A 69,258-nucleotide genomic window follows, 5' to 3' on the forward strand; every position below is an offset into this window, starting at 1 on the left:
TGCTGTGCTGCAGGGGGCGGGTGGGGGCATTGGGGCGCTGTGCTGAGGGGCAGGTGAGGGCATTGGGGCGCTGTGCTGCAGGGCAGGGGCACTAGGGGGCTCTGTGCTGCAGGGGGCAGGTGGGGGCACTAGGGGGCGCTGCGCTGCAGGGCAGGGGCATTAGGGGGCTGTGCTGAGGGGGTGGGTGGGGGGCGCTGTGCTATAGGTGCAGGCTGCAGGCAGACAGTGCCGGTTCTCACGCCCTGAGGCTGCTCTCCCAGGTCCTCCCCTTGCTCTCGGTTTGTTCAAAGCCCAGCAGAAGTGGCAGCATCTTTGCACCAAAAATACCCTGGCCAGGCAGCCGTCCCTGACGTGGGGGAAACAGCTGCTCTGGGGCCCTGCACGGCTCAGCAGTGGCGGAGGGGCGCTCTTGGGGCTCTTCGTCCCCCATGGCCCCGAAGGGAGGCCAACCGTGATGAGCAGCCAGGGCCTTTGAGTGTGACCTGCGCCATGCCCGGCCTGCAGCGATGCACCCAGCCCGACAGCAGGTGTGCATCTGGGTGCTTGCTGAGGAGCTGGGAAACTGAGGCACCCACACAAATAGGTGCCTGGTGCTCAAACCACTAGACTCTGCTCCCTATCCAGAGCCAGGGATAGAACACAGATGTCCTGGCTCCCAGCCCCCCGAGCCCACTGGGCTCTCCAGAATAAAAGAAAGAACCCAAGAGTCCTGGCTCCTAACCCACCAACTCCCGAGCCAGGAATAAAACCCAGGAGTCCTGGCTCCCTCAACCAACTGGACCCCGCTCACCCCCCAGAGCGAGGGATAGAACCCAGGAGTGCTGGCTCCCAGTCCCCACACTGTCACCAAATAGGGACATCCGCTCTGAGCTCCCAGAGGGGTTGTACCAAGACGTGGAGAAGCAAAACCCTGCCCAGCCTGGTGTGTTTCCTGCATTTACTTCCCGCACTATGTAAATGCGACACCCTTGCACCGCACCACGTGTGACAAACCCATCCAGCAGCTATTTCATTGGCTTTGGGGCGAGGGCTGGCGAGCTAGAGCCGGGGGTGGAGCCAGGCTGCCTGGGCTCTACTGCTAACACTAGGAGGGGAGTGCTGTCTAGCGGTCACAACAGGCAGCAGCATCTCTGCAGTTTCCCCTCTGGGAGGTCTCTCTGTGCTCCATGTGGTTTATGTCGCTCTGGTCATTGCAGGAACCCACCAGCCCTTCTCTCATTCCTCTGCTCCCCCGGCACCACTGCTGCCCAAGGGTCACCATGAGGCATCTCCTCTGGCTGCTGTTCCTGCCAGGTAAGGCCCCTTCTGCCTGCTGCAGCCCCCCAGAGCCTTGGGGCAGTGGAGAGGGGAGGGGAGACCAAGCCAAGGGGGGTCATGAGCTCCGAAGGAGTTTTCCTTCTGTGAGATTTACTCCACCTGCCTGGGACTAATGTGAGCCTGTGGTTGTTGGGCTGGGTTGGGATTCAGGACTTCGGCGTTCAAGCCCCACCTCTGGCAGAGGAATGGGGTCTAGGGTTAGAGTGGGAATCGGGGGGAGAGGGCTGGAAGGCAGGGCTCCTGGGCTCTATCACTGGCTCTGGAAGAGGAGTTTAGTAGTTTAGAGAGGGGGCGCTGGGAACCAGGACTCCTGGGCTCTTGCCAGTGTGCTGATAGGGAAACTGAGGCACAGAGCACACACCTCCCCCCATGAGCGGAGCAGGCAGTTTAGTGCTGGTGGTGCCTGGCTGCCTTCCTGTTGCTGCCATCTCTGTCACTCTGCTCTTCCAGGTGTCCTGTGTCAATGTGACCCACAAATCCTGCTTCCCAGATCCCTGATCGCTTGGAAGGGGGCCTCTCTGTACATCCCCTGCAGCTATCAGTGGTGCCGCCTGAACTCTCCACCCTCCATTTCCTTGGTCTGGTACCTGAACCCAGAGTACAATAAGGAGAAGAAAGAATTCGCTGGCACTGTGCTGTACAAAAGCAACACCCCCATCAGCCCGGCCTTCCAAGGGCGTGTGAAATTGCCGGAGGACCTGGATAGAGACTGCAGCCTGCAGTTGTCAGGCCTGCAGACCAACGAGACTGGCACTTATGGGGCGAGACTGATTGCAAATGTCTCTGGGAAACCGATTAAGTGGATAAGTAGGACCGACGTGAACGTGATGGGTAAGAGAGAAAGTCCTGGGGTCACTTTAAGCAACAGACTGAAGCCTCTTAGCCCATTCCCGCTCCAGCCACTGGACCCTACTGCCCTCCTGGGCTGGGGTTTGAACGCAGGGGCCCTGATTCCCAGCCCCTTCTCAAATACTGCACCCTGCTCCGCTACCAGCCGTTACTGGAGATGCAGCTCAGTGAGATGACACCCAGGCCAACTGCTCTGATCGTCTCCATTTCTGTTCCACTCCTAACTTTCTCTAAAGTCTGGCAGTGCAGCCAACCTTGAACTCCCTGTCTGCCTCAGCCCAGCTGCCAGTCAAACTACAGGGGATGGTCCTGATCCGGTGGCAGCAGTAGGTTGTTCTCCTCCGCGCTGCTCAGCAGAGCCTCGAGCAAACCAGAGCGACGGTCTGGGAGGAGAACTCAGAAAGCTGTTTCAGTTTTACGGCCTTCTTACATTTTCCCCCAATGTTTGAACTTTTTAATTTCATTTCCCCGCTTGCTTTCTATTCCCTCCCCACACCCAAGGGGCTGGGCTCTTTATTTCACATTTTCCTTTTCTCCCAGGTGCGGGGGGAAGTCAGTCTTTTGCTCTGTGCTTCAGTGTCTCCAGCTGATAACCCGGCAGAAGGATCCCTTGTCTCTACGCTGCAGTCTGTTTGGGGCAGGGGCACTCTCTGTGTGGGCGTCTGGCCAGCACCCAGCAGAACATGGCCATATCTCTGCCAGAGCAGAGACAACCATAATGTAACTTTTTCCTTTGTACCTGACACAGATTCGCCTCCAGCCCCTGAGATCCAAACAAACAGTGAGTTCAGGGAAGCAACCTGGGCCGAAGTGACTTGTTCTATAGCCTATTACTCCCCCGACTACCCCATAAACCTGAACTGGGAAGGTTTGCAGCGCGGGACCCAGGCATCTGCCACAAGGTTGGTTTCAGAGGGCAGAAGGATGGAGAACACACTGTCTTTCACGCCCACCTGGAAGGACCATGGAAAAAAACTAACCTGCCGGCTCAGCACTCCAGCAGGGACCGTGAGCTCAGAGGAAAGCCTGGTGCTGGATGTGAAATGTGAGTGAGGGAGATTTGACCTGGGAACTTCAGGGTCTGCTAGTAGCAGCTGATCTGGTGCTGAGCCCTAAAGGTCAGTTCAGCCCACAGCCACTGGGGAGGTGGACAGGAACCAGGTGGGCGGAAGCAGTTTGGCCAACAGGGCAAGCCGGCAATATTTTGAAGGAAGAGCAGGGCCGTCCCGAGTGTCTCCCAGAGCGGAAAGGTCCCATGCCCCATTCCTTACCCTGGTGCAGCCCAGCCAGCCAGTCTCCTGTCCTGGGGTTGGATGGGAGTGACCACTCCCCGGCGGGGAAAAAGCCCATGCCCCATTCGCGCCCCCCCTCATGCCAGCCTGTCTCCTGCCCCGGGGCTGGAAGGGAGCCAGCGCCCCCTGGTGGAGAAAGTCTCCAAGCCCCATTCCCCACCCCATGTCCTGGCAGAGACCGTAGGTCAGCTGTTCACCCCTGCATTGGTTTGCTGCAGATGCCCCAAAGGAAGTCCAGGTGAAAGCGACACCCACAGAGACCATCCTCGAGGGACAGACGCTCGTGCTGATGTGTGTGACCAAAAGCAGCAACCCCACAGTTTTCACATACAACTGGTATAAGGACGGACAGTGGCTGCACAAAGACTCGGCACCAAAGCTGACGTTTGTAGCCCAGGCAGATGAGCATTTTGGCTCCTATTACTGCACAGCTGACAATGAAATAGGCAGAGACCGATCCGCACCGCTGCAGATAGTCGTCCAGTGTGAGTGTGGGGGTTGGGGCCCGACGGGAAATGACGTTAGAGGGGAATCTGCCTTAGCTCTTCGCCGTACAGGGGCTCTGACTCGCAACAAGGCAGCTCTGATTCCAGCCAGCAGAGGGCAGTGTACCAAACCTCTCGCACACAGACGCAGTTCTGACTTAGTCCCTTCTGCAGGAGTAGTATTGACACCCGCAGAGCAGGGCTCATCGTCTCCAGCAGGGGGCAGCAGAGGGGGACACACACACACACACACACACACAGAGAGAGAGAGAGAGAGAGAGAGAGAGAGAGAGAGAGAGAGAGCGAGCAGGGCACAACCTCCCCAGCAGGGGGCAGCAGAGTGACAGACAGACACACAGGCTGGGTCTACACTTGCATTCCTCTTTTGAAGGAGGCATACAAATGAGGGAAATCGAAAATGCAAATGAGGTGCAGATTTACATATCTGGCACCTCATTTGCATATTCTTCTTTTGAAAGAGCTTTTTTCGAAAGAAGAAAAATGGTGTAGACATGGCTTTTTCGAAAGTAAACCCCATCTTTGGAAGAACCCTTCTCCCCTTCTTTTATGGTAAGAAGGGTTCTTACGAAGATGGCGTTTACTTTCGAAAGACCCATGTCCACACTGCATTTCTTCTTTTGAAAGAAGCTCTTTCAAAAGAATAATATGCAAATGAGGTGCCCGATATGTAAATCTGCACCTCGTTTGCATTTTCAATTTCCCTCATTTGCATGCCTCTTCTGAAAGAAAAATGCAAGTGTAGGTGCACCCAAACACACACAGAGCAGGGCCTGTCCCCTCCAGCAGGGGTCAGCAGAGGGGCACACGTGTGTGTGCACACACACACACAGTTGGGGGAAAAGAAAGACAAACCGCACACGCAATCACAATTCACTTTATCGTACTTGGCAACAGGAACAGAAAACTGGTTGCTCCCCTGCAACAAAATCAGCTACTTCAGACATTTGAACATTTTTTCAGCCCTTGACTTCTTGGGAGAGCCAGAGTGCCTTGTGTCCAAAGAAATGTTGTGCGTTACGCTCGCTCTACGGCATATGCAGAAAACAATGTGTGATGCAAGAGGAACATTTGCTTTTGGGGTGAAAAGTCCCAGATTTTGCTCAAAAACCCATAAAGCACTTCCTTCCCAGCCTCTGGCTTTTGGAAGTTTTGCCACAAACAGATAATTCTCCATGGTCCCAGCACCTCCTTCAACCTCTGCCCTGCTACTAACCCCTTTCTCTCTCCCCGCAGTAATCAGCCAACCCCCTCCCCCACCCAGCTCTTTTAATGTGAGCCCTCTGGGGCCTGATTGGCTGCTCTATTCATCTGCTTTCTGATTGGCTGCTCCCTGCACAGCCTCTCTAGGCTGCTTTTAACCCCTTCAGTGTGGGGTGAGCAACCCAGACAATGATTTTTTTCCATGAGAAAAATCTGAGGAGCTTTAACTGAAAACACAAATGTGTCAGATGTAAGTTTCTAAAATGTTCCAAGCAAAATAACATTTTCCCCCCAGTCAGGCAAGCCTGTTCATTGACGCTGTCTTTGTTTCCCCACCCTACCTGTCAAGAAAGATTGGCCTGTGTGTCAGGTGTTCACTGGGAACTAAATTCAGTTCACTCTCTGCCACTGGGCTCTCATGGGAACCTTGGTCAACTCACTTAAGATATCCCATGGAATAGTCCATTTAAATCAGGGCCTGTTTACTCCCCAGATGCGCCAAAGGATGTCCGTGTGGAACTGGGGCTGGGCTCTCCGATTCATGAAGGGGCCACGGTTGTGCTCAGCTGCTCCTGTACGGCTGTTCCACCAGTCAGTAGCTATACGTGGTACAGAAACAGTCAGCTTCTCCCAGCCCAAACCCAGCAGGAGCTGCGCTTTGAGAACATCCATCATGACCAGTCTGGAGTCTACCACTGTGAGCCTCAGAACCCAGTCGGGAAGTCGAAGTCACCAGCCTTTACAGTCGATGTGCAGTGTGAGTAGTCAGGGCACCAGCAGGGGGTGCTGCAGCAGGACGTATTATTGTGCCCAGACACAATCCAGGATCTGCCCACCGGCTTCACATGGCAGAACCCCCCCCCCAAATTCCAGAGCGGATGGAACTGTGGCTGTAAGTCAGACGGCGGGGGCTGGTTCACCATCCCATGTGGTGGCACCAAGACTGTTCAAAGAGGGAATGAATGAGTCTCCTGCACAACCTTAGCTGAGATCCATCTGGCTTTGAGCACCAACTGTAAAGGCTCCTACACAGGTCCCGGGTTTGAGTCTGCCAGGGGGCCTTATGTAGCCTTCCTGCAGCACCTCTGCCCCCATCTGGAGCGATCACAATGTGTACCCCAGCAGCCAGGTGTCTGTGCATAGGTGAGATGTTCTCCTCCTTCTGCTACAGGGAGCCCTCTGTTGGGACCCAGAGCGGCAGGGTTGAGAGTTAACACCCCTTTGGGGTGGCTCTGCCTTTTGGAGCAAATGGGCTCAGGCTCTGTGCAAATTCAGGCAGTATTGCTGGCGCTTGGGACAGCTCCTGTCTCTTTCAGCAGCAGGCTCTGATTCTCCGCACGCTCGGGCAGGCATCAGCCATAGTGAGTGCAGGTCCCTAATTTTAATTTCCTGCCCTCCTTCGCCGAACCCTGAGACACATCCCAACTTCGTTTGTCTTCCAGATGCCCCTAAGGGGGTAGAAATCCTCCTCACAAACCCCCGTCGCATCCTGGAAGGGGAGGAAGTGATACTGAACTGTTCTGTGAGCAGCAGTAAGCCTCCGGTGACCAAGTACCAGTGGTACTGGGAAAACAGTCTGTATCTGGAGACTCAGAGGAGCACCCTGACCTTCCCTGCCAGGGAGGAGCAGTCTGGAAGCTACAGCTGTGCAGCTGAGAACGCGGTGAGCTCTGGACATTCCTCCCCTGTCTCCGTGGATGTGCAGTGTAAGTAATGGCTTCCTGGCTTCTCAGTCGAAGTCTGCCCAGAATTATCCGCAGCAAAATTTTGAGGAAAAAAAATTGTCCCATTCTTCCAGCTCAACATTTTTATTCCACTGGTACCTTTTGAACAAGCTAAGCAAATACCTTCGTGAATCAGAGAGCCCATCCCCAGTTCTGCACAAGCATCCTCTGGTGCATCTGGGGAATAAACAGGCCCTGATTTAAACGGACTATTCCATAGGATACCTGACAGGAGTTAACCAAGGTTCCCAGGACAGTCCAGTGGCAGAAAGTGAACTGACCTTAGTGTGAACACCTGAACAGGTGGGCCAATTGGGGGAGGGATAATTCAGTCGTTATAGCATTGGCCTTGGAAAACCAGAGTTGGAGGTTAGATTCTTCAGGTGACCTTTCATCGGTCTGGGGCAGGTTTAAAAAAAAGAAATTGGTCAGGGATGATGCTTGGTCCTGGTGTGAGTGTACTTGACAACCTTTCAAAGTCCTTCCAGTTCTGTGATATGATCCTTAACTTAGATGGGGCTACTGTAAGGTGGGTGCATAACCAGCTGGGTAACCATTCTCAGAGAGCAGTTATTAACAACTCGTAATCACGCTGGAAGGGCATAACAAATGGGATTCTGCAGGGGTCTGTTCTGGGACCGGTGCTGTTCAATGTCTTCATCAACAATTTATATATTGGCATAGAGAGGATGCTTGGTAAGTTTGCAGATGATTCCAAGCTGGGAGGGGTTGCAACTGCCTTGGAGGACAGGGTCAGAATTCCAAATGGGTTCGGACAAACGGGAGAAATGGTCGGAGGTAAAGAGGATGAAGTTTAATAAGGACAACTGCAAAGTGCTGCAGTTAGGAACAATCAGTTTCACACAGGCAAAATGCAAAGGGACGCCCTAGGAAGGAGTAAGGCACAAAGGGATCTAGGGGTCAGACTGAAGCACAAGCTAAATATGAATGTGACACGGTTGCAAAAAAAGCAAACCTGATTGTGGGCGGCGTTAACAGGAGCGTGTTGAGCAAGACACGAGGAGTCGCTCTTCCGCTCTACTCACAGCTACCTAAGCACCAGCTGGAGAACTAGGTCCGGTTCTGGGAACCACATTTTTAGAAAGATGTGGTGAAATTGGAGACGGTCCAGAGAAGAGCAACAAGAATGATGAAAGCACATGAGCTGAGAGGGAAGCCTGAAAGAACTGGGCTTCTTTAGTTTAGGAAAGAGAAGGCGGAGAGGGGACATGGTAGCAGTTTATAAGTACCTCAAAGAGGGTTACAAGGAGGAGAGAGAAAAATTATTCTCCTTGGCTGCTGATGTTAGGACAAGGACCAATGGGATTAAACTGCAGCCAGCGAGGTTTAGGTTGGACATTAGGAAAAACATCCTAACTGTCTAGGTGGTCAACCACTGGAATAAATTGCCTGGGGAGGTTGTGGAATCTCCATCACTGGAGATATTGAAGAGTAGGTTAGATGGGCATCCATCAGGAATGGTATAGGGACCCTATAAGGTGCTTGGTCCTGCCATGAGGGCAGGGGATGGGACTTGATGTCCTCTCGAGGTCCCCTCCAGTTCTAGTTTTCCAGGATTCTATGAATCCATGAAGAGCAAAACAAAAATTCAGTTTTCTCCCTCAGTAAGAAACGGCCTTCGTCTCTCATTGTTTTAACCTTAATGTTTTTTAAAGCTTGCCTGGTGAGAAATGTGCCTTTGAAACACTTTTTCCCCTCCTTTAATTTTCTAACAGAGCCACAGAGGTGAAAGTAATGGGGCTCTGGCTGTGTTCTGCACATAGTTTTGACTATCGTGTCAAGAAACTTTTTTCTCATTTTCAAAGGGGAAGTAACATTACAAATGTTTCTGATTAATTATGCACTGGAAAAGTGAGAACGATGGTGAGCAAGTTGTGTCTTTCTGTCACCACGTAGCCTTTTACAAAAACAACATAGCACTTTTCATTTTTGTGGCTTCTGTCTCATTTGATTGCGCTGAAAAAGCCTGCACAAAAGATTTAAAAGCGTTTCATGTATTCATCATTTAGCCTTTTACTTAAAAACGTATGTTTCATGCTTTTCAGGGCTTCATTCACGTCCTTCTTCACTGGGACACAACCAGACAAGTTTTTCAAGTGTTATTTTATCTGACTACTAGTAGCTGCACCAGGCTTTGCTTGGGTCCTTAATGCAATTGTTTTTTTTAAATAAAAGAAAAACACACAGGGCTTTATTTAAATGACTATTTTTCAAAACTAATTTTCTTTTTTATGACGTTAATTTTGGTAATTTTTTTAAAATGGGTTTTCCATCATGTGTATGTTTCTCTTCAACCCTATAAACTCTTACCATTCACTAGGATTTAACAAAAAAGGGCTATATGGTTTCCCAGAACGCTTTCTTCTACTTTTCAAAGCTGAAGCACTGACTTAGCTGAGCACTGCTCTGTTTCCCTGTTTTCTCTCTTTTCTGTAATGTTTCTTGGGAAGCGATCCCGGTCCAGGTTTGTCCTATTTTTCGGACTCACCTTGGTTCGATTTAACATGAGCTGAGAGAGGGAGCATTATCTGCCTGTAGCTTCACAAATCACAAGCAGTCCTGTGGCACCTGTGAGCTGGGGTGTGCGGTGGGGGGGTGAGCTGGGGCCACAGGGTTAGGGGTGTAGGAGGGGGCTGAGCCAGTGGGGGTTTAACGGGAGTGAAGCGACGCTGCTGTCAAGGAATTGGGGAGAAGGGGATTTTAGCTCACCTGGCTGCCCCCCATCGTCAGGCCTGGCTGTCAGGTTGCTGTGTCTCTCTCTGCAGACAAGCCGAAGGGCGTCACTGTGACGCGGGAGCCATCTGGGTCCCTCTGTGAGGGCACCACAGTGACCCTGCAGTGCTCTGTGGCCCGAGCCAACCCCGCCAGCCTGCAGTACGCCTGGTACAAGGACGAGGTGCTGCAGGGCCAGAGCTCCGAGCTGCTGCGGCTGACGGCTGTGACATCAGCCAGTTCGGGCCTCTACCATTGTGAGGCTCAGAACGCTGTGGGTACCACCGTTGCCAAGGCCATGCCGCTGGACGTCTGTTGTAAGTAACCAGGCCCTGATTCTTCCCAGAGCTGGCAAGGGAACCCAGGAGTCCTGGTCCCCAGCCCCGCAGCTCTAACCACTAGTCCCCACTCTGCTCCCAGAGCTGGGGAGAGAACCCAGGAGTCCTGGTCCTCAGTCCCGCAGCTCTAACCACTAGTCCCCACTCTGCTCGCAGAGCTGGGGAGGGAACCCAGGAGTCCTGAGCCGTGTCTACACGTGCACGCTACTTCGAAGTAGTGGCACTAACTTCGAAATAGCGCCCGTCACGGCTACACGTGTTGGGCGCTATTTCGATGTTAACATCGACGTTAGGTGGCGAGATGTCGAAGCCGCTAACCCCATGAGGGGATGGGAATAGCGCCCTACTTCGAAGTTGAACATCGAAGTAGGGCACGTGTAGCCGATCCGTGTCCCGCAACATCGAAATAGTGGGGTCCGCCATGGCGGCCATCAGCTGAGGGGTTGAGAGACGCGCTCTCTCCAGCCCCTGCAGGGCTGTATGGTCACCGTGTTCAGCAGCCCTTAGCCCAGGGCTTCTGGCTGCTGCTGCTGCAGCTGGGGATCCATGCTGCATGCACAGGGTCTGCAATCAGTTGTTGGCTCTGTGGATCTTGTGTTGTTTAGTGCAACTGTGTCTGGGAGGGGCCCTTTAAGGGAGCGGCTTGCTGTTGAGTCCGCCCTGTGACCTTGTCTGCAGCTGTGCCTGGCACCCTTATTTCGATGTGTGCTACTTTGGCGTGTAGACATTCCCTCGCAGCGCCTATTTCGATGTGGTGCTGCACAACGTCGATGTTGAATATTGACGTTGCCAGCCCTGGAGGACGTGTAGACGTTATTCGTCGAAATAGCCTATTTCGATGTCGCTACATCAAAATAAGCTCCTTTGATGTAGGCTTCACGTGTAGACATAGCCCTGGTCTCCAGCCCCGCAGCTCTAACCACTAGATCCCACTCCCAGAGCTGGGGAGAGAACCCAGGAGTCCTGTCTCCCAGCATCCCCGCTCTAACCAGTAATTTTGGCTCCCTCCCCAGATGGCCCCCGGGATGTGCAGATGTCCGTGGCCCCGCGGGGGCAGATTGTGGAGGGCATGGACCTGAGGCTGTGGTGTCTGGCCGATGCCAACCCGGCTGTGCATCGCTATGACTGGTACTTGAACGATCAGTTGCAGGAGCGCCAGACTCAGGCAACGATGGTGCTCATGGACGTACAGGTGGAAGCGTCTGGGAAGTACCACTGCCGGGCCAGCAACCAGGTCTCCTCCGGGGACTCCCCACCCGTCCACCTCACTGTCTACTGTAAGGGGCCTGTGTCCTGCTGCCCTTCACTTGTAGCCCTTGCTGGCCTTCCTGCCCCCACAGCTCGCTGGTGCCCCCCAGTCCTGACTCTCAGTCCCAGCCTTGGGCTCCCTGGTGCCCCTTAATCCTGAGCTGTTCTGACCACTAGTCTCCATGCCCACGCACACCCAGTCTTTGCTCCGTGTTGTTTTGCAGACAGCTCCAAGACGATAGCCAAGAAATCGGCTCTAGGGTCCAGTGTAGTCGTCCTGTTCTTCCTCCTGCTGGGAGTGCTGCTCTTCACCCTCAAGCAATGGTAAGAGAAAACACTCCTCACCCCTCATCCAGCCAGCCCCAGCCCCAGGGATCTGCAGCCCCAGAGCCAGGCAGCCTGAGCGCTGGGCCAGACTCCTGCAGCTGGGAAATGCCCTCCCCCTGCCCTAACTCCTGGACCCCACTTCCCTCCTGTACTTGGGGATAGAACCTAAGAGTCCTGCCCCTCCCTCTAACCACTAGACTCCCCTCCCTTCCAACAGTCCTGCCCCCTCCCCACACTAACCACTGGACCCCACTTCCCTCCTGTACATGGGCATCGAACTTAGGAGTCCTGGCTCCTGGTCCTGCCATACTAACCATTAGACCTTACTCTGTTCCCAAACATCCTATCACAAGCCAGGAGTCCCAACTCCTTGCCCCACCTGCTCTAGCCAGTGGGCCACCTTGCTCCTCCCTTAAGCTGGCGTGGAACATGGGAGTCCTGGCTCTTCACCCTACTCCCTGCTCTCATTGCAGGAAGAAGCGGCGCCTCCCCACGCTTGTCCTGGACCCCGTGGGCAGGAGGAGCTCGTTCTTTGTGAGAGATTTTTGATAGGGGGTGCTGTGCTGCTGGGGGCGGTGGCTCTTTCCTGGCTGCCAGGGCTGGCCCTGATGCCCCAGAGCAGCGCTAGGGGGCTCTGTGCTGCAGGGCGTTGCCCCATGGCACGTCAGAGTTGAATTTCTAGCCCGGAGCCCATTAAAGAGGTCTCAGGCCAATCCCTACATGTTGGGACAGCAAACTCAGCGTGTGGGCGAAACCCCAGTGTGGGCAATTAGGTTCTGCCTCTGCCAATCCTTCTCCGGGGGGGTTTTGTCACTTCCTGTTCTAAACTTGTGGCATCACCCTGCAGCTGCCCCACCCCAGAGGTGGCTGCACCTCAGCATTGGGTGAGCCTTCCCTGTGCAGGATAAGGTACGGCTTTTCCCCAGCTGCCCTACCTCAGAAATGGCTGAATCTCGGCACTGGCTGAGCAGTTGCTCTTTGGTGTTATGTGTAGCTGTTCTCCAGCTGCCCTGCTGCATCTCAGCGCTGGGTGAGCCATCCCCATGCAGTGTTATGTTTGGCTGTTCCCCAGCTGCCCTATCTCCAAGGTGGCTGAATCTCAGCGCTGGCTGAGCAATTCCTGTTTGGTGTTATGTGTAGCTGTTCTCCAGCTGCCCCACCCCAGAGGTGGCTGCATCTCAGCGCTGGGTGAGCCATCTCCATGCAGTGTTATGTGTGGCTGTTCCCCAGCTGCCTCACCCTAGAAGCAGCTGAATCTCAGTCCTGGATGAGCCATCCCAGTGCACTCAAGGGAATGTTTTGTCTTTTTCTCAGCCTAGGAGACGGGCACCTCTGAACACCCCCCAGCCTGCCAGCTCCATGAGGTGCCTGAATGGAATTTCCCCAGAGGCTATCAATTATGCTACACTCCAGTTCCCACCCAGTCATCCTGAGGGGACGGATGCCCCAGCCAGGTACAAAGGACAGGAATTTGGGGAGCAGAAATGAGTTCCTCTGAAATCCTGGCTTCCTCGAGATCCAGGGAAAGAACCCAGGAGTCATGTCTGCTTCTCATCAGAGCTGTCATTCTCCAACCAGGGGGCCAAGAAGCTCCAGGCAGGGAGTGGAACCACAGGGCTCGGGCGAAGCTGCTCTGTACTGCGTGGTGAAGAAACCTAACCTGCAGCCCAAGGTACCAGCCTGGGGTTACCCTCTGTGCCCCAGAGCCGCTCGCTTCAGAGCCTGCGTCCTCCAGGGTCCCTCGACAGGGTCCTGGCTGCGATGCTTTCACTGAGCGGCTGGGCCAGCAGTGGGCTGTGGGTCGCAACTGATGGGGACTGGCAGGGACTGGATGTTTATGGAACTGCATCGTACTAGAATGAAACCCAGGCGTAGCAGGCTGGGCAGGTTGTTTTTCTGCCTCTAGTTCCCCTTTCTGTGTCAGTCACATGACTTAGGATAAACTTTTGCTCTTGAAATAAAATCATTAGTTGAGATAAGATAAAAATACGCTGCTCTTCCGCTGAGCAGCTGGAAGCTAAACCGACCACGAACACCCAGGGGAGCCTGCTGTGACAGCTCGGATCACAGAGTCTCCTTGGGGCTGTTAGCTGGTGCGTAGATCAAGCCACTGAACCCATCTTCCTGTCTCCTGGGGCTCCCCACCACCCCATCCTGCTGGGCCAGGGCCTCTGCTCTCTCCCAGTCAGAGCACAGTTGGGGTTACCACCCCCCTGAAGAGCAACACAGTTGTTGCCCCAGCTCTGCTCTGCAAGGGCTCGGCTACAAGGCTGCTGATAGCATCCAAGAACCCGACCTCAAAAGGGACCAGCCCCCCCGTAATCTGTTTTACCCTGTATAAAAGTTTTCCCCAGAGAAAGCTCATAAGATCAGTACCCTTTCTCAATGAAAAAGAGAAGGGCACAGTGAGCGCGCCCTGCCCCACCCACAGGTAACAATTATTTATGCTGGGCTTGGTAACAAACAAAAGGATGGCTGAATCTCTTTAATCCTGAACTCTCTCATCCAGCAACATCCGTAATCCATCATGAGTTTAGTTAGCGAGACGACCACTTATGGTTGTAGCAGAGTTTCCCACAGTCCCATGAAATTTGTTTCCAGCTCCCAGGCCTGGCTCTCTGTGTTCTGCACTGTTGTTTGGCTGTAATTGATCCCTAAGTGTCTTCCAAGAGCCCAGTCAGCAGTGGAAGTGTTGGCGATGTGCTAGATAATATTGACCTCCTGTGATCCGGTGCATTCTTTTGTCCGGCACTGGTCAGGTCCAAGGGTGCTGATGAAAGAGGTTCAACCTGTGCAAAAAGTAGGAGTTCGGTGACTGTAAGTGAAAAAGGACAGCTCAAAGTAAGTTACCAAACCAAAATAAACACAACACACCCGCTAAGCCTAAAACAATAAGACACTTGTTACATGCAAATTCTTAGTCTGAAGAGTTGTCCTAAATGATTACTTCACATGCTAGGCGGCCTCCTAGCTTGGGCCTGATCCTTCCCCTTGCTCAGGCTTAGATGTTTCCAGCAGGTATCTTAGGGTAGTAAGTCGGGGGGGGGTCTCCTGATGTCTGGCTGCTCCCTTCACAGCCTCCCCAGCCTTATAACCCTGTTGCCCAAGGTGGAAATTCTTTGTGCTTGGTTCCATTTTCTTCGACCTGAAGTGGAGACATACCAGATTCAGAATGGGCTCCAGCATCAGGTCTCATAGCTTTGTAGGACCAGCCTCTGTTAGGGCAAACAAAACCATTCACAGAGTGTTGACTTGATCGTCCAGCCATCAAGTTCCTGAAGTATCAGTAAGGACTCTCATTAGCACTCTCAGAATTAAAACCAGACTCCCTCTTCGTATTTCTCACTTCACGTACAAGATTGACGCTCACACAAAGAGGATATACAGATGCCGTGGAATTACGATTTTAAAATGACATATGACATGACCCATTTTGCATAAGGGGTCTGTGAGTTATGCATATTCATAAGTCCATTTTAATAAATCAGCGGCAGGATGACACTGGTTATGTGCTTGCATTGTGTACAGTGGTGTATCTCCGTGGAACAGCAAAACTCTTCTGGCAGCACTGGGATGGCAAGGGGTGGCGGGCTGGGACTGGGGGGCACTGGCTGAACTGGGGGAGGTTAGCCCAGAGCTGGAAGAGCAGAAGGTTCTGGGTCAGGACTGGGGAGGAAAGCCCAAAGGTGGAAGAGCCAGGGCCTAGGAGCCGAAGGGGGTCTCAGCGGGGGGAGCTGGGGGCTGGTGCTTGTGGCTGCCTCTCACTGACCCCTGCCTGTCTCCCCAGGGTGAAGCGAAGGGTGACTACGAGAACGTGCAGACTCAGCCAGAGGAGGACGAGCTGAACTACTGCACCCTGGTGCTGCCCAGCCCACGTACCCGCGGCCCACCTGGCCGCTGGGAATCCGAGTCGAGCGTGCAGTACGCAGCCCTGAGGCACTGAGCCTTCCTGGGATGGGCCGGCTCCTGGCTGATCATGGACCTGTGGACCCAGCCACACACCCACAGCACCTGGCTACAGATCTGCGGAGCCTGGCCACAGGTCCAAGAGTCCTGCCACGGACCCACAGAGCCTTGCCATGAGGACTTGCCACCCACATGTGTAGTCTGGCCCCGGACCCAAGGAGTCCTGCCACAGACCCGTGGATCCTGCTGTGGACTGAAAGAGCCCAGCCATAGATCCGCAGAGCCAGGCCATGGATTCAGGAGCCCACGCACGGACTCATGGAGCCTGGCCACAGGTCCATGGAGCCTGGCCACAGACGCACGAAGCCTGACCACGGGGTCCACAGAGCCCTGCCATGGTCCTGGGCACCCATCCGTGGCCCCCTGGAGTCCTGCCACAGACCCACAGAGCCTGGCCACAGATCCATGGAGCCTGGCCACTGACCCCCAGAGCCCATCCATGGACCCACTCACCCCGGCTACAGATCCTCAGAGTCCTGCCATGGAGCCGCTCTGGGCTGTGGGGCCCAGCGGAGATCTGGACACTGATCCCCACCTAGAGACCCAGCACCTGGGTGGGGGTGGGGGGGCAGCGTCAGTGCCCTTAGTGCTGGGTCTGGCCAGGGGAGCAGACTGGGGGTGGGTGGGCAGAGTCTGAAGCCAGCGATAAACCCAGGAGGGGGGAAGCAGGGCTAGGGGCGGGTGTTCCAGGCAGCAGGGATACCACCCCCCACTGTGCCCACTGCCCCAGGGTCCAGCCATTCAAAAGGGCCTGGGGCGCCTGGTTATCCCTACGGCTACCGCAGCAGCCGTGGTGCCTGGAGCCCCAGGCCCTTTACATCACCACCAGAGCCCCACACAGCCCAGCCCAGCCCAGCCCAGCCCAGGCAGCGCTGAGGGCAGGGGGTTGGGCATGTTGTGGTCCAGGTGGCACTGAGAGCTGACTGCCTCTGGCCCCGCCCCTTCTGCTGGAGGCTCCGCCCCTTCTGGAGTGCTGGGCCAGCTCCCGCGAGCCCTGGTCCAGAGCCCAGCAAGGCTGTTGGCTCCCCGGGCCACACACAGAGCAGAGCCCAGCTCGTCCAGCAGGGACACACCCACACACAGAGCAGAGCCCAGCTCGTCCAGCAGGGACACACCCACACACACCCACACACAGAGCAGAGCCCAGCTCGTCCAGCAGGGACACACCCACACACACCCACACACAGAGCAGGGCCCAGCTCGTCCAGCAGGGACACACCCACACACACCCACACACAGAGCAGAGCCCAGCTCGTCCAGCAGGGACACACCCACACACCCACACACAGAGCAGGGCCCAGCTGCTCCAGCAGGGACACACCCACACACACCCACACACAGAGCAGGGCCCAGCTCGTCCAGCAGGGACACACCCACACACAGAGCAGAGCCCAGCTCGTCCAGCAGGGACACACCCACACACACCCACACACAGAGCAGGGCCCAGCTCGTCCAGCAGGGACACACCCACACACACCCACACACAGAGCAGGGCCCAGCTCGTCCAGCAGGGACACACCCACACACACAACCACACACAGAGCAGGGCCCAGCTCGTACAGCAGGGACACACCCACACACCCACACACAGAGCAGGGCCCAGCTGCTCCAGCAGGGACACACCCACACACAGAGCAGGGCCCAGCTCGTCCAGCAGGGACACACCCACACACAGAGCAGGGCCCAGCTCGTCCAGCGGGGACACACCCACACACACCCACACCCACACGCAGAGCAGGGCCCAGCTCCTCCAGCAGGGGGACACACACACACACACCCACACACCCACACATGCACAGAGCAGGGCCCAGCTCCTCCAGTAGGGGGTGGCAGGGACACACACGCACACGCATGCACACACACACACACACACACACACACACACACACGTGCACAATTCCCAGCCAGTTGTAGGCCACACTTGTCTGCCGCAGGGTGAAATTTCTCACATACCCTCTGCCTATTCCCACTGGCCTCCAGCTGCTGCCCCTAGGGTTGAGCCCTCCCCAGCTCAGTAACCCCTCAAAGGCCCACAGGCTGTGGGTGACTCCCTGACAAACGGAGCCTGATTTGTTCAAATCCCACTCCCCTCCCGCCGAGATACAAGCCCTCCAGGGAAGGGGGGCCCATGACCGTCACTGAAGGGCCAGACAACCCACCTACAGCTTTTCCAGTGTGCTGTGGGGTGGACCGTGGGGGCAGGGAGCCAGGACTCCTGGGTTCCAGCCCCAGCTCAGAAAGGGGAGGGGCAGCTCGTGGGGCAGATCTGGAAAACTCACTGCAGTGCGTTTAAACGTAGTGCCCGTTTAGGCGCCCCACAGCTACGCTGCACGGGAACGGATCATCTGGCGCTGGGCTGCAGCCAGCTCTGGGGTGGGGCAGCCGGGGGCCAGCCGCACGCAGTCACTTAGTGTTCTCCTTTCTGGTTAGTGAGTGTTTCCCCCGCTTCCTCCCCCCCGGCTGCTGGGCGAGCATGCACCTGGCACGGGGAAGCAGGGCTGTAATTGGCATCTCTTCCTGCCGTAGGATCAGCAATAAACGTTCTTTACAGGCTATTAACCGCAGCGGGGCCGGACCAAACAGCAGGTCTTTGAACAGCTTGCAGCTGGAAAGCACTGGAGCGTTCCAACCTGGCTCAGCTGCCGCAGCAGGAAATAATAAATTGATCCGTGAGCATTTGCCAGGAGCGGTATTTAGGGGAGAGATCTGTGCATCTGTTGCAGTGCCCCAGCGCAGCGCTGGGGGGGGGCTCTCTGGGCAGTCAGGGCTGGCCCCAGTGCCCCAGCATGGCACTAGGAGGTGCTGTGCTTCAGGAAGCAGGGTTGGGGTGCCCTGTTCCCTGGCAGTCAGCGCTGGCCTCATGGCTGGGGAGTGATGCAAGCTTACTAGGTTTAGAACAGGGAGTCAGGCTGGGAGTCAGCCCCTGGGAGTCAGGCTGCCTGGGTTCACCCGCATTCTGCCCTTGCCTAATCTGAGTCTCAATTTCCTGCTGATTTCCTGGAACGGTGTGGATGTGACAATGTCCGTAGGGGGCAGAGCAGCTAGAAAGTAGCCATCTAGCCACGCTACACTGGGATGTGCTGAGTCTGAGATGCAGCTACCCCTGGGGTGAGGCACTTGGGGAACAGCTGCATATAACGATATACCAGAATGGCTTGCTTGGTGCTGACATGCAGTCACCTCTGGGCTGGGGCAGCTGGGAAACAGGCATACCTCATGCCACATGGGGACGGCTCTTCTGGCACTGAGATACAGTCACTTTTGGGGTGGGGCTGCCAGGGAACTGCTGCACACGACACCACATGGAGCTAACTCTCTGGGTACTGAGATGCAGCTGTCTCTGGGGGTGGGGCAGCTGGGGAACAGCCACACATAATGCTATACTGGGAGGTCTTGGTGTTGAAATGCAACCAGCACTGTCAGGAGATGATGCTGGGGGTTTTCATGCAGCAATACCTCAGAAAATGATTCACTCTTGTAGGCTGACCCTGCCTTCCTGTGGCTTTAACACCCCATTATCTCTCCCAGCAGAAATAACACACAGTTCAGTACTTGACTGCTTTTTTGTTTTGGTAGTTCAGAAGCAGAGTGATCGGGAACTGGGCATGGGTGAGGCAGGTGTATCAGTTCTCAAAGGCACAGGCCTGGTAACTGATGGGCTGACAGCAAGAAGGTGGGGAGGGGGCTGGGTGGGTAGAAAGTGTATGCACTAATATGCCATGATGCTCTTCTCTAAGGGCTGGATCCAGCTCCTTTTAAAGAAGCCCCCAAGAAATGCGCCTGGCTGTGGGGCGCAGCAGCTGGGGAGCCACCACAGAGGGATGGTTCACCCAGAAGTGACAGGCAGCTAGTTTTGGGGCGGCCGAGCTGGGGAGCTGCCCTAGAGGCGGGGTATGCGCAGCAGCTGCCTGTGAAGTGGGCCGGGGGGGGGGTGGAATTGCCTCTCAGAGAGGGCGAGTCCTGTTTATTGGGGGAGTCCTGTTTATTGGCTGGGCCCCCCCCCACCTCCCCAGGATTTTATGGTTTTATGACCAAGCCACGTAGCTGAGCAATTCTTTCTGGGCAATTTCATCCCACCTGAGAGCAGGCAGATCCACGCCCCCAGTGACCACGGCCCAGCAGCTCGCCACCTCCCCAGGGCCAGGCAGGAGCGCAGGTGCGGGCAGCTGAGACACAGAGGTAGGAGCGAGAGCATGTGCAGATGGGGCACGTGGAGGGGGGGATCTCGGGAATGCAGCCGTGGGGCAGGGACAGGAGGTGGATCTTGGGGATGTGGCTGTGGGGCAGGGTTAGGGGGTGGAACCAGGGAGTGCAGCTGTGGGGCAGGAACAGGACTGGTGTTTGCTGTAAGCTATGCATTAGGGCAGCCACCCCAGAGATTCAGTTGCTGCCCAGTTGATTAGCAGAGGGCCCACAGCTGGCAGTGTGTGTTTCCGTGGGTGGTACACAGCCGCACATGTCTCTGTGCAGGACAACATTTATTCCACACAGGAATGCATAAAATTAGAGGGGCAGGATGTGGATGTAGATGTGGATCTAGGGGCCACGGCCATGGGGCCACGTTGAGGCTGGATCTAGGAGACATGGGTCTGGGGCAGGGTGGGGGGGTGGATCGAAGAGACACAGCCGTGGGGCAGGCTCAGGAGGTGGATCAAGGGGATGTGGCTATAGGGCAGGGACAGGAGGTGGACTTAGTGATGTAACTATAAGGAAGGGCTGTGAATGGATCTAAGGGACATGGCCATGGGGCAAGGCTGTGGGTGGGTCTGGGGGATGCAGACATGGGTCAGGGTGGGATGTGGATCTATGGGATGCAGCCATGGGGCTGGGTGGGGGCTGGATCTCGGGGACGTGGCAGTGGGGCAGGGCTGTGGGTAGGTCTGGGGGATGCAGCTGTGGGGCAGGGCTGTGGGTGGATCTAGGGGACATAGCAGTGGGTCAGAGTGGGAGTTGGATCTAGGGGACTTGGCAATGGGGCAGCGCTGTGGGTGGGTCTGGGGGATGCAGACATGGGTCAGGGTGGGATGTGGATCTATGGGATGCAGCCATGGGGCTGGGTGGGGGCTGGATCTAGGGGATGTGGTAGTGGGGCAGGGCTGTGGGTAGGTCTGGGGGATGCAGCTGTGGGGCAGGCTGGGAGTTGGATCTAGGGGACTTGGCAATGGGGCAGGGCTGTGGGTGGATCTAGGGGACATAGCAGTGGGTCAGAGTGGGAGTTGAATCTAGGGAACTTGGCAATGGGGCAGCGCTGTGAGTGGATCTAGGGGAGGCAGCAGCGGGGGCTCATGCCTGTTACCGTTCCAGCCCGAGCCGCCATGCCTCCGGCCTGCGCCCCCCTCTGATCTGGCACCATGGACCTGCTGGACTCCCTGGCCCTGGCTGTCTACTCCATCACCATCCTGCTGGGCTTGCCGGCCAACAGCCTGGCACTGTACATCTTCCACCAGCGTGCCCGTGCCCGCCTCACCCCCAACCTCATCTACATGATCAACCTCTGCGTCTCTGACCTGGCCTTCATCCTCATCCTGCCCCTGAAGGTCCTGGAGGTGGTCCAGCCCGGCTGGTCCCCTCCCAGCCTGCTCTGCCCGCTCTACAGCCTGATCCACTTCGGCATGCTCTACACCAGCTCCTGCTTCCTGACGGCCGTCAGTGTCGGGCGCTACCTGGGCGCTGCCTTCCCCATCCGCTACCAGCTCTGCAAGAAGCCCCTCTACTCCTGCCTGGTCTGTGTGGCCATCTGGAGCCTGGTGAGCTTACACGGTGCCCTGCTCTTCATCCTGGAGAATTCCCTGGGAGCCAATGCCACCCTCTTCACAGGCAATGGCTCTGCCTGCTACCAGGAGTTCACCACGGAGCAGCTGGCCCTGCTGGTCCCCGTCCGCCTGGAGCTCTCTGTGGTTTTGTTCTTCCTGCCCTTGGGGATCACGGCCTTCTGCTACGCCAGCTGCATCCGCGTCCTCATAAAGTCCCGTCTCCATGAGCAGAAGAAGCGCCGGGCCGTGTGGCTGGCCATGGCCACGCTCTCCATCTTTGTGCTCTGCTTCGGGCCCTACAACCTCTCCCATGTAGTGGGCTACATCCGTGGCGAGGACCTTTGGTGGCGCAGGCTGGCGCTGCTGCCTGGAGCCTGCAACGCCTTCCTGGACCCGCTCATCTTCTACGTCCTCTCCTCGGACAAGGACCACCACCTGGCCTGGGTGTGGTGCTCGGTGGTGCAGAGCTGCAATGCCTTCAGGCAGAAGATGACCATGGGGCTCAGGGACCTGGGCAAGGGGCAGCCTGAGAAGGGCGTTGCCTCGTGGGAGTGCACAGGCCCTGGATTGGGCAGCTCCAAATGACAGGCAGGACACCCACTCCATTGGGACGGGATTTGGGACAATTGGCAATCTCGGATGGACTGGGGGTACAGCTGCTCACCAGCCTTCACATTTCCCCATGGAGCTGAGGGCCCCCAGTCTTGGGTAGGACGCAAGAACAAGGACAGGGAAATTCATGACTGCCTGAAGGGAGGCTCTAAAGTGGAGAGAGGCTGTTCTCAGTAAGGATGGATGGCAGAAGAAGGAGCAATGGTCTCAGGCTGCGGTGGGGGAGGTGTAGGTTGGATATTAGGTTGGAGGGAGGTGAAGCTCTGGAAGGGGTTATGTAGAGAGGTGGTGGAACCTCCATTCCTAGAAGTTTTAAGTCCCAGCTTGACAAAGCCCTGGCTGGGATGATTTAGTTGGGGTTGGTCCTGCTTTAGGCAGGGGTCTGGACTCGATGAGGTCTCTTCGAGCCCTAGGATTCTACGATCAATACAGATTCCCCATGCGGCCAACCTTGGATGGCATGTCTAAGAACCTGGCCTATCCTTGGGTCAGTACATTATCCCCCTTGGGACAAGGCAGTGCCTGGTTTTGGTGGGACTAGGTGGTGAAGTAGACATTTTCCATTGAGATGTAAGTGCGTGGCCATGACCTTGACCACTGATAGTCACAGAAGACACCTAAGGATGGCCCATCCCACAAACAGCTGGGACAGAAGGTGGGGAGATGCCCTGGGGGTGTATATACAGTTTATGGTCATTATGTGCCCCCATGGGACAGATCCAAAGGTGAGAGAACTGGATCTGGAGAATGATTCAGACCTCTTCACTCTGCTGTCTTCTTCAAGGGAGAAATAAACTGTACGGCTAACCCTCCTGCAGAGGGAATAGGCTAAACTCCATCCTGTAGGTCTGCATTGGATGAGCTGTTCTATGCTGTGCCCTTGTTCCCCAGCTGTCCCACCCCAGAGGGGGCTGCATTCCTGTATGGCTGATCCCTAGCTTCCCCCTCCCAGAGGAGGTTGCATTCTGGCAGGGAGGCCAGGGATTCCTTTCCTGGACTTTGGGTGTGAAACGTCCAAGGTTGCCCTGGCATCTGTGCAACTTGGATGTAGAAAAATAGTCCAAGGCACTCATAAATCTCCAGGTAATGAGGTCACAGCTCTCAGAACTGTCCAATTTGTATAAGGTCCTGCAAGCCTCCAGGAGAGAATAATTTGGGGAGTATCCCAGGGTTGATCATTGAATTAACCAGGGTAGATGCAATGGTGCCAGACCCCCCGCCCCAGCTGGGGTCAGTCGGTCGCCCCACTTCACCCTAGTGCTGACTTTTCTGCCCAGGGGCTGTAATTAACATTCCACTGACTGGTCTGTGCTGATTTAATAAATACAGTTTTCCCAGCTTCAATGGGGTCACTGTTATTAATACCACGATTGTAGGTATCATTCGATTGAGAGCAGGTTCCTACTGAAACGGCTGTGCTGCTGTCACAGCACAAGGGGGCTGGGAACCAGGATGTCTGGGCTCTATCCCAGCTCTGGGAGGACAGTGGGGTCTAGTGGTTAGAGCCAGGAAGGGCTGGGAAAGCAGGACTCCTGGGTTCTATGCCCAGCTGACTCTGTAACCCTGGGCAAGTCCCTGCCTTGTTCTGTGCCTCAGTTTCCCTCTACCTGAGTGGAAGGTGTGGCCAGTGCAGACTCTTCCCTCCACATGCTGATGGGCCCATTTGGTCTCCGAGCCTGGCCTGGTGGCTTCCCCAGCTTGGCTTTGGCACTGCCTGCCCAGGTACGACTCAGAGGTGAGGCCCTCTTTGCCAGTCTCCCCTTTGACAACTAGGGGGCAGCACATGCTGTATGGCTCAGCCCCTGGGCCTTGCCCCTGGCATTGACATTCCTGTGGCTGGGAGCTGGACAGGAGCTGGGAGGATCTGGCCCAGTCCAGCCACCCTTCCCCCACCCCCACATTGGTTTCCCCTGGCTCAGCAGAAGCAGAAGTTGCTTGAAACCACGGGTCCTGCCTGCCGTTTGGTGGCAAGGCTGGACATTCTCTGGGGCTCACTAGAAACCGTCGCAAGAGGGGATGGTTGGGCACCTAGAAACTGTCCAGAGCATAGTTCTTCAGAACTCCTACGAGGGGAACTAGGGTTAGGTTCCTAGAAACTTATTTTCCAGAATCACCAGTGAGACAGTTGGGCTCCCTCAAAGCATCACAGGAGTTCGGGGCTCCCTAGAAAGTGTTTTGGGGGGAGCTCAGGCTCCCTCGGAATGATGGCAGGGGCTCAGGGCTCGCTTGAAACAACCAAGGAGGCTTGAGTTTCCCTCAAAACCATCCAGGATGGCTCTGGGCTCCCTTGCAACTATTGGCTCTTGGCTCCAGGCTCTCTATGAACTTTAAGGTTATCTCTAGGGGCTCTAGAAACCGTCAGTGGAGCTCAGGGCTCCTGGCATACTATTGTGGGTGGGGTCAGGGCTCCTTGTAACTGTCTTAGTTCCCCCGGGAACTACCGGCTTCCCCCACCCCATACTCTGCAGCCAGCTGGGGTCAGTGGGTGGGGAGGGGGAAAGGGGCTTGGGGGGAAGCTCTGCACTGAGGACCCTGGGGCTGCAACCCCAGCTGCTCAGGTCTGGCCTAGTGCCCCCCCCGTGCTGCTGTTTCTCCGGTTCAGCCAAGGGGCACAGGGGGCGGTTTCTCAGGAGCCAGCAAGTCTCTGTGTCCTGGGCCCTGGCAGCAGGGTGGGAGTCCTGGTTTGTGAGTCACTGGAGCAAAATGACCCCGTGTGCCATTTCCTGTCTCCCACCAAACCTGCCTGGCCCCGGGGCCAAGTGGGAGCTGGCCCCCTAAATGGGAAAGGCCCCACGCCCATTCCCTGCCCTCTGCCAGTCCGGGACGGATGAGAGTCGGCACCTTCTAAAGTGAAAAGGCCCCAGGCCCCCTATGCTCTGCCCCTGGAGCCAGCCAGTCCCCCACCGTGGGGCTAGACTGGAACTGGTACCACCTAAAGGGGAACGGTCCCCATGCCTCTTCTCTGCTCCCTCCAACCTGCCAGTCTCTGGTCCTGGGGCCATATGGGAGCTGACACCCCCGAGCAGGGAAAGGTCCCATACCGCCCAACTTTGGGGTGAGCATCTCATAGATGCGCATTGAATGACTGTGCAGCACCTTGCAGTGGTCCCCAATTCTGCTTTGGGGGGTGTGTGCCAGACCCTGTCTCCCAGCTGTCAGTCCGGACCCCACTGGACTTCACCAGATCAGGAAAACTCACGGCACAAGAGACTGTGCTCCAGGGAAAGGGGAAGGAACCAGGGTCAGGGAGACCCAGCTTTGCCTCCTATAGCTCAGGGGGTGCACTTTTAGCCAGAAGTGGGGGAGGGGCTGGATGCCAGGACTCCTGGGTTCTATCCCTGGCAAGGGGGTCCAGTAGCTGAACAGGGGGATTCTGCCATATTGATGGGGGGCTGGAGGGTGGGTAGGGAGTTTCCCAACAGGGTTGTCAGTGGTGTCTTTGGAGAACTGTGTGCGTATTTTGGTGTCCGGTCACCTCTTTCTGCTCTGCCTAGGTTGCTTGAAACATCCACACTTGGGTTTATTTTGAGCTGGACAGTGCTATCCCTATCAGCTGTGAAATCAGCAGCACTCTGGGCAGGAGACCAATACTGATATTCGCAGCCGCTGGGCTGCAGAAGAAAGATCGCCTGTGCTCAGAGAACTGGTCCAGGAGAGACTCGGAGCTGGAGACAGGGTAAGGGACTGCGCTAAGTTACCTACCTCTCTACCCTCAGGCATCCTGCTCGAGCCAGCCAGCCAGCCCTATCTGTCTATCTGCAGGAGCTCGGCCCGGGTAAGTTTTGCAGAGGCGGGAGAAAGAGCTTTGAATTAAAAGCTCAGAGGTGAGGTCCATGGGGAATGAAATAGGAATACACCTATCTCGTAGAGCTGGAAGGGACCTTGAGAGGTCATCAAGTCCAACCCCCTGCCCTCACAGCAGGACCTACCATTATTCCTCAGAGCTTTCTTTTTCTTTGCCCCATTCTCCTCAGTGTCCCTCTCAAGGATTGAGGGCATAACCCTGGGTTTACAGGGCCAAAGAGCAACCCACTGAGTTCTCCCTCACTCTGACTACAGCGTGGGACTTTTCCCCTGAAGGAGGCACCAGTTCTGAGCTGGCCCAAGAGGCTGGGATGGCTTGGCTGGAAATCCCTGGAAGCACCTGCTCCTTGCTCGCTGGGGTTCTGTTCTTCTGAATCCCTGATGCACCCTCAGTGTTGTGGTTTCTCTACGATCTCAGATGCTTTCACTTTTCTGTTTGTCCGGGTAGCCTTGGGGGTCAGATTATGTCTGCTCTGCCCTTATTCCTCTGTCTGGACTCCGCACCTAGGCTGCAGAGCCCCAAGAGCACCTCTTTAAACACCCACAGAGGGCTGAGCACTTCTCTCTCTTGTACTTGGTCTGGCAGGGTCATTATTTGGGAAGAGGTGTAGCCATGGTGGACTCCTGGTTCCCAGCCCTGCCCCCGTGCTCTAACCACTAGTCCCCACTCCCCTTTTATAACCAGCATCCGCTAGAGGACGGATGTATGGGCAGGGGGACACTGGGCAATCCTTCCAAGCCCTGGTGTGGAGAGGCACTAGGCTGCTGGATCTACACAGCTCTTGGGGAACGCTAACAGTTTTACTCCAGGCCACGAACTACATAGACATCTCAGAGTGCTGTAGAAGAGGTCCAGATGGGATGAGACCCCTCAGGATGCTGAACCCAGCGGTCAGCTGCCTCAGTTAGAGAGTGACAACGGTAAGACCCCCAGTGGGGGTCCTGGGTCAGGCGCTGGGACTGGATGAGCCCTTGGCATCTCTAAATCTAGGATTCCCCCTTTTACTCACTTGGCTAATTTTCTCCCGCTGTCTTTTTTGGGGGTGTGAAAAGCAGGAGGGGAGGAAGCTGAGACAAAGTGTGGAGGCAGGTGGGATCCCCCTGCCCCCCCCGGCTCGTGAAGAAAACGTTCGAAACTCTCATTGGACAATGAAGTTCTGGAGGCAGCTAGGCTGGGTCGGTGGTTTTGAAAACTCCCCACCTAATGGAAGTATTAGTAATAGCCTCATCTGTCTGTGGCAGGATCCAGGGCTCCCCAGGCCTGGCATAGGACTGCCCCCCCATGCTAGGAGCTGTTGTGCCACTTACCCTATTGTGTCCAGGGCTGCGTGCTGTTAGGGCACTGGGTGCCCATCGCGCCAGGCACTGTACGCCATTATTACTATATATTAGGTGTAGTCCGTTGGCGCCCAGAGCTCCCGTTCTGACCCGGGGTGCCAGATGCTGTATGTTATTAGTGCTACTCAGAAGTGTGACAGTGTCATCCAGGCACCTCCGGACTCTGCTGCACCAGGAGTTGCACAGGCAGAGAAAAGAGCTGCCCCCCTGGCTGCACGGAGTTTGTCTAAGAGCTAATCTCAAAGGGGGCTCACTAACCCCACTTGTCTCCCCTCTCTCTACAACGAACGACCCCAGCTGGGACACCACCTGCAGTGCCTCCCGAAGGCCTAGCACGTACCCTGTTGCTATTGGAAACCCAGCTCTACCTCCATCTCTGTCCCAACGCCCTGTTGCTATTGGCAACCTAGATCCATCCCTATCCCAAGGCCTAGTGGCTGCCCAGTTGTCATTGGTGACCCAGACCCACCTCCATCTCCCTCCCAAGACCTGGTGGGCATCCTGTTGTCATTGGCAACCCCAACCTACTTCCATCTCAAGTGGGTCCCGTTACTGGCAGTCCAGCCTCTGCCACCCCTTTTTTCCACCATGCTTAGTATTAACCCCCAGGTCTCCCTGGTGGTCTACATGGTGACCTTCCTGACAGGCCTGCCTCCCAACCTGCTGGCCTTCTGCGTCTTCGTGGTGAAGGCCCGCAGGCGCCTGCTACCAGCCGACGTCCTGCTCCTCAACCTGACGGTGTCTGACCTGCTGCTGCTGGCCTTCCTACCCATCCGCATTGCCGAGGCCTCCTGGGATATGAAGTGGAGGATGCCAGATTTCCTCTGTCCCTTCTTCAGCTTTCTCTTTTTCAGCAGTATCTACATCACCATTCTCTCACTCATGGGCGTCAGCATCGACTGCTACCTCAGCGTGGCCTTCCCCCTCCGCTACAAGGCACGGTGCCGGCCGGCCTACGCCATGGCGGCCGCGATCTTGTTCTGGCTGGCTGCCTTCTCCCACTGCAGCATTGTCATCATGGTCCTGTACCAAGGCATGACAAATGACACGGCAAGCAACCCGACCCGCTGCTACGCCACCTTCACTGACCAACAGTTGGCCCTCCTGCTGCCTGTCCGCCTGGAAATATTCATCGTCCTCTTCTGCCTCCCATTCTGCATCACAGCCTTCTGCTATGCCCGATTCATCTCCATCATCCACTCCCTGCCCCTGGTGAGCACGGGGAGGAAGCACCGGGCCATTGGGCTCATGGTGGCCACATTTCTCATTTTTGTGATCTGCGTCGCACCCTTCAGCTTCTCCCATTTGGTGGGCTACATGCAACAGAAGAGCCCTGACTGGAGAGACTATGCCGTGCTCCTCAGCACCTTCAACTCCAGCTTTGATCCCATCATCTTCTACTTCTCCTCCTCATCTTTCCAGAAGATCTGCCTGCAGGCTGCCTGGGAGAAGTTGCGGCTTGGCTGGGTCTGCGCTGGAGTCTGGCTGGAGTCCCCGGAGAATGAGGCCACAGAGGATTCACAGATGGTGCAGTGAGATGGATGGGGTGGGGAGCACAGTTCCGCTCCCACCAGGACTGGGATTGTCACAGTTCTTGCCCACTGTGACCTGAAAGCTAGGAAAGACTATTCCCTGATGAGGGCTCCTCTCTACTTGTCCTTGCAGCCCAACTGGCCAACTTGCTTCCATAGACAGTTGGGCTCTTTTGCTCAGCAGCGATTTTATGACGATTTGTGCAACATTTGGAGCTTTATGCAAGCTGGCTTGCAGAAAAAAAAAAAAAACTACAGAGGTTTCAGTTTAAAATTTACTGACAGAACACAACTCCAGCTGGGCAGATGTCCAACATGTGGTTCCAGGGTGCTCATGGTCATGCTGATGAGGCCACCTCTCCTCATGAGGTGGAACCTTTTCTCCGTGTCTTGGGCAGGAGGGGTGTGGTCTGTGTCTCGGAGCTGAGGCCTGGAACTGGGGTTCTTGCACGTAGACCAGGGGCACACAGCAGGGCACTGCCTGACCTCCACATCATAGCCAGCAGCTGGCCACTGGGCTCCCTCCCCAGCCCTCCAGGTTTGGGCTGAAGGCAGGGTGAGATAGGTAAGCCTGGGAGAGAACCTCAGGGTTCTATGGGGTGTGGGTTAGAGTAGGGAGAACCAGGAAGACCTGGGTTCTGTTCCCAGCTCTGGGAGAAGAGTGGGATGTTGTGGGATAGAGTGGGGGGGGGGTCAGGATGGGAAAGGGGAGGGGTCTCAAGCCTGGCATCTCCCTACAGTACCAGCTACCTAAACACTTCCTCCATTCCCTCACCAAGCCAACACCCTGAGAGGGGAAAGGGCCCAGCCCCTGAGCCAGCCAGTTACTGCCAGGGCACCACTGGAGCCAGTACCTGCTAGAAGAAATCTGAGGAACTTGCAGAGCAGAAGCTGGCAGCTTCCTCGTTGGATTTCCCTGGAGGCTGAGGGCTTTGCCAAGACCCCAACCCCCAGGGGCCCTGCAGTGGGTGCAGCCCAATCTCTGGCAGCCCCTGTGCTCAGCCGTTTCCTGCTGTCTCACCAAGGACAGAACTTGCCCCACCCAATGTCCCTGCAGCTAGTGGGGCAAGCGGATGTGCCCTATTCTCAAAGCTCTGTCTTTAGGACCTCCCGCCGGTGTCTCAATAATAGGCAAGTTGTCCCTTATGTTCTGTTTCCTGCTCCCCCCACCCATCAATAGCAGCGGATCCTGCGACGAAACAGATCCCTGCTCACCAGCCGTGCTTTCACTAGCAGCTGGCAGTGACAGTGGACGTGCAGGGCAGGTGATGGGGCAAAGCTACAAGACGTGCCGGGTGCTCCACCTGCTGGTCTGTCAGCGCAGCCCCTTCTGTGTGTCAGGAAGGTTCAGAAAAGGGCGACTAAGATGATTAGGGGCTTGGAAAGGGTCCCATATGGGGAGAGGCTAGAGAGACTGGGACTTTTCAGTTTGGAAAAGAGGTGATTGAGGGGCGATATGATAGAGGTATATAAAATCATGAATGGTGCGGAGAAAGTGAATATAGAAAAATTATTTACCTTTTCCCATAATACAAGAACTAGGGGACACCAAATGAAATTGATGGGTAGTAGGTTCAAAACTAATAAAAGGAAATTTTTCTTCACACAGCGCACAGTCAACCTGTGGAACTCCTTGCCGGAGGAGGCTGTGAAGGCCAGGACTCTATTAGGGTTTAAAAAAGAGCTTGATAAATTTTTGCAGGTTAGGTCCATAAATGGCTATTAGCCAGGGATAAAGTATGGTGCCCTAGCCATCAGAACAAGGGCAGGAGATGGATGGCAGGAGATAAATCACTTGATCATTGTCTTCTGTTCTCCTTCTCTGGGGCACCTGGCATTGGCCACCGTCGGCAGATGGGATGCTGGGCTGGATGGACCTTTGGTCTGACCCAGTATGGCCATTCTTATGTTCTTATGTTCTTATGGTCTCTGTCGGTGGCCAGCAGCAGCCTAGGGATATTAGCTACCTGTCGACAGCGTGCAGGCAGGAAGGAACAAGCTGCTTCCAGCTGGGGGTGGGGTGGGGCGCAGGACAGAGGTGAAGAAGAGATGAACTCTGAAAAGACACAAGCTGGGTCATTTCCCACTGTCCCACCCACTCCTCCTTCCCTGCGACCGGGAGCCGCTCCCATCCCTCCCCGCCTGCATGGGGCCAGAAGGCTGCAGGTGGCCACACTCTGACGTGAACCCCGGCAGAAATCGGGGATGCGTGACCCTGCGTGCCCCCCCTCTTGTTGCCTCAGGACGATGCCACCCCAGATACCAGGAGAGATGGGGCCATCCCAGGGGCCAGTCCAGATAGGAATGGAGGACAGAGAACATTGGATGGGTCAGTCAGCCGCCCTCCACCATATGTCTGGGAGTGTGTGTGGGGGATATGAGGATGTGCCTGTGTCACCCCTGCCTGTGGGAACCCTAATGCCTTAAAGATAAGCAGGTAAATCAAGAGGCCAACACTGCGCGATTCCTTTTCAGCAGCGGCTCAGTCAATTGACGCGAATCTGAACCTTTCCCCTTCACCGTTCCGATTGGCGGCTGTTGAAATCACTTGCACGTGAGCCATTCTACCTGTATTCAGCATAGGACCAGAGGGTCTCTCTAACCACGAGGCAGGCAGGGTTCCTCTCCCTGGCCTGAGGTCTAGCAGGTAGAGCTGTGGGAGGATGGAGGCTGGACTGCTGGGTTCTCTGCCCAGCTCTCGGAGGGAGGAGCTTCAGACATTACAGCTGGGGTACAGGCTGGGAGCCAGGCCTGCTGGGTTGAGGGCTCTCCTGGCCAAAGAGCACAGGGTGGTGCCTTAGAAGCCAGGCACGTACTCTGCTGTGAGAGATGCCCTGATGTGAAATACATTTCCCCAGCCAGAAGCAGGCTGGGATTAATGTCTGTCCGTCCCCACCTACGCCAGGGCGGCAGGCGCCCAGGAAGTGAGCTCTGGCCCGTGCACTTATGCTATCAGATCTGTGCAAATGGCAACTGATGCAGCTACACCAGGAGGCAGGGGGGACCCGATGCCAGAGGAGGGTCTACATTCACCCTGGCGACAGCTCCGGGGGAGCCATGGCCCAGTGACCCCAGCTGGGATCTGGCCCCATTGCCTCTGTCGTCAGCCATCAGGCAGGTTCCCTCCCACTCAGCAGTGGCGGCCGTGCCTGGCTCGGTGCCCTGTGGAGGGTTTTATGAGCCTGGAGCCTGAGGGAGGAAATATGGACCTGGGTTTGCTTGTTTATTTCATATTGCACTTTGCAAAGATACTGACGTCGTGGAGGTCAAAGAAACAGCCACGAGTCCAACACAGCATCTCCCCCAGGGCCCTGGGGCTGCACCAGTCGATGCCCCACCCTTCCCAGAACAGGGGTACAAAGAGGGTCCTGGCTTCTAACCCCCCAGATCTCTCGGAGGGGGATCCCACTGCTGTCCCAGAGCTGGGGACAGAGCCCAGGTGTCCTCACCCCCAGCAGACTGCAGTAGCCGGAGGTTGCGGGGGGACACCACATCCCTTGAGGATGTGCCGGCTCACACCAGGCATGAGGAAGTGATGATTGCATCCATGCATAACTAGCTTCCTGGGCTGCGGCGAACTCACTGCTCAGCTGAGCACTGGGGAGCAGCTACCAGCTCCTCCCTGAAAACATCATCTGGAGGGGCTTCCTGCCCGGACTTATGGGTTCCATCCCTTCCACAGGGCCTCACACACAAGCTGCTGGAGGAGGTGAGTCAGGGCTTGCTAGCTGGGTGGACTGTGGCTAATAAGGAGGGCAGTGGAGGTTAATGGTTAGAGCACAGGACTGGGTATTCAGATACCTGGGTTGTCTCTGCAGCTTTGGGAGAGGAGTGTGGTCTAGAGGTTAGAGCAGCATTAGGGGCTGGGAGGCAGGACTTGTGGGTTCTGTCACAAGCTCTTGAAGGGGACTGGGTTAGAGCAGGCCTGGAGCCAGACAGGATGGCTTTCTCCATTCTCAGAGGTGAATGGGGTTTACTGCTGAAAGCTGGCGGTTGGACGCTAGGACACCTGGGCTCTGTTACCAGTGCTGGTGGGTAAGTGTTCCCCCTTTCCAGTCATGCCCAGGTGTGAAGTTCCATTTTGCTTATGTAACATTTAAAAATAAAGAAACAAGGTAAACAAATTATTGCCGGCTCAACAGATTCTATCCTCACCCCGCGGAATCGAGTGCAGTCTAGTGGTTAGAGTGGGTTAGAAGGACTGGAGCCAGAATTCTGGTGGTTCTAGCCCAGCTCTGGCAGGGCAGTGGTGTCTAGTGGTTAGTGCAGGAATCAGGGAGGTAAGACTCATTTGCTCAGTTCCCAGCTTGGTAGAGGAGTGGGATCAGGTCGTTAGAGCAAGGAGTCAGGATTCCTGGGCTCTATCCCAGACTCAGGGGAGTAGAGACTAATGGTTAGACTGGGAGGCACCAGGACTCCTGGGTTCTTTCCCCCGATATTTCCCTGTTCTGACTGCCTGTTGTGCCACAGGAGAAATGGCGGGGGGTGAAGGTTTGTGAGCTCTGCTGGAGAGGGGCTTGTCCGTCACTGAGCAACCAGGACTGAGCAAAGCTGGCTGGAGCAGGAGCGGGTGTTTGTGGAAATTTGAGTGAGGGGTGGGGAGAGGGGAGCCCTGAGACAGGATACTGTAGTGGTCTGTATACGGGGGGCACCCAGCCCTGGGGTGGGGAGGTGCCATTCAGGAGGTGGGGTGTGGTCATTACGTCCTCTCCAGAATGGGCCCCCCACGCAGAGGAAGTGACAGTTCCTCGCCCTTCAGGAACCGCTCCGTTCCCAAGGGCTCTGAGAACCCAACGATTGGGTCTGATCCTGCTGAGGTGCTGAGTCCTGCCACCACATCCCAGCAGTCAGACAGGCTGGGAGGGACAGTGGGCATCCCTCTGGTGGGGCAGTGGAAGGACTGACAGAGGGTCAGACCAGGAGAGATGTGCTGGCTGGGGCACACACCCTGCCCTGGTCCTGGAACCCAGGAGTCCTGGCTCTCAGCCTTGCTCGAGCCCACTCGCACCTACAGCATGATTGACAGGGGAACAAGGGCCTGGCTGTGCTGAGGCAATTGTTTGCTTTAAGGGAGATGCTGCTTAATTTCTGTTTATTAATGAAGCAATTTAAGGACTGACCCCCAGAGCTGGGAGGTGGGTGCACCCCAGGGCAGGAGGGACCCATCACAGTTTGGGGTGAGGGCACCCACAGTCTGTCTGAGGTGTGGGTGCAGGACACCTTGGTCTTGGGTAATCCGTTGGGCTGCTCTCCTGAGTCACTGGGTTGGCTCAGTGGCTGGGGTGGAGGCAGGACTCCTGGGTTCTCTCTCTGGGAGCTGAGCGTGTCTACTGGAATGAATGGAGCTTAACATTGCACCAAGGTTCCTGGGTTGTGTTACCTAATTTGTCTGTCTATTAACCTCTTATCCCCATTTTAACCTCAACAGCAGCCCTCAGAGCCTGAGAGAGAACCCAGGAGTCCTGGCTCCCCAGCCCCCACCCACGAACAGCTTGACCCCCCTTTCCTTCTACCTAGGATGATACTTCCCTGTTGTCCAAGCAGCCTGCTGGACAGTCCCCTCCACAGCCGCAGCCCGTCCTATGGGTTTGCTCATACACTTTTCTGAATCCCAGGTCCCCCCGAGTGCTTCACCACTGCACCCCCTCCTGCCCCCCAGCTGCACACGCTGCTGGCTAAACGGGAAACCAAACTCAATAAGTACAGGAGCCGGCTCCATCAATTCCAGCTGTATGTGTTGTGTCGGGTAATGCACTGGGAGTCCTGATTTTATATAGGAAAGGAGGGCTGGGAGCCAGGACTCCCGGGTTCTATCCACATGAGGGGAGGAGAGGGGGTGGCCTGTAAGGGAACTGCAGTGGGTTGATGGGAAAAAAGATAAATGAAGATGATGGTCGAAGATAAATGTTAAATAACTGCAAAGTTACAATCAATTATTATTTTTAAATTAAATACCTTCCAATAATGTTATTAACTGATGTCTGAACTTCGATGATGTGCTCTCCTTTTTCATTGAATGACCTGTACATAGCACTTAGAATTGGCTTTGATGGGGTCTGCGAAGGGTCGGGAGGTGATTGGGGGTCTGCAAATGGTTTGGGGATAACTGCAAGTGGTTTGGGGGTCCATGAATGGTTTGGGGTGTGATGGGGGGTCTGTGAATGGTTTGGAGTTGATGGGGGGTCTGCAAATGGTTTTGGGGTGACTGGAGGGTCTGTGAATGGCTTGGGGGTGACTTGGGGTATGTGAATGGTGTGGGGGGTGATTGGGGGTCCACAAACTGTTTAGGGGGGTGATTGGGGTCCACCCTAGTGAAGAGGTTGGGGAACCACTGGTCTAGTCCAGAGGCTAACAAATTGTGGTCCGAGAACTCCACTCAGGTGGACCAAGGGTTGGTTATGAATTTTTGTATATAAAGAGCTCATCTCCAAAGCACGTTATAATAGCTAGCTAACGGTAGACATAACATTTGGAAAGATCATTAGGTGGTCCATGCAGACCCTGGACAATTTTCAAGTGGTCTGTGAAAAAAAAGGGAGACTAGAAAACCAACCAAGGAACCTCAATTTATTTTCATTCACTTCCTATTCCTTATAAATTAAGAGGAGGATTAAAAGAAAAAAACAATGAAAAATCATGTAATCCTAGCCCTGCAAGGGACCTTGGAGTTAACCAAGTCCAGTCCCCTGCCCTCTCAGCAGGACCAAGCACCATCTAGATTATCCCTGTTAGATACTTACCCCACCTGTTCTTCAGTATCTCTAAAGACGTAGAATCCACAACCTTCCCCAGGCAATTTATACCAGTGCTTGACCACCCTAATAGTTAGGAAATTTTTCCTAATGTCCAACCTAAGCCTCCCTTGCTGCCATTTCAGCCAATTGCCTCTTGTCCTGGTTTCAGAGGCTAAGGAGAATAAGTTAGCTCTCTCCTCCTTGTAACACCCTTTTAGGTACTTGAAAGCAGCTATCATAGAATCCCAGAGCTGGAAGGGATCTCAGAAGGTCCTTGAGTTCAGTGCCCTGCCCAAAGTTATCACGTGCCCTCTTAGCCTCCTCTTTTCCAAACTAAACAAATCCAGTTCTTTTAATCTTCTCTCATAGGCCATATTTTCTAGACTTTTAATCGTTCTAGTGGCTCTTGGACTCTCTCCAGTTTCTCCATATCTTTGCTAAAATGTGGGGCCCAGCACTGGACACAGCAGTCCAGCTGAGGCCTACTCAGCGCAGAGGTGGGGCAGGAGATAGAGAGAATGTCCTTTTTCTTGGCCGAATCCCAGGGAGGAGAAAAATGGAAGCTGAGCAGGACCCCACTACCTCTGCCGCTGCCCCCACAGGATGCTGCAGACCATAATAAACAGGGTTCTCCCTGTGGCCAGTGTAGGAAGGACTCTGAACCTTACAATATATCTCACAGACAACCACACAGCCAAATCTTATCCTTTCGTTCCCCCAGCAATGCACATTGCAACAGGCCATGATCTTCCACAGGATATCTTACCTGGAATGTTTTTCTAAGATGCTTTGGTGAACATGGGGTGGCTTTGGGGTACAGAGGGCCACAGAGCGGAGAGGGTGAAGTGGTTTGGAGCAGGGGGGGATTGGAGCCAGGATTCCTGAGTTCCTTCGGCAGCTGATGAGTCCATTCCTGTTGCAGGAGCCAAGGAAATGCATTTGAACATTTCCACCCCGCTGGTGCTCACCATCTACATCTTCACCTTTGTGATTGGCCTCCCGTCCAACCTTCTGGCCTTCTACACCTTCCTGGTGAAGGTTCGTCAGAAACCCACCCCAGCCAACGTGTTTCTCCTCAACCTCACCGTCTCAGACGTCTTGCTCCTCATCTTCCTTCCCTTCAAGATGGTGGAGGCCGCCTCAGGCATGGTGTGGAACTTGCCCTACTTCCTCTGTCCAATCACCAACTTCATCTACTACGGTAGCATCTACATCAGCTCCCTCTTCCTCATGGCCGTCAGCGTTGAGCGCTACTTGGGGGTGGCCTTTCCTATCAAGTACAAGCTCTGCCGCCGACCAGCCTATGCTGCCGTTGCCTCCGTGGTCTTCTGGGTGGCGACCTACTGCAAGTGCAGCATCGTCTACATTGTCCAGTACAAAAATGGTCCAAGTAGCCCTATACAATCCAATGAGTCCTATTGCTATGAAAATTTCACTGCTACACAGCTCCAGATCCTCCTCCCTGTCCGTCTGGAGTTCTTCATTGTCCTCTTCTGCCTCCCCTTCACCATCACCCTTTTCTGCTATGTCAGCTTCGTCCGCATCCTGGTGGCCTTGCCCAGCATCCCGGCCCGGAGGAAGCAGCGGGCCGTGGGCCTGGCTGTGGCCACCTTGTCCAACTTCATAATCTGCTTTGCCCCATACAACCTGTCCCACTTGGTGGGCTTTGTCCAGAAGGACAGCCCCCGCTGGAGGGTGTACGCTCTTCTCCTCACCACCCTCAACGCCTCCATGGACCCCGCCATCTTCTACTTCTCCTCCACCGCCGTCCAACGGGCCTTTGCCGACTGCCTGACCGGCCTGAGGCACAGACTCAGCTCCCTCATGGCGTGGTGCCATGTCTCCTGCTTGACTTGCTGTAAGGAAGAGGACAGGGAGGGGAAGGCATCCACAGAGGACCAGGCTGAGGAATCAAAGACTGGACCCCCCATATGAGACCATCCCTCTACGGAGCCTGCCTTGCCTCAGGCTCCGCAGGAGCAAGAGATCCTGCGCTTGTGCTGCGGACAGCAACTTATGTCCTTCCCCGCACCTCCCGAGAGGGCCATCAGCCTTGCTTGGGCACTAGTGAGAAGCAAGTCTAGGAGCTGGTGCCCAGCTTCCATGGGGCTTTGGCCTAGGTGAGCTTCAGAGCCATTGGCCTGACTTCCACCGGGTTTGGCCAACCTGAGGTTGACGTTGCCATGGTGTCGGAGGCCTTCCTTGGCCACCGCCACCAGGCCAGGAACAGCACTGGGTTTGCAATGTCATCGGTGGTGCTGGGCATGTGCCCCAGGCACCAGGAACATGGGTCAGCCCTCACTGCTCCATCTCCAGCGCCCTCACCTCCTCTCTGCTTCCTGGCTTGTTCCTCTGTCCCCTCCCTCATGCTTCAGCTGCCCTGTCTCATTCCTCTCTGCCCCTTTCCTCCCTGTGGGTGGGGCCCCAGGGGGAAGAGGGTGATGGGGGCCTGGGGCTTGGGGTGGAGACCCAATCGGGCCACCTGGGCCTGGAAAAAATTAATCCAGTCCCAACCACCATTGGTCGGCCCAGCGCCCACCAGACTCCGGCCACCTTCAACTCTGCGGTGGGCGGCCCAGCTTCCTCAAGGGTCTGGCCTCTCTCCATGGCAGGGTCGCCATGGCGACAGAGGCCTTCCTTTGGTGCTGCTGGGCCTGGAGCAGCACTGGGTTTGCAAGAGTGACAGTGGGGCCAGGCCCACACTCAGAAGGGGCCCTGGGGTGGGGGACATGGCCCTGCCTCTCCCGCCTTGTTGTGCCCCAAGGCCCCATCCCTACTCACTGTTCCCTCCTTTCTCCCCCGTCCCCTCTCCCCAGTCTTCTCTGCACCCTCCACCCCACGTGGGTGACGGATGGGGCCAAGAGGGGCTGGGACCTCAGGGAAGAACATGGGCTGAGTCTCAAGAGGAAGAGGCTGCATGGGGCCAGGGCATTAGGGCAGAGCTGGGATCACAGTCCAGCTGATGGGGCTCACACCAGATTAACCCAGCCCTGGCCATGAGCAGTTGGCCAAGGACCCAGTGGTGTTTGGCCAACTTCAGCTACCTCAGGGATCCCATCTCTCCCGAAGGCGGGGTCACCATGGCAGCAAGAGCCTTTCCTTGCTGTTCCTGGCTCATGGGTGACTGGCCAAACGTGGGTCTATTTCATCTGGAGAGTCCCTTGTTTCCCTCTGCCCACTCCTGGTCTTCCCTTCTCTGTGGTTGGGTCCACAGCCACGCAAGCCACCGCAGGTTGTAGCTGCAAGGGGGGAACCCAACAGGGGTTGCTTGAGGGAGGGCAAACAGGCTGGGCTGAGCTTGTCTGGTTTCAGAGGTGTCATTTAGTTCTGATAAACAAGGGCCAGGATCTGCGGGGCCCTAAGTTTAACCTTGTCGCACTATGGAGAGCTCCTGTTCCTTGGCCATGTGTGTTGGCCTCTGTGGGATGTGGTTACTGCCTCGGTGGGATTGGAATGCAAGAGGTTGCAGCTCAGCATGCTACAGCTTGAGCTAAAGGAGCAGTGCCTGGTGCTGGCAGCAGTCGTAAGGCTCTTATGTGTCATGTAAATGGGACGGATTTGGACTCTGAAGCTTCACCATTGATGCACAGCACTGGATGCAAGCAGAAGAGCTGGTGCCACTTGGTGGGAGTGGTGGGATGGTTGTTACTGAGCAGGATTTGAATGCAGGACTTCAAGCACCTCAGCAAATGACTCCAGTGGCCTAACGGAGGCATGCCTTTTGCAGTGGTAGTGGGGCTGTCGTTCTCCGGGGGCGGGGATGGGCATTTAGCAGGCACTCATACAACAGACACTGGGCCTGCGAGTCTGTTCCAGGTCTGGATGTTGAGCTGTGATCTCCCTTGCACGATACCCTACAGCTCCTGGTGGATCTGACACCCCTGCCCCACCTGGGCAGTGGCTTTAACTACACAGTAAATTAAAATTTATCTGTTATCCAATCAAGATATTTTTTATTACTCTTCTGCGCTGGAGTGAATTCTCGAGGATTAGAGTCAGGGGGCGGAGGGGCTGGGAACCAGGACTCCTGGGTTGGATCCCCAACTCTGGGAGGGGAGGAGGATCTAGTCAGTTAGCTTTGGAGATGTTGTTAGATGCGTCTCCTCATGGAAGAGGACCATGGCTAGGAGGCAGGACACACACGTTGTCATGGGTGATTCTTAAATAACTGCAGCACATAAATCTGGCATCACAGGTGAGCAAAGAGCAACTCTGTAGGGCTGGTGTCACCCAGGGGTTTATGGATAACTGGGCTGGGCAGGGCCTGGGGAAACCAGGGGATCCCATGTGGGTAGGTGGAGGAACCTCTGGTTCTGGACCATGAGTTGCTCACAAATCCCTGAGGCGCTTTCCCAGAACGTTCTAAGTGGCCAACATTCTCATTGTGGAAAAGCATCCCAAGGCCACACCCCTTCCCCAAGGCCACACCCCTTCCCGTGAGCCCCATCCTCCCTACTCCATCCCCCTCCCTCCATCACTCACCCTCCCCTACCTTCGCTCACCCACTCATTTCCACTGCGCTGGGGCAGACAGTTGGGGTGCGGGAGGGGGGTGAGGGATCTGGGGTGGGTCCAGATGAGGGGGCTGGGATGCAGGGGGGGCTCTGAGCTGGGGCCCAGGGACTCAGAGTGTGGGAGGGGTCAGGGTTGGGGTGCAGGAGGGGTGACTGGCTCCAGGAGTGAGTTTGGATGGGGGACAGGTTCTGATCTGTGGCTTAGGGGCCGGGCATGGGAGGGTGTTCACGCTGCAGTCTCTGGGTGCTGGTGATCTCAGACAGCCCCAGCATTGTCCAGGGAAGGAAGAAACCCACATGGCTCTCAGAAAGCAGCTGGCATGTCCCTCTGGGTCTTAGGCGGAGAGGCGGCCGGGGGGCGGGGAGGTGTCTGCACGGCCCCATCTGCAGGTGCTACCCCTACAGCTCCAGCTGGTTTGGTTCCTGACCAATGAGGGCTGCAAAGCTGGTGCTCGGGGCATTCCGGCAGGTAGAGGCAGCACAAGGAGCGTCTCTGGCTCCCCCTCTGCTCGGAGCTGGGTCCACCGCCCACCTGCCCTGCTGGCGCCGCATCCATCCAGTCTGTTAGCAGCCTGGTCTGTGGTCCTGACCCGGGTCCTTCTTGGACCTGGTCAAATACCAGATGCCTGGCAATCGTACCAACCAGATGCAGCCCCTGGGATGCACCTGCAGGCATGGCCTGTCCCACTCCTGGGGATGGGGGTTGGTGATGGGTGCAGGTTGGCTCCCGCTCTGAATGGGGCTGAGACCCAGCAACCTTCATTGCACAGTGAGCTCCCCCGACCAGCTGTTAGGAGACAGATAAAGCAGCAGAGAGAGGTGCAGACACACCCAGGGAGTGTCCTTGCAACACAGCCCAGCCTCAGGCTGACCAAAGGATTTACATTAGGGTCTGTCACTCCCTTGGGCGCCTGTTCCCATCCTGGCACTCATGCGTGTGTGTGTGAGTGTGTGTTTGTGCAGTGCAGCAGCTGTGTGGTGGGGCCTGGGGGCCTGGCCACTTGTGTGTGTGTGTGTGTGTGTGTGTGTGTGCGCGCGCACGCGCGTGCATGCGTGTAAGTGTTAGGGTTGCTAACTTTCTACTTATGGAAACTGGAACACTCTTGCCCCCTCACGCATCTCAGGCCTGCCCCTCCTCTGAGGCCCCACCCCTTCTCCCCTGGTGCCGCACCTGCTCACTCCATCCCCTTCCCTCTGTGGCTTGTTCTCCCCATCCTCACTGCCTGGCTCATTCTCCCCGGGCTGGGATTGCCTTACACACACACACACACACACACACACACACACACACACACACACACACACACACACACACACACACACACACACACGGTAGGGCTCATCCCCTCCAGCAAGAGGCAGCAGGAACACACACCGACCCACCCACACACACAGGGGCACAACATGTCCCCACACTAACAGGACATTCACTCACTGCAACAGCCGTGCAGAAGGGACCGTGGGGGGTGTGTGAACGCATTGCTGGCACTGGGGGGCTGTGCTACGTGGGGCGTAGGGGTCTCTTTGGGCAGTCAGGCCTGACCCCTGTGCCCCTGTCAGCACGAGGGGAGCTGTGACCTCAGCTGTGTAGATGCCCCCAATCCCTGCTAGCCCAGCACAGGCCACCCCCTCCCCCCTCGCTGTTCGAGTGGTGCTTATGGTGTGTTTGCAGGGAGCTGTGTGGGTGGGCTCCTACTCTGGGGAGGAGCCTGCACAGGCTGCGGGGAGGGCATCTCCCTGGCTTAGGATCTGGTGAGTCTTCCATCTTCCCTGCCTACCCCAGGCCCTAGTGAATACCAGCCTCATGGGGACGTTGTTTGCTCCCCCCGCATCAGTTTCGTGCCCTGCAGTTGGTTAAAATTCCCCAGGGACAATACATGTGTGTCCAACCTCCTTGCCAGGGTCCCCTCCCACGGAGAGAGCCTGGGGGCAGTGGGTCCCAGCAGCCCCGGCTCTAACCCACTAGCCCAGGCCAGACCCAAAGAGCAATAAGAAGAGCATCACTACCGGACAATGCAACAAATTAAATTATTTAATAGGGAGTTAAAGCTGCAGCCCCGGGGGTACCAGATCCACCAGTGAAGGGAGGAGCCACGAGCCCATTCCCCACCCACTAGGAGGATAACAGCCCAACTACTGCTACATATGCCAACAGCACATAAATAAGGAATGAAAGTCCCATCCCAAGCAGGCTGGGCAGTGCCTGTTCACTCTCAAGTTCTTATTCCAGTCATCTGAATGTCCCCGTATGCGCCCAACCCTTCTCTGCACCCCACGCACAGTGGCTGCCGTTGGTCAGGGCAGAGCCAGAGTTCAGAGGCGCAGACGAAAGATTTCCCACCCATCTAGTGTTGGGAGATATTGCTCATCACCCCTCTCCGCTGTCACCCCACTGGCTGCTTGTCACCCTCCTCTGCTGTCACCCTGCTGGCTGCTTGTCACCCCCTCTGCCATCACCCCGCTGGCTGCTCGTCACACCTCTCCACTGTCACCCCACTGGCTGCTTGTCACCCCCTCTGCCGTCACCCTGCTGGCTGCTCGTCACACCTGTCCCCTGCCTGTCTCTCACCATCACCTCCCTTCTCTGGGCCATCTCTCAACAACGAGTAGGACATTTTCATGTCACTTTCCTGTTCATGAGCCCGTTGCTAGCCAACCAGCCCGATTCTGGAGCCACAAGTCTTGTCACAGAAGGGGCAGGTGTTGGTAGCTGTTGGAGGGGTGCAGACCCCCTCTCGGATGTGATCTGTGTCTAGCAGGCTCAAATGATTTCAGCCATCGATGAATTTAACACTTTGCAGGCACGGTAGAGGAAACAGCTCCACCACAATCACCCTCAGAAAGAGACTGCAGATGAAGCCGATTTAGCGCTATGAATTGAATAACATGTCTATTGAGGGAAGTTAGATACTGTCCTACCCAGCATAACGGCACCTCTCCATCTTTACACCCGGGAGCTCTGAAAGTCAACTACCAGCTTAGCACGATTCTCTCTGCTGGGGTTGGGCCACTAGTTCAGTCGATTAGCATGAACAAAACAGCACTTCATCTGCTGAACATCGAGCTGACCTAACCAAAGCAGGAGACAGCAATATTTCCATGGACACACCCAAGGTCTCTCCCCACTTCCCAGCTAGCAGTGAGGGATGCATTCCTGCAGACCTTGCTTACACACTAGGGTAACAACCCTGGATTCCTAACCCACTGGATCCCATTCCCCTCCCAGAGCCAGGGAGAGAACCCAGGAGTCCTGCCACTCAGCTGCCCCAGCCCCCAATGCCCCACTAACCACTAAACCCCACTCTCCTCCCAGGGTGAGGGAGAAAACTCAGGGTCCCTGCTTCTCAGCCCCTTCTTCCCAACTGTAACCCCTAGTTACCACTTCCCTCCCAGAGTAGTAGAGAGAACCTGGTTATCCTGACTCCCCCCTCTGGCAAATGAGCTACCCCAGTGACTCTGAAAGTAGCCCACTAGGTGTTCCAGCAACTGAGTGCTCAGCCAGGGATAAATCGACTGTAGCTCCCCCGGTGTTGGGTCCCCGTGCCTGGTCTGGGGAGCTTTGGCCGGGGAGGGGACACTGACATTGTGGGGGCAGTGCTGGAAAAGCAATGCTCTTCAGTACAAGGCTTTTCAGGATATGCCAAAGCATACTGGGTGGGAGGGGAAAGGGTGAGGGGATGGGATTGTAGTCCCCCCCCCTCCCCGGCTCCACCCTGGTTTTGGTTTGGGGAGGGAGGAATGAGCCCCCTGAATGCAGAAACCCCCCCCCCCTGCTCTCTGGATCTCTGGTAGGATTCTGGATCCCAGGGCCCCTCCCCACACCACCCAGTAGTTGCATTAGTTCCTATTTGCATAATTCTGATAACACCCGTGTTGTGGAACTAGGCTGACTTTCTGGGCATGTGCCATCGTGTTGTGGTCAGGGATGGACAAACTTTAATCCCAGCCTGCAAGGGGCTGGCTCCCCCATCCTTCTGCAGGTGAGGTGGGTTTCAGATCAAGGCGTCTATCACTGCACAGTATGTGTTTGGCTTCTAGGGACCCTATGCTCTTTGGCCATGACAGCGCTTAACCAAGCAGGCCTCCCCTGCTACACTTTCTGATGACTAGCTGCTCCCCTCTGGGAACTGGAGAGAGACCCCAGGAGCCCTGCTTCCCAACCCTTTGCCCAGCTCCAACCACTAGGCCCCAAGCAGAAGTCCTCTGCATGTCCCATGGGGGAAGTTGCCCCACTGGCTGCGTGGAGGTTGGGCTGGTCTGGACTGCGCTGAGCTCATTCTGCCCTGGGTGAGCCAGGAGGAAATGGCTTGTTTATTTAATATGGGGCTTCTGAAAAGTGCTGCAGCCTGCAAGCTCCAAGAAACGGCCATAAATCCAACCCATCTCCCCAGGGCCTTAGGGTTGCACCACCAGAATCGCTACCTATCCCAAAAGAGATCCCAGCCCTCCGCTCTGACCCCTAGACCCATCTCCTTTCCCAGGGCTGGGGACAGAACCCAGGCGTCATCACCCCCAGCAGACTGTGGCTGTGGCAGGGGGAGACACCATGCCCCATGGAGATGTGCTGTTTCACATGGTGCAAGGCAGGAGGAAATGCTGACTGCATCTCAACCTTTCTGTGCAGATTTCTGAGAAGTGGCAGATGGGTTTCCTGGGGCGCAGCTACCGACACAGCACAACCAGCTGCCGGGGCTGCCGAGACGTCACTACCCAGCCGGGACGCAGAAGACCAGCCCCCAGCTCCTCCGTGACACACCGCCTGCAGAGTTCCCAACGGGGACACCTGGGTTCCAGCCCTTCTGCAGTCTACCAGCACACCGGCTCCTGGAGAGGAGGTGAGGATGAGCTCTCTAGCCACCTGGGTGTGACTCACAGGGAGGCAAGTGGGGGGTTAATTTTTAGAGCTCAGGGTGGGGTGTGTGCTCACCTTGGTTCCCCTGCTCTGGGAGGGGATGAGGGTCTAGTGGTTAGAACAGGGATGGGCCCTGGCAATCTGGGCTCCTCGGTTCTATCTGGCACAGGAAGGGGACTGAGTTAGAGCAGGACTGCAGACAGATAGACAGGTCTGGGGGATTCCTTTCCTAATTCCTGGAGGGAAAATGGCCTTTACTGGTTAAAACCAGGGGTTGGTGCCAGGGCGCCGGGGTGCTGTTTCCAGCCCTGGCGGGTGTGCGTTTGCCCTTACTGGTCATGCCCAGGTCTCTGGGCAAAGTTTAAATGTGGGTTTTGTGAAATCAAAATAACACAACAGGGTGCTTGCTGGCTCAGTTGACATGGGATTCTAGCTCCAGTACAGGGGACGGTAGTGGGGGCTAATGGTTAGAGCCAAATGGGATGACTCCTGGGTTCTCTCCCAGATTGAAGGGAGTGCAGTCTAATGGTTAGCGCAGGGGGATTTGCTGGGAGCCAGGACTCCTGGGTTCTTTCCCCAGCCTGCCCATCTCTGGCATTCTGCTCTGACTCTCTGTTCTTCCCCTGGGGAACTGGGGCTGAAGGTGTGTGATTTACGTCTGAGATAGGCTGGCCCATAACATGATCTGGGCTGAGCAAAGCTGGCTGGGGCAGCAGGGGTGGGGATTTGTCCAGCTCAGCCGAGTGAGCGCAAGGCAGTGATACGCTGAGGGGAGCCCCAAGACAGGAGTGCGCAGTGGTCTGTGCCCAGGGGTCACCCAGCACCGGGATAGGGAGGTGCCAGTTGGAAAGTGAGGTGTGGTCCTTACACCCCCACAGAATGGGTCCCCCAAGTGGAGAGAGGCTGGAGGTGACAATTCCCCCCTTCACTCGGGAGCACCTCCATTGCCAAGGGCTCTGACACCCCAACTCTGAGGTCTGATCCTGTCACGCCGCCACGTCCCAGCCGTGAGACAGGCTGGGAGGGCCAGTGGGCGTCCCTCTGTCGGGGCAGTGGAAGGACTGACGGTTTGTAACTGCAGGATGGTTGGACTAGGAGAGATGTGCTGGCTGGGGCACACACACTGCCCTGGGCCTGGAACCCAGGAGTCCTGGATCCCTGCCCCCAGCCTGCTCTAACCCAACCCCCCCCACCCCCACTATTGGTAGGGGAGGGCTAGCCAAGCCCAGACAACTGTTTACTTCAAGGGCGAGGCTAATGAACTTCTCCTTTTGGGAGCAGAGACTGACCCTTCAGCTGAGAGGAGGAAGCAGAATTACCTGCACCCTGGAGGCAGAGGGAGCCATGCCAGCTTGGGGTGAGGGCACCCACAGCCTGTCTGCGGCATAGGTATGGGACACCCTACTCGGGGAGACCTGGCCAGCTGCTCTTCAGCGTCACTGGGATGCCAAAGTGGTTAGCCTTGGCCAGGACTCCTGGGTTCTCTGCTCCAGGCTCCAGGAGGGGAGTGGGACCTAGTGATTACTGTGGAGGAAGAGGAGGGTACTGAGGGCTGGGACCCCTGGGGTCTATTCCCAGCTCTGGGAGGGGAGCGGGGGCTACCAGCTACAGCAGTCAGATGCAGGAAGCCAGGATGCCTGGGTTCTCTGCCCCAGCTGGGAGAGGTCGGTGGGGTCTGGGGAGTTGAGTGCAGCTGACATGCTAAGATCCTGGGTCGCGTTACCTAGTTCTGTGCATTTATTCCCTATTTTAAACCCAAATTCACCCCCTGAGAGCCAGGGAGAGGACCCAGGAGTCCTGGCTCCCCAGCCCCCCCACCGCTATCTCAGGGGCAGGCAAGATATGGTCCCTGGGCTGGATCTGGCCCACAAAGCCCAGCTCTGGATGGGGAAAAGCTTTAAATGCTGACCCACCCCCAGGAAAATCTCTCCCTTCTCATTGGCCAGTTGCATGTTCTGCCCTGCCCCAGGAAATTCTCTCAGGTCCTATTGGCTGGAAATGGGCCAATGGGAGCTGCAAGATTTCCCAGGGGGTGGATGCAGTGCTGCACAATTTCTCGGCTGCCATTGGCGCCCACCGCCACTGCAGAGAGCCACATGGAACAGCCAGAGCTGGCAGGCAGGGATGCCTACCTGGGAGTGCTGCTGACCAGGAGATGCTTAGGTTTGTGCTTCCCAGCCAGAGCCTGCCTCTGGCACCCTCTTCTGCAACCTTTCCGAGGTGGAGCAATGACATTCGACCTTTTGACTTTGGGGGGGCGGGGGCGGTCCATGTGCCGGTGATACTTTTGAAGGTCAGTAAAGTAAGTCTGCCTACACTAGAGAGTAATTGTGAAATAACAGCCCTTATTCCAAAGTGCCTTTCCTAGCGGCTACACTAGGCACACGCTGTTTTGAAATCAGTTAGAAACTAGCCGGTGTGTTATTTTCAAATCGCTAACCCTCACTGCAGGAGGAATAATGCCTATTCCCACAGGGGCTCTGTTAAGACATGGAACGGTGCTATTTCGAAATAAGCCAAAAGAGCACCCATTGGCACTATTTCGAAACAGCTCGGCGTGTCCAGAAATGTTATTTCCAAGTACGTTGTTGCTAAGTCCGCACTTGCATTCCTCTTTCGAAAGAGGAATGCAAATGAGGGAAATCACAAATGCAAAATGAAGTACCGATTTACATATCTTGTGCTTCTTTTGCAAAATCTCTTTTCAGAAGAGAGTCTTTCGAAAAAAGAAAGCCGTGTAGACGGGGCTTTTTTGAAAATAAACCCCATCTTTGAAAGAAACTTTCTTCCTATTTTGTTTTTACGCAAATGAAACAGGAGAGCTACGTCTACACATGAAGCCTACTTCGAAGTAGCCTATTTCAATGTGGAGACATTGAAATAGGCTATTTCGATGAATAATGTCTACACGTCCTCCACGGCTGGCAACGTCGACGTTGCGCAACACCACATCGAAATAGGCACTGCGAGGGAACGTCTACATGCCAAAGTAGCACACATCGAAATAGGGATGCCAGGCACAGCTGCAGACAGGGTCACAGGGCGGACTAGCGCTTCCGGGGCAACAGCTAGCCGCTCCCTTAAAGGGCCCCTCCCAGACACACTCAGCCTGCACAGCACGCGGTCTGAAGAGCCATAGGCACACAGACCCCGGGCGATGCAGGCATGGACCCCCAGCAGCAGCAGCAGCAGCAGCCAAAGGTCCACCCAGCCCTCCCTGCAGCAGCAGGGCTTGCCCTGATCCATGCCATGCGGGAGGCAGCTGAGCACCTCCTTGCCACACCGGAGGAGGAGCAGCCTGCAGGGGAGCAGGATTCAACCCCCAACCGTGCAGCACCCCGAACCCACCCCCCCGCCTCACACATCGCCCCCTGTGGAGCTACCCCACGAGCACCGGCTGGTGGGAGCGGCTGGTGCTTGGGGAGTGGGACGACGACCACTGGCTCAGGAACTTTAGGATGAGCCGGCAGACATTTATGGAGCTGTGCCAGTGGCTCACCCCCGCACTCAGGCACCAGGACACCGCCACGCGGCGTGCCCTCCCTGTGGAGAAACGGGTCGGCATCGCTGTCTGGAAGCTGGCCACTCCCGACAGCTACCGATCCGTGGGGCAGCAGTTTGGCGTCGGCAAGGCCACCGTCGGGGCTGTCCTCATGGAGGTAAGAGAACCCACGGGGGGGGGGGGGGGCAGGGGGGCCCTGGCAGGGCAGGGCAGGGCAGGGCAGGGGAGGGGAGGGGGGCCCGGGCAGGGGAGGGCCACACACACCCTGCTCACCCCTCATTGGTGCTCTCCCATGTGCTTCCCCTGCAGGTTGTCCGCGCCATCAACGCCCTGCTCCTCCACAGGCTCGTGAGGCTGGGGGACCCAGATACCACCATCGCGGGCTTTGCCACGCTGGGCTTCCCCAATTGCTTCGGGGCTCTGGATGGGACTCACATCCCTATCCGCACCCCGCAACACAGTGGAGGACGCTACGTAAACCGCAAGGGCTACCACTTAGTGGTCCTCCAGGCCTTGGTGGACAGCTGGGGCCGTTTCCAGGACACTTATGTGGGCTGGCCTGGCAGCACCCACGAAACCCGGGTATTCCGGAACTCGGGCCTGTGCCGCTGGCTGGAGGCGGGGACCTACATCCCCCAGCGGGAGATCCCTGTGGGGGACACCACCATGCCCCTCTGCGTCATCGCAGACGCGGCATACCCCCTCCGGCCCTGGCTCATGCACCCGTACACAGGCCATCTCTCTGCCAGCCAGGAGCGCTTCAACCAGCGCCTGAACCACGCGCGGCAGGTGGTGGAGCGCACATTTGGCCGCCTCAAAGGGCGCTGGAGATGTCTCCTGACCCGCTTGGATGTGGGCCCCAACAACATCCCCCAGATTGTGGGTGCCTGCTGTGCCCTACACAATCTGGTGGAGAGCAAGGGGGAGGCCTTTTTCCAGGGCTGGGCTGTGGAGGCCGGCAGGGTCGATGTCCAGCCACCCGCTGCCCCCAGTCGCCAGGTGGACCCCGAAGGGACCCAGGTCCGGGAGGCCCTGCGGGCCCACTTCAATGAGGCCGCGGGGTGAACTCTGCCAGGCCGTCCCACTGCGCCCTCCCATCCTCCACAACACTCCCTGCCCCTACACCCACACCACGGAGCACCCAACAGCACACCCCCCCACACTTTTCCTGGACAAATAAAAGCACGCACTTGGTGGTGAAATGAAACTGGTTTTCTTTGAACTGTTTTTTTAACTAATAACAACAAACTGTATACAAGACCTTCTAACTAAACTATTATATAAGTGAATAATAAAAAAGTTTGCATATATTATATGTACAAAGAACAGAAAACCAGGGATTACAAGGAAGGGGAGAACTATTTACATGGCGGGGGGACAGGGCAAACGGGGGGCACAAATAAATAAATCCCAAAACTATATACAAGGGGCGGGGGGCACGTCCTGGGCCCCACGCCCCTATAGTCCGGTACTGGGGGTGGGCGGCCGGGAGCCCGGCCTCAGCCGCAGCCCTGTCCGGGGCTGGCTGGGGGCCGGGTGGACCGGAAGATACGTCCAGCGAGTCTCAGCTGGCCCCAGGTGTCCCTCGGCGGTCCGGCCCTCGGTGGCGGGTGGTGGGGCGACGGCGGACGGCGCGGCGACAAGCGGAGCAGCGGGTGATGCGGCGGGTGGAGCACTCAGGGCGGGCGCAGCGGCGGCCAGCGTGGCATGGGGGGCCAGGTAGTCCACGAGGCGGTTGAAGGTCTCCATGTAGGCCCCCCCAGGCCTCTCGGCACCAGGCCAGCGCGCGCTCCTGGAGGTGGAGGCGGCGTTGCTCCACCCGCAGACGCTGCTCCGCGACCTCCAACTGCCGACGGTGGAGGGCCAGCAGCTGGGGGGTCCGTCGCCGGCGTGTGGTGTTGCTGGCTACGTCTACACGTGAAGGCTACATCGAAGTAGCCTATTTCGATGTTGCGACATCGAAATAGGCTATTTCGATGAATAACGTCTACACGTCCTCCAGGGCTGGCAACGTCGATGTTCAACTTCGACGTTGCTCAGCCCAACATCGAAATAGGCACAGCGAGGGAACGTCTACACGCCAAAGTAGCACACATCGAAATAAGGGAGCCAGGCACAGCTGCAGACAGGGTCACGGGGCGGACTCAACAGCAAGTCGCTCCCTTAAAGGGCCCCTCCCAGACACACTTTCATTAAACAGTGCAAGATCCACAGAGCCAACAACTAGTTGCAGACCCTGTATATGCAGCACGGACCCCCAGCTGCAGCAGCAGCAGCCAGAAGCCCTGGGCTAAGGGCTGCTGCCCACGGTGACCACAGAGCCCCGCAAGGGCTGGAGAGAGAGTATCTCTCAACCCCCCAGCTGATGGCCGCCATGGAGGACCCCGCTATTTCGATGTTGCGGGACGCGGATCGTCTACACGTCCCTACTTCGATGTTGAACGTCGAAGTAGGGCGCTATTCCCATCCCCTCATGGGGTTAGCGACTTCGACGTCTCGCCGCCTAACGTCGATTTCAACTTCGAAATAGCGCCCAACACGTGTAGACGTGACGGGCGCTATTTCGAAGTTACTGCCGCTACTTCGAAGTAGCGTGCACGTGTAGACGCAGCTGCTGGGTCCACCGTCTTGCCCGCCATGGGGCCCGTCGGTCCTCCGCCGAGGGTCTGGCCTGGAGCGATGGCCCCGGAGGGGTTTCCGGGACCACTGAAGCCTCACTGGCGCTCTCCGGTCCTTCCGATGGTGCAGCTGTGGAACACAGGAGTGGGGGAAGAAGAGTGGAGACAGGCGTTAGTGTGGGCCCCGATCCGTGGCCCTTGTCCCCCTACCCCTGTGCTGCAGGTTCCCCATCCCCGTCCCTGGGAGATGCTGCTGTGAAGGGGTTCACGGGTCCCCCTGCCCTGCACCCCGTCCCCTGGCAGGAGTGACTCTCACTTCACTCAGCAGGGTCTGACAGGAGAGGTTTCTTAGGCCACAGATGCCCAGTTTCTCCCAGGAGTGACAGTACAGCAGTCAGAGACAGTCCTTCCAACCCGTCCTGGGGAGAAGACCCCAAGGGGTGCCCCTCTGGGGTGTAGCTTTCCCCCTCCTCAGGCTGGCTGCCTTCCAGCTCTCCCTTCCCCTAGCCTCTAACTGCCGCCCCCCCCCACCCCCCGCATTCAAACCCAGCTCAGCTCCTCCCTCCTCTTTGTTCAGGGCAGAGGTGTCACCTGCCAGTTGTAGCCCCAGGATCATCCTTTGCCCCTGGGAGCTATTCAGCTTGTTGCTCATATCTAGCCTGAGACTCACATTTGCACTCCCCCCACTCCATCACATGCTGCTGCTGCTGCTGCTGCTGCGGGGTGTCCCACCCCCTCCTCCCGGGGGACCCTAGAGGTTCTGCTCCCCCCAGCCCGGGGGATGGGGCATGGCACTGTCGTGCTGGGGCGGGGGGCCAGGGCTGATGCACTCCTGTGAGGGACATGGCACTGCTGTCCTTGGGGCCATGGCCATCTGGGCATGTGGAGGGCCCTGGCCACATATCTATTACCCCCACCCCTCAACCCCGGGGGTGTACACCGGGGGGGTACATACCTGTAGGTCCACTCCCACGGTCCGGGGACACCCGGGGGGGCGGACGCCCGGCTGCTGCTCCGGGATGGGAGGAGGATGTGCAGCCCCGTCTCAGCGGAGGAGGAGTCCCCCTCCTCCTCCTCCTCCTCCTCCTGCTGCGATGCCCCAGGGGTGGGCTCCAGGGGGGGCCCCCGGGGTGCGGGGCTTACCTCCGGGGCGGGCTCCGGCTCCGGGGCCTGCTGGGGCTCCTCAGCCGAGGTATCAAGAGTGGCCGGAGGGGAGGAGGTGTGCCGGGGGCCCAGGATGTCTCTGAGCTCCCTGTAAAAGGGGCAAGTGACGGGGGCGGCCCCAGATCGGCCGGCTGCATCCCGGGCCTGGGCGTAACCCTGCCGCAGCGCTTTGACTTTACTCTGGACATGATCTGGAGTGCGGGCAGGGTGACCCCGGGTGGCCAGGCCCTCAGCCAGCCGAGCGAACGCATCTGCGTTCCACCTCTTGCTCCCCATTACCTGGAGCACCTCCTCCTCGCTCCAGAGCCGCAGCAGGTCCCGAAGCTCGGCTTCCATCCAGGAGGGGCCCTGCTGCTGCTTGCCGGCCTGGCTGCCAGCCTGGCTGCCCTGGCTCCCCTTGGGGGGGGTCCCCTGGGGGCGCTGGGGGGGCTGCTGGGCGGCCATCGGTGCCCTGGGGGGTTCTTGGGGCTGCTGAAGAGCGTGCAGGCTGGCCGCGTGTTATTGCTGCTGCCTGCACGCTCTCTCAGCTTCCTGCACAGAAAGGGAGGGGGCGGGGACCTTTAAGGAGCCGCTCCACGCGGCCACCATTGAGCTGAGGGGCTGTAGAGAGCGTCTCTCAACCGCTCAGCCGATGGACGCCATGGAGGACCCCGCAATTTCGATGTTGCAGGACGCGCAACGACTACACGGTCCCTACTTCAACTTTGAACGTCAAAGTAGGGCGCTATTCCTATCCCCTCATGGGGTTAGCGGCTTCGACATCTCGCCGCCTAACGTCAATGTTAACATCGAATTAGCGCCCAACACGTGTAGCCGTGACGGGCGCTATTTCGAAGTTAGTGCCGCTACTTCGAAGTAGCGTGCACGTGTAGACACGGCTGAGATACGGAAATCAGACCCTCATCTGCATTTTTGATTTCCCTCATTTGCATTCCTCCTTCGAAAGAGGAATGCAAATATAGAGGTAGCAGCTGTGTAATTTGTTTTGGGAATAAGGGAATTTCGAAGTCTGGGGTTTATTTCAAAGCGCCTGCATCTACATGGCCAGTTTGCAGCACTTTTGAAGCATGACTGGCAGCTATTATGCTAATGAGGTGACGAATATTCATATCAGCGCCTCATTAACCAGTTCCGATCGGTGTCATTTACGCACACTTTCCAAAAGGGAGGGGCATGTGTAGACACGGCCAGCCTGTGTGTGGTGCTGTGGTATTTCGAAATAGCATATTTCAAAATAACTCTGTAACATAGCCATAACCTCATAGTCCTGCTCACAACACCTTCATGAATAAATAGATGAAGCTGTAGAGCTTTATCCTTCAGGTGCTGGTTAGTCGCAATAGCTGGTCTTTTGTTAATCCCCAGGTGGCATGGCTTTGAGCAAGCTCCCGGCTGCATGGGGGTGGAGGGGTGGGGCTGAGCTCCTGCCTTGCGTGCCAGTGAAAGTCAGCCCGCCTGCCATACTTGGCACCTGCGCTGGGGGCTGTTGACCCCTGTCCTACAGGCAGAGACACACCCAGGTGAGCTACAGGAATGTTTCTCCCAGCCTTTCACAAACCAAGAAGGAATAATGTCTCCAGCCAATTTCCTCATCTCCCCAGCCTAGGACTTCCAAGCTGAACCATCCTGGCCAGTGCCAGTTTGTTATTGAGTCTGCCCTCCCTCCATGTGCAGAGGACGTGCACCAGCCTTTTGAGCCAAACCCGCTACGGGAGGTAACGGAGAAACAGATTTCTCAACTACGGAAAGAGGGTTCAAGTGGTGGGTGTGAAAGACAAAGGCCGTTTCCAAGGGGGAAAAAAATAACGCACAACTGAGATTCAGGAGTGGTGGGAAACCACATTTGCATCAGCACGCGAGGTGGGGAGCTCAGCCCCGCCCCGCCTCCCCCATGCAGCCAGGGCTGTGCTCAAAGCCATGTTGCCTGTGCATTGACAAATGACCTGCTAAGGATACCGGCCACCACCTCCGCTGTAATGCTCCGCACCTTCATTGATTTCAGAATGAAGCTCTTGTAAGCAGGGCTGCTCGCCACTTTAAAAAGTTTCCCAGAGCTCGGACCATCCACGGAGGTCGACAGGTCACATTTCGGCACTCTGCCTCGGAAAGGTTGCTGTCCCCTGTGCTGGCTCTTCAACCTCGGTGGCACTAGGCTGTATGTAGATCTAACTGTGTTCTCCCCCTACTGGGTGTTACAGCTCGTAATACACGGTTTCTCCTTTGTCTCCTCCTTTGAAGTTCTGAAGTTCTCTCTCTCTTCAGTGTCCTGGTTCCTTGTGGCGTAGGTGGGGGAGGAAAAAAGGCCAAGCCCTGCAGCCTCTGGCCCATATTTTGCATGTGCTCAGAAGTCACCTGCCCAGATATGTCTAGCTGGGCTTTGCTGTGTCAGGGGATCCAGTAAACCCCTCACTCCGTGATGCTTGGGCACCTGTCTTTGAATTTTCAATCCCTTCATTGCAACTAAAGCCCTTATGGATGAATGGCTGGTGAATGCCCATGTGGTCAGAGGTCACCAGCTTTGTAGGAAGGCCTCTCAGACTTACACCATATTCCATGGACAAACATACAGCAAAAGCTTATCCCTTCAAACCCGCTGACGATACGTGTATTTGGACAGAACAATGGGTTTCAGGAGATCGTCTGCTTCCATAGGGTGTCTGACCTGGCTTGTTTTCTGTGACATAGAACATAGTGACGTATCAGTGAACATAGGTTCCTAGTGTAGCTTTGCAGTACAGAGGGCCCCAGATGGGAGCGGGGGGTGAAATGGTTTGGAGCAGGATGGACTGCAGCCAGGACTCCTGTGTTCCTTCAGCTGCTGACGTGCCCATTCTCCTTTGTAGAAGCCAAGAAAATGCATTTGAAAATTTCCATCCCGCTGGTTCTCACCGTCTACATCTTCACTTTCGTGACTGGCCTCCCAGCCAACCTCCTGGCCTTCTACACCTTCCTGGTGAAGGTTCGTCAGAAACCCACCCCGGTCGACATCCTTCTCCTCAACCTCACCGTCTCCGACCTCTTGCTCCTTCTCTTCCTTCCCTTCAAGATGGTGGAGGCCGCCTCAGGCATGGTGTGGCTGTTGCCCCCTTTCCTCTGCCCACTCACCTATTTCATCTACTACAGTAGCATCTACGTCAGCTCCCTCTTCCTCATGGCCGTCAGCGTTGAGCGCTACCTGGGGGTGGCCTTCCCCATCAAGTACAAACTCTGGCGCCGAGAAGCCTATGCCATTGCTGCCTCTGTGGTTTTTTGGGTTGTGGCTTCCTGCCACTGCAGCATCGTCTTCATTGCCCAGTACCAAAGTTCCAATAAGACCACGTTGCCTGCTGACACTTCCAACTGCTATGAAAATTTCTCCACCCAACAGCTCGAGGTCGTCCTCCCTGTCCGGCTGGAGCTCTTTGTGGTCCTTTTCTGCATCCCTTTCATCATCACCATCTTCTGTTATGCCAACTTTGTCCGCATCCTATTGGCCTTACCCAATATTCCGGTCCAGAGGAAGCAGAGAGCCGTAGGCCTGGCTGTGGTCACCTTGGTTAACTTCATAGTCAGTTTTGCCCCCTACAATGTGTCCCACATAGTGGGCTTTATCCAGGGTGAGAGCCCCCAGTGGAGAGTGTACGTGCTTCTCTTCACCACCCTCAATGCCTCCTTGGACCCCGTCATCTTCTACTTCTCCTCCACCGCCATCCAAAGGGCCTTCAACAAATATTTGGCCGGCCTGAGGCGCCAAATTTGCGCCACTATGGCCTGGTGCCATCTTCCTGGCTTGACTTCCTGCTGGGAAGGGGGCAATAAGGGGGAGGCACCCAGTGTGGACAAGACTGAGGAATCCATGACTTGACTCCCTGAATGAGACTGAACCTCTGCTTTGTCTGCAGCACCGTCCTTGTCCCAAGCTCCACAGGAATAAGAGATCTTGTGCTTGAGCTTATGATGCCATCTTCTGCAATTCCCTGAACTCCCGAGAGGGCCAGAGGCCTTGCTTAGGCGTCAATGTGAGGCAAGTTTTGGAGCCGGCACCCAACCTGCACAGGGGTTTGGCCGACTTGAAGTTGGGGTTGCCATGGTGTCAAGAGCCTTCCTTTGCCACTGCCGGGCCAGGAGCAGGACTGGGTTTGCTCTGGCACCGCTGGAGCCAGGTGCATGTTCAGGAGGGACCCTGGTGCCAGTACCATGGCTCTGCCCCACGCCAGAACCTTCCTCTTCCCCTTCCTCTCTACCCTCTGTTCCTTGCCCTCTTCCTTGGCTCATTCCTCTCTGCCCCTCATGCCTGGTGCAAGCAGCGGACAGGGCCTGACTGGGAAGAGACCACGTGAGGGCAGGGCCTCATGTGGGAGCAGAGGTGGGGCCTTGGATCAGAACAAGAGACGGGGCCACAGTCCAGGAATTGGGGCCACAAAATATTAATCCCCCACAGGTGTGGGGCCATGCACCCGCCAGCCTTCAGCCAAGTTCACTTGTGCAGTGGGTGGCCTCACTTCCTCAAGGATCCTGCCTCTCTCCATGGCAGGGTCGCCCTGGCGTCTAGGGCCTTCCTTTGCCATTACTGGCTCACGAGTGATTGGTTGACCATGGCCCTATTTCTGCTGGAGGATCCCCTCGCTACCTTCCACCCACTCCTGGTCTTTCCTTCTCCATGGTTGGGATCGGCGGGGCAAGCAAGCTTCTGTGGGCTATGGAATGAGGGGAGCCACGTGGGGGTCGACTGAGGGAAGCAAAGAGAAGCTGAGCTTGTCCCATTTCAGGGGAACCATTCAGTGGCAGGTAAACCACGGCCAGCCCCCATGAGAGGCCTTGAGTTTGCCCTTTGTGGGCTGTGGAGAGGTCCTCCTCCTTAGCCACCTGCAAGAGCACGTGCCGGACATGTGCTTATCTCCTCGGTGGGGCTGGGATGGAAGAGGCTGCGGCCCAGCACGTTACAGCTCGAGCTAACGACGCAGTGCCATGTGCTGGCGGCAGCAGTAAGGCTGTTATCCACCATGCGGCTGGGAAGCAGCCCAGCAGCACTGTTATTGAGCAGGCACTGAATGCAGGACTTCTAACGAGCGTGGCCACGTGTCCGGCTGTCGGACGAGGAGCTTGGCTGAAAGGGGCCCCCTCCCGGGCCAGTGACAGGGAGAGAGAACGTGGGACAGAGAGAGGTGGGAACAGAGTGAGCTGTGTGGGGGCTCAGAGAAGGGCCAGGGCAAGGGATTTCAGTGTTTTCCATCCACTTACTTCTAGCACTGCTGCAAAGAGCTCCTGTGATGTGACGGCGGCGTGCTGCTTGCAGCGGTAGTAGAGCTGTTACCCTCCAGGTGGTTGGGGACTGGGTGTTTCACAAGCATTTGGCCAATGGACACCAGCCCTTGGCATCTGGTCCAGGTCTGGATGTGGAGCTGAGTGCGCCCTCGTGCAACATCCTGTGTTGCCTCCTGTCCCTGGAGCTGGCAGTGGCTTTAGCTACATGTTAAATAAAATTATTTGTCTCCTACCCAGTCGAGATGATTTTCTTATTGGTCGCCAGGGCTGGAGTCTGATCTGGTGCCGTGGTGTCCAATACGCTCCCTGTTTGCCACATGGTGAACGGGGCGCTGGGGTGTGGCAAAATGCGGCTCAGCGGAGCCACACACGTGGAGCCCCCCTCCGCCGGCTCTGCGCATGCGCCCTGGCTACTTGGTGGGACACGTGCGTGGGGGCAGCAGTGGAGTTGACCTCTACAGCAGATTCCCTGGTGCAGCTCCTTCGGCCGCTCCTGCTCGGAGCCACCCAGCTCCTTCGGCCCTGGCACAGCTCTGGGCCAGTGCGATTTCTCCTGCCCCAGCCAATGTGGTTTCTCCTGCCCCAGTGCAGCTGTGGGCCATCACGACTTCTCCTGCCCTGGCCAATGTGGTTTCTCCTGCCCTGGTGCAGCTCTGGGCCAGCACGACTTCTCCTGCCCCAGATGGTGTGGTTGCTCCTGCCCCGGCATGGCTGCAGGTGGGCGCAGCATGACTCCTGGGACCTTGGTGTCCCCATCTCCAGTGGTAGTGGCTCTGGTGAGTCACTGGAGCATGCATTTGGTAGAGGGGCTGGGGGTTCTCGTCTCTGGGGGAGGGTATTCATTTGGGGGCAGTGTGGCAAATATGTAAGGATCATAACCACGCGTGTGGATTATCATTGGACTCCACTGCTCTAGTGGGTCGGAGAGGACTGGTTGGTTGGGAGCTGTGACTCCTGGGTTCTATGCACAGGAGGGGATTTAATAACTGGAGTCCCAGGGCAGCCAGCTGAGGACGCTCAGTTAGGGGGCACAGCAAGAAATCGGCCAGCCAACCTCCAAAGCTGATGGTTATTCCAAAATATATGGTTACCAGCACAATGCAGCTTCTTTGTTAACTCATTGGTCACTGAGGGTATGTCTACACTACCGAGTTATTTCAGAATAGCTTATTCTGGAGTTGTTATCCTAAAAGAAGCTATTCCAGAACAATGCATCCACACTACATGGAAGCCCTGGACTAAGCCAAACCTATTTCCAAATAGAGCATTCACACACAACAGCACCTGTTTTGGAATGGAGCCCCTGGAAGTTCTCTGGGGCTGCGTCTACACAGCAGTGTTATTTTGGAATAAGCTATTCTGGAATAGCCCCAAGTTGCCCTCATGAATAGGTGGGACAAAATTCCTCACATGGAGGAACTTAAGCTGTGTGGTGTCATGGGCATGGAAACAATGGTTATGGACAATGTTTTGCTGGACTGGTCATGTTATGAGGGTGGATGATACACAGATACCAAAGATGGTCTTCTGTGGCCAGCTTGCTCATGGAAAGTGCTCTATTGGAGGTCAACATAAGCGCTATAAAGACATCTTAAAGGCCATTGTGAAATCATGCAGTGTATCTCCCAGTGGTCTGGAAACTCTAGTTCAGGATAGATTGTCCTGGCGGCAACCACTGGACAGATTCTTAACTGCTTTGAGAGTGTTAGCCGACGGCTGGGTAATGAGTGGTCTGTGAGCCTTATTACATGCGAGTCTTTAACTGCTAGGACTGGCAGTCCCTTCACAGCGGGCAGCCAGTGTGGCTGACAGGCATCCCCAAAGTTTGGTGCAGAGAGCTTATTTCACCCAAGTCTTTAACTGCTAGGACAGACTGTCCCTTCGCAGCGGGCAGCCAGGGTGGCTGACGGATGCCCCAGGAGTCTGTCCCATGGAGGCGACACAACTCAGCGCTCAGCTCTTACTGCACCTCACCACTGACCATGCTGATATAGCCAAACCGGCTACGGTTCTTTGTTTGTGTTCGGCCGAGTTACAGTAACTGGAAGGAGTCAGGCTGAAGCTTGAATGGTTACTATTTATTAAAAGGCAGAAATAAGAATCTTAGCAGTTACAAGGTTATTGCTCTTTCTTCTTAACTACTAGTGGGATGATACGTGTGGCATACCAATTAAATGCAAGCTACACATATAAGGGCAAAACGCCTTCGCTTACAGAGCTCTTACTATTAAATGTGCACAAAGGCACATAGCAGGTATAATTCTCACCCCTGCATTCTCCGACTCCGGCATAGCCAGCGTCTTTCACTTAATCCCTCGGGAAGAAGAGTATGAGGAGGGCATCCCCTGGGTCTTCGGGAGGCAATGACCTTACCCGACTGGCAGGTTTAGGTGATTGGAGCTTAGTTAGAGTGGACTGCCAGATCCATCCTTATACCCCTTGGGTCACACACACTCTTCCTTATCTAAAGATGCCAATTGTACTGGTTCACCTTTGTGATGCCAATTCTTACAAGGGAGTTGCAAACTTAATTTACACTTGCAAGACAGAGATAACTAAATCATTAAGACAGGACATTCTTTTCGTATGGGTGCAAGATTCCTCTCCTGGGACCAGCCAAGGGCAGTTTGAGGCCCTGTGGTCATCGGCTGGCCTGTTAGCCCTCTTACCTGTGTTCTTCTTCTGACCAGGGTCACGATGAGGCAGCACATCTGGGCCTCTGCGAAGGCACCAAAGACTGTGCTGTTTCCTTTTGTCCTTTGTGCTCTGAGGCAAGATGGAGTAGAGCAGGGGAATCCTGTCTGGCTACAGAGAGTCAGCGTATCCAGGCACTACAGCAAAAGCACAGGATCTGAAAAGAATGTACGGCACCCACAGCCGGTGGGTTTTTATGTGACATCTGTAATCAGCTCAGAAAATCAAGGATTGGTTTAGTTCACAGAATCACAGAATCCTAGGGCTGGAAAGGACCCCAGGAGGTCATCTTGGCCACCCCCTGCTCAGGGTAGAATCAACCCCAACTAAGTCACCCCAGCCAGCACCTTGTCAAGCCGGGACTTAAAAACCTCTAGGGATGGAGAATTCACCACCTCTCTAGGCAACACATTCCAGTGCTTCACCGCCCTCCCGGGGAAACAATTTTTCCTAATATCCAACCTACACCTCCCCCTCTGTAACTTCAGACCATTGCTCCTTGTTCCGCTGCCTGTCAGCACAGAGAACAGCCTCTCTCCATCCTCTTTAGAGCTCCCCTTCAGGAAGCTGAAGGCTGCTATTAAATCACCCCTCAGTCTTCTCATCTGTAAACTAAATAAGCCCAAATCCCTCAGCCTCTCCTCGTAGGCCACGTACTCCAGCCCCTTAATCATTTTCATTGCCCTTCACTGAATCTGCTCCAGCAAATCCACAACCTTTTTATACTGGGGGGCCCAAAACTGGATGCAATATTTCAGATGCAGCCTCACCAGTGCTGCACAGAAGGGAACAACCACATTTCTAGATCTGCTTGCAATGCTCCTCCTAATGCACCCTCGTATGCCGTTAGCCTTCTTGGCTACGAGGGCACATTGTTGACTCATATCCAGCCTTTCATCCACCATAACCCCTAGGTCCCTTTCTGCTGTCCTGCTGCTGAGCCAGTCAGTCCCCAGCCTATAACAATGCTTGGGATTCTTCCCTCCCAAGTGCAGGACTCTGCACTTTTCCTTGTTGAACCACATCAGATTTCTTTTGGCCCAGTCCTCCAATTTACCCAGGTCACTCTGGATCTTATCTCTGCCCTCCAACATATCCTTTCTCCCTAGCTTAGTGTCATCTGCAAACTTGCTGAGGGTGCAACCCAGTCCCTCATCCAGGTCATAGACCTCAAACCCAAAAGCCTTTGCTGCGCCTCCTTCCTCCCTGGGTCTTTTGCTTACTCCACCCCTGCCCCCACTCACTTTCACCAGGCAGGGGCAGGGGTTGGGGTGCAAGGGAGCAAGGCTCTGGTTTTGGGCCAAGATCTTCACAGTGTAGGAGGAGATCTGGCCTGAGCCTGGGGCAGTGGGGGCACAGGAGGGGATTCAGGGTGCAGGCTCTGGGTGGGAGTTTGGGGGCAGGAGCGGCTCCAGGCTGGGGCAGGGATTGGGGGTGCAGGAGAGGGTTCTGGGCTGGGGCAGGGTTTCTGGCTCCAACTAGACACAGGTGACTTCCAGGTGGGGGCGCTGTGGGGCTGCACATCTCCTGAAAGCAACCAGGTGGTCCTGGGAGGTGAGGGGCAGGTTGCTGTCCGCAGGCCCCACCCCCACACCTCTGTGATTCCACCTTCCCAGCCAATGGGCACAGCAGAGGCGGTGCTTGCAAGCAAGGGCAATGGCTGCAGACCCCCTGGCCTGCCTGCTCCTGGGGCATCAGGGACGTTCCAGCTGCTTCCAGGAGCAGCACAAGGCCAGGGCAGGGAATTGAGGGAGTCTGTCTTCATCCTGGTAGCTGATCTCCCAGTTTGGCTGCAGTGAAGACTCACAGTCAGTCCTGGGGGCAAGGAGGAGGGGGAATGAATTTTGTTATGGGCACTAATGTGGCATTAACGTGCAGGGGTGCCCCAGCAGCCGCAACAGGTCAGGCGTTTGAGAACTCGCTACGCAAAGAGTTAAATTGGAGGAGAAGAAAGAAAGAAAAATTATGGAATGCACAGACCAGGCAAAAGCACACAAGCAGCACGTTTTGAAAGAAGCAACAGCAACACAAGTAAGTGTGTTTGTGTTAGAAGCACACACAAAGCAGCGTGAGAGCGATATTCACACTGCTCCTTTAAATAGGCTGAGCTTCTTCCGATGCAGCAACCGTCCTCCACTCCCAGCCCTGTCGGGTCTCCACTGTCTGAGTAGATGCCAGAGGGCAAGGAAGACACCCAGCCCCTTCCTGGAATAGGATCATAGAACTGGAAGGGACTTCAAGAAGTCAGCACCTCTAGTCCCCAGCCGGACCTAACACCATCCCTGTCAGATGTTTAATCTCACCTGCCCCTATCTTCTGTTAGGATGAAATACATTGGCAGCTTGAACCAAGATTGAACTCCCATCCCTTAGTTTACAAGGGCTGTGCTCTAACCACTGAGCCACACACCTGCCTCTTCAGCTTGTAAGCAGGGGCTTCCAAAGAGGTATGGGCGGAGGCAGCTTCTCAGGCATAGCATGGCAGAGCAGACAGAATCACCTGTCAGAGTGATCTACCAGGATCTACCAACAGATTGTGATCTATTGCTTGGAGACCACTGATCTAGATCAACGAGAAGTCCTGTGGCACCTTCCAGGCTAACATATTTTGGAGCATAAGCTTTCGTGCCCACAAAAGCTTATGCTCCAAAATATCTGTTAGCCTGGAAGGTGCCACAGGACTTCTTGATCGAGACCAGACCATCCCTAACAGGGGTTTGTCTGACCTACTCCTAAAACCTCCAGTGATGGTAATTCCACGGCCTCCTTCGGCGACTGATCCCAGTGCTCACCCACCCCTCCAGTTAGGAAGTTTTTCACCCTGTCTGGCTTGCAGCTTTCCCCAGGTGCATCCAAGTGGACTGGAGATGAAAAGGAGCCTGGCCAAAGGGACTTTATAGCTTTGACTGGCCTGGGAGAGCCCGACAGACCATAGACGTAACCTGTCTGCCAAACATCATGGCAAGTAGCAGAAGGCAATTTACCCATTCAACAGTTCACATGCCCTTTACCACAGCCTCCCAAGAGACACAGCAAAAATAACACTGCTTTCCTGCAGGTTCATATTCTGGTCCACAGCCCCTATGATCACAGGTTCAATCCCTGGTGCTGGTAACCTGGGTCTGTCAGCATTACAATTAGGGGCTCATCCACAATAAACTGCTAGGAGGTCTCAGAAGCTTGGGATGTACTTCCTCAGTCCAGGGAAGTGTGTCGTACCCTGAGATCTGATATCAGGGTGAGGGAAATCTCTGCTCTGTAGCCTTGGCTGAAAGCCAGCAAAAATAACACTGCTTGCATCAAGATTCATGTTCCCTTCCATAGGCAATATGTGGGGGTACATAGGGAGTCATGCCCCAGCAGGGCTCCCCTTCTTCCCCCCCCATCTGGTTGTTTTTATGTGGGGGGGGCCTCCCTCTGCAGGCACAACTGGGGAGGGACTGCCCCCCCCCACAGGCACCAGAAACAGGTGGTGGAGGTGGAACAAGGGGCATAGCATAGGCCAAGCAGGGGCACACCCTCAAGTCAGCAAACCCCTCACCTCTGTTTGCTTTAGATCTTCAATCCAAGCTACAGAAACAGCCAAAGGTTGAGTGGTTGCGCCCCCCACACAAGCAGGCTTGAACCTGGGACCTCGGGAGCTGCTACAAGCTGAGCTGAAAGCTCCCAGCTAGGGGCAGGAGGAGACTTACTTTTCCTCTCTGGACAGGGTCTAGGTGCCGCTCCATGGCCCAGTGAGGCACATGCACTAGGCGTGTGGGTTACCTATTCACATCCCAAGCCCTGAGCAAACACCGGACCATTTTACTCCAACAAAGCCGGTTTGCATGTCAAGGCTCTGCCCTACCTTCATGTAACAGCCCGGCTACCATTTACACATCTTCCTACCAGGGATTTACAGCTCAGGCCCGGGTCGGTCAGCTGAGGCGCTCGCTGGTTAACCCTTTCTGACCGTGTGCCACAATTTCGTCAGCTGTCTAATCTTTCAGTCAGCGTCACGGGGGACCGGGGCTCTCGCTGACCTTCTTCCCTCTGTGACGAAGTCGGGTGTATGTGTGTGAGGATTTCGTTCCCCTGATGGGGTGGCAGGTGGTTCCGGATTCCCTGCAGCAACCCGAGGGGGGTGCCTCAGTTTCCCTAGGCACAGCATCAGTGCATAGTGGTAATGAGCGTTTTGGAGGGATGACTTCTCACACCTAGGCAACGGCCCTCCAGGGCTCTTTGTAACCTAGGCAACCAGATGACACCTTTCTTCCCCAGGAAACAGGACAATGGAGGGAGGAGGGGCCTGGCTAATTGGAATTGGGCTGTTGGGGTGGGGGGACACTCTCACTTGGCTGGCGATGGGTGGCCAGGCCCCTTTCCCCAAAATGATGCCACTCAGTGCTTCTGTTTCTGTGCTGTGTGCCTGTTGCCTAATAAACCTCTGTTCTACCTGCTGAGTGAGAATCACATCTAACTGTGGAGGGGGTGCAGGGTCTGGTGACCCCCCCCCCACCGCAATTCTGTGACACCATCCACGGGTGGAATAAATTTTGCTACATGCACCAAGGCATGTGCAGCTGCGCACCACTGACATGGGTGGCTGTGAGCACTCAGTAAATCGGGTGAGTCACATGTGAATTTTTCCTGAGCTGCTGCCTGCCCAGGGAAGGCTGCAGGGAACCCGGCTGAGAGGGAGGACAGGCATGTATCTGTGCAGGTGATTTTAATGAACTGCAGCATGAGAAGGTGGCTCCAGTCTGGCCTGGTCCAGAGGAGGGCAGTGGGGGGGCGTTCATACAAGCCCCAGAGTTTTTGGGGTTCGTTCTAACTTTGCTGCAGGTCAGAGGGACCCCTGCAGGAAACATCAGCCTGGTTTTATGGGTTTTACAGCTGATCCAATGTGAACCCTTTCTTAGGGGCTGGCCATGAATTCACTGATGATTGGCAGCCCTGGCCGGGCAGAGGGGTGTCAGCTCTATAGCAGCATCCCATGGTCCCTAACCCTCCAGCTGTGCATGCAAGGTCCCCCAGCTGCTCAGGCCCCCCCTGGCCCCATTAGGCATTAACCCCAAGGTAAATACCAGCCCCACAGAAAGGCTGTTTGCTCACCTGGGTCACCAGTTTCACACCCTGCAGGTAATTAAAAGTCACCAGTGACAATAGGTGTGTGGCCTGACTCCTTGCCAGGATCCCTTCCAGGGATGCCAGACATCCGGGTTTTGACCAGAACGCTCAGTCAAAAAGGGATGGTAGCCCCTCCGCACCCTCCAGGTCTCTAAAAGTGCATTGGCTGGAGGCAGGCTGGGGCTCAGATGGGTTTTGAGGTGTGGGGAACAGGATCACCTCCTAAGCAGCTGCAACACGTCCCTGTGGCTTCTCCATGCTGGGTGGTGAGGGAGGCTCCACATGCTGGCCTGAGTGCCAGCTCTGCCCCCACAGCGCCCATTGGCTGCGCTTATGAGCCAATGGGAGCTGCTGAGCCAGCACATAGGGCTTTGCTCCCTCCTCCAGCTCCACCCCCACAGCTGCCCCCCACATTAGGGCCCCCTCTGACACCCAAACCCCTCATTTCTGGCCCCACTCTGGAGCCTACATCCCTGCCCAGACCCCAGACCCTCTCCCAACACACCAACCCCCAGCCCCACTTTGGCCAGCTGGGTTACAGCTACATGATGAGTTGTTTTTTTTTTTAAATTGCATAAATAATTTCAAAATACCTTTTTCTGAACTTGGCACCATCCAAACGGTACCAAATATTGTCACCAAGGGCTATTCTGAGCCTTATGTTACACCTTATACAGCAAGGGTTACCGGAACCGGAATAGCGCACCCAAAATAGTAGCACTGGTTCAGGCTCAGTGAAAAGCCGTGGTGTTGCTGTTTCAGGAGACTTTTATATCCCGAAGCAGCATCCACCATGTCGATGTAGCCCTGGGGCCTGCACACCGAACTCCTCCCGTACCCCAACCCTGTTCCCCTACCTGGTGGAAATGCTCAGAAGAAGGAGGGGGGTCCCAGAGAAAGGGGCAGGAGTGGGACAGAAGCGGCTGGGCAAGGATGCTCAGTTTACTGCAGATAGAAAGTCTGGGAACTCTAGACTTTTACCGAGCTTTCCTCAAACTACAATAGCCACCTAAGGAAGTGAAGAAACAGATTGACAGAGCCAGACGGGTACCCAGAAGGCACCTGCTACCAAGACAGGCCTTGCGAGGAAAACCAGAGAACACCACTGGCCATCACATACAGCCCCCCGCTAAAGCCTCTCCAGTGTATCATCAGGGATCTGCAACCCATCCTGGACAATGATCCTTCACTCTCATAGCCCTTGGGAGGCAGGCCTGGCCTCGCCTACAGACAGCCTGCCAACCTGCAACAAATTCTCACCAGCCACTATAGATCACAACACAGTAACTCTAAACCTGGAACCAATCCCTGCAGCAAACCTCGCTGCCAACTCTTCTCACATGTCTACACCAGCGATATCATCACAGGACCTAAGATCAAGCATATCATCAGGGGCTCCTTCACCTGCACAGGAGTTCGGCTTTATTAATGACCTGGATGAGGGGATGGATTGCACTCTCAGCGAATCTGCAGATGACACTAAGCTGGGGGAGATATCAATACATGGGAGGGTGGGGACAGAGTCTAGAGTGACCTAGGTAAATTGGAGGATTGGGTCTAAAGAAATCTGCTGCTGTTCAGCAAGGAGAAGTGCAGAATCCTGCACCTGGGAAGGAAGAATCCCAAGCACTATTCCAGACTGAGGACCGACTGTCTAAGTAGCAGTGGAGAAGAAAAGGATCTGGAGATTACAGTAGATGGGAAGCTGGATGTGAGCCAACAGTGTGCCCTTGAGGCCAAGAAGGCTAACGGCATATTGGGGTGCATGAGGAGAAACACTTATTATTCCCCTCTATTCAGCACTGATGAGGCCACATCTGGAGTACTGCATCGGGTCTGGGCCCCCCAGTATAGAAGGGTTCTGGATGCATTGGGATGCGTCCAGCGGAGAGCAACCAAAATGATTAGGGGGCTGGAGCACGTGTCCTACGAGGAGAGGCTGAGGGATCTGGGCTTCTTTGGTTTGCAAAGGGGCGATTTGTGAGGGGCGATTTGATAGCAGCCTCCAATGTCCTGAAGGGGGGCTCTAAAGAGGATGGAGAGAGACTGTTCTCAGTGGTGACGGATGGCAGAACAAGGAGCAATGGTCTCACTTTACAGTGTGCGGGGGTCTAGATTGGCTATCAGGGAGAGCTGTTCCCCCAGGAGGGAGGTGAAGCACTGGAATGTGGTGCCTTGAGAGGTGGCGGAATCTCCATCCCTGGAGGTTTTTAAGTCCCGGCTTGACAAAGCCCTGGCTGGGATGAGCTAGTTGGGGTTGGTCCTTCTCTGGGCAGGGGGCTGGACTCAATGACCTCCTGAGCTCCCTTCCAGCCCTGGGATTCTAAGATTCTGTTAGTTTTTCACTTTTTAAACTGCCATTGTACATTGAACACACGTGTTCAGGGAACTCTCCACAGTGATTCCAACATCTCTTTCTTCAGCTGTTTAAGACCCTATTATTTGTCTGTGTACTGCTGGGGTTATACTTTTCCATGTTAAACACTCTGCATTTATCACCACTGAAGTCCATCTGCCCTTGTATCGCACATTCACTCAGTTTCGTGAGATCCCTTTGTAATGCTTTGTGGGCAGCCCTTAACTATTTTGAGTAAGTTTGTAGCAGCTGCAAGCTGACCCTGTTTTAAGAACAGTCGTGAGAAGTTTAACAGTAGTGGTCCATAGGCATATCCTGGAAGCACAACGCTCAGCCCTACCCTTTCAATCATCAAGCCAGAAAGGACCTCAGGAGGTCATCTAGTTCAGCCCCCTGCTTCAAGCAGGATCAGCTCCAACTAAGTCATCCCAGCCAGGACCTTGTCAAGCCAGGGCTTAAAAACCTTGAGGGATGGAGAATCCACCACCTCTCTAGGCAGCGCATTCCAGTGCTTCACCACCCTCCCGGTGAAGTAGTTTTTCCTAATATCCAACCTACTCTTCTCCTTCTGCACCTCCTTGTTGGGCCATCTCTCACTGCTGAGAGCAGGTTCTCTCCATCCTTTTTAGAGCTCCCCGTCAGGAAGGTGAAGGCTGCTATTAAATCACCCATCAGTCTTCTCTTCTGACTAAATAAACTTCTAATTTTTTTCCATCCATGGGCAGAATAAATTTTGCTATGTGCGCCAAAGCTTGTGCAGATGTGCACCATCAAGTGAAACACATTCTTCCAGCTGTGGGTGCTCTGCTATTCCACTGGTCAGCCCCTGACTCTCTCCTGGGTAGGTGCCCATGCACCCAGCCTACAGGGACCACTAGGCGTAGGGTGGGAAGCTGGATGGAGCCTTTCTCTGTTAGTTCGTGAGTGGCCGAGGGCAGCATTCATGTAACCTAACAGGGCATGGCCCTGCCTGTGGATAGCTGCATGAGTGAGAATCTGCCAGTGTTTGTAACATAATCACAGTGTGAATGCAGGAACCCAGGTTGGTGGGGAGAGGGCTCAGGGGTATCCTGGATTTCCAGGTTACACCCTGGGGATCTAGCCAGGTGTAGGGATAAAACTCAGCAGTCCTGGTTGCAGCCCCCCGACTCTATCCCTTCATACCCACCATCCCAGCCACATGAGCAAGCTCAAGGCTCCTAGGGCATTAACTGACTCTAGCCATATGCCTGGAATGCATGTGGTTGGCTCTCGGATTTATTTTGCTTGTGGTTCTGTTTAGCCAGCTGCATGAAGGGCTGGTGTGTGCGGGGGGGAGGGGGGGACAGTGGCAGTGAGATCAGTGGGGGGTGGGGGTGCATGGGGTCCTGTGAGCAAACGCCCAGGGTTGGGCTGTGACTGCAGTGGGGGCGGGAGCCGAGCCGGCCGCTCGGACAACGGGGAAGTGGTTGCTCTTCAGAAAGAAATTCTCATAAGTAGCAAAGAGGGAGGGGACCGGGGAGTAGTGGGCTGAGAAGCCGGGAGCCAGGACTCCTGGGTTAACTCCCTGGCTCCAAAGGGGTGATTCAGGGTTAAAGTAGGGTATGAGCACTCAATGCCAGATAAACTAGATAAAACAATCCAGGGCGCTTAATGCGCTAGACCTAGTCCCCTCCTGGAGCCAGTGAGACACTCTAACCACTAAACCCCAATCCCCTCCCAGAGTTATAGAGAGAACCTGAGAGTCCTGACTCCTCCTTCTAGCCACTGAGCCATCTCAGTGACTCTGAAGAGCACCCCAACAGATGTCCCAGAGCCAGGGCATCCTTCACCCATGTCCTAGACGGGCTGAGGGTGCCCTCACCCCAAGCGGGGACAGATCCCCTCCTCCCGCGGGGTGCAGGCAGCTCCACACCCTCCTCCCATATCTGGGCGTCAGTCCTTAAATTGCTGCA

At 55.9% G+C, this 69,258-nt stretch overlaps 5 protein-coding genes across 5 annotated transcripts; all 5 read left to right on the top strand.

The window, feature by feature from the left end:
- Window positions 1-489: 489 nt before the first annotated feature.
- Window positions 490-15,753, top strand: CD22 (CD22 molecule). The gene is given in 15 exon segments (XM_074981459.1): window positions 490-529; window positions 1,152-1,237; window positions 1,239-1,293; window positions 1,768-2,148; window positions 2,915-3,211; window positions 3,677-3,943; window positions 5,658-5,921; window positions 6,607-6,870; window positions 9,675-9,938; window positions 10,973-11,236; window positions 11,432-11,531; window positions 12,008-12,068; window positions 12,849-12,988; window positions 13,113-13,206; window positions 15,322-15,753. Coding segments are annotated over 15 exon segments (2,733 nt in total). The 3' UTR covers window positions 15,478-15,753.
- Window positions 15,754-19,619: 3,866 nt separating this feature from the next.
- On the top strand, window positions 19,620-23,218 carry LOC142003845 (free fatty acid receptor 1-like). Its single transcript, XM_074981154.1, has 2 exons — window positions 19,620-19,679; window positions 20,805-23,218. Exon 2 carries the CDS (start codon window positions 20,852-20,854, stop codon window positions 21,836-21,838), a length of 987 nt encoding a protein of 328 aa, XP_074837255.1. The 5' UTR covers window positions 19,620-19,679; window positions 20,805-20,851; the 3' UTR covers window positions 21,839-23,218.
- On the top strand, window positions 22,574-28,543 carry LOC142004040 (free fatty acid receptor 3-like). Its single transcript, XM_074981460.1, has 3 exons — window positions 22,574-22,590; window positions 25,582-25,640; window positions 27,495-28,543. The coding sequence occupies exons 1-3, from the start codon at window positions 22,574-22,576 to the stop codon at window positions 28,541-28,543; spliced, it is 1,125 nt and encodes a 374-aa protein (XP_074837561.1).
- A 4,471-nt stretch (window positions 28,544-33,014) lies between these two features.
- LOC142004041 (free fatty acid receptor 2-like) lies at window positions 33,015-37,208 on the top strand. Its single transcript, XM_074981461.1, has 2 exons — window positions 33,015-33,030; window positions 36,196-37,208. The coding sequence occupies exons 1-2, from the start codon at window positions 33,015-33,017 to the stop codon at window positions 37,206-37,208; spliced, it is 1,029 nt and encodes a 342-aa protein (XP_074837562.1).
- Window positions 37,209-54,393: 17,185 nt separating this feature from the next.
- Window positions 54,394-55,766, top strand: LOC142004042 (free fatty acid receptor 2-like). Its single transcript, XM_074981463.1, has 2 exons — window positions 54,394-54,423; window positions 54,738-55,766. Exons 1-2 carry the CDS (start codon window positions 54,394-54,396, stop codon window positions 55,764-55,766), a joined length of 1,059 nt encoding a protein of 352 aa, XP_074837564.1.
- The last annotated feature ends 13,492 nt before the right edge of the window (window positions 55,767-69,258 follow it).

The sequence above is a fragment of the Carettochelys insculpta genome, chromosome 30 (genome assembly GCF_033958435.1).
Source record: "Carettochelys insculpta isolate YL-2023 chromosome 30, ASM3395843v1, whole genome shotgun sequence".
NCBI classification, from domain to species: Eukaryota; Metazoa; Chordata; order Testudines; family Carettochelyidae; genus Carettochelys; species Carettochelys insculpta.

What these genes read in the sequence shown, in the direction of transcription:
- LOC142003845 (XM_074981154.1), top strand. Translation starts at nt 20,852, where the DNA reads ATGGACCTGCTGGACTCCCTGGCCCTGGCTGTCTACTCCATCACCATC.
- LOC142004040 (XM_074981460.1), top strand. An exon ending in TCTGCAGGAGCTCGGCCCGG is followed by an intron (nt 25,641 to 27,494) that starts GTAAGTTTTGCA and finishes CTCCCTCCCAAG; the next exon opens with ACCTGGTGGGCATCCTGTTG.
- LOC142004042 (XM_074981463.1), top strand. Translation starts at nt 54,394, where the DNA reads ATGGATGAATGGCTGGTGAATGCCCATGTG. An exon ending in GGCTGGTGAATGCCCATGTG is followed by an intron (nt 54,424 to 54,737) that starts GTCAGAGGTCAC and finishes GTGTTCCTTCAG; the next exon opens with CTGCTGACGTGCCCATTCTC.